The sequence below is a fragment of the Myxocyprinus asiaticus genome, chromosome 25, assembly GCF_019703515.2.
Source record: "Myxocyprinus asiaticus isolate MX2 ecotype Aquarium Trade chromosome 25, UBuf_Myxa_2, whole genome shotgun sequence".
In the NCBI taxonomy this organism is placed as follows: domain Eukaryota; kingdom Metazoa; phylum Chordata; class Actinopteri; order Cypriniformes; family Catostomidae; genus Myxocyprinus; species Myxocyprinus asiaticus.
In genome coordinates this window covers 32,728,188-32,800,276 of record NC_059368.1, presented here as the reverse complement: position 1 = coordinate 32,800,276, position 72,089 = coordinate 32,728,188, and the positions used below count along the sequence as shown (strand labels likewise).

General features: G+C 38.2%; 3 protein-coding genes and 2 non-coding genes across 6 annotated transcripts; 4 read left to right on the top strand and 1 right to left on the bottom strand.

Moving 5' to 3' along the window:
• The first annotated feature begins 16,855 nt into the window (after window positions 1-16,855).
• LOC127416112 (proteasome subunit alpha type-6) lies at window positions 16,856-25,521 on the top strand. 2 transcript variants are annotated; one of them, XM_051655262.1, is made up of 7 exons: window positions 16,856-17,380; window positions 18,193-18,287; window positions 18,378-18,459; window positions 18,581-18,736; window positions 19,210-19,388; window positions 25,037-25,131; window positions 25,365-25,521. In XM_051655262.1, exons 1-7 carry the CDS (start codon window positions 17,305-17,307, stop codon window positions 25,420-25,422), a joined length of 741 nt encoding a protein of 246 aa, XP_051511222.1. In that variant the 5' UTR covers window positions 16,856-17,304; the 3' UTR covers window positions 25,423-25,521. The 2 variants fall into 2 exon arrangements, with proteins under 2 accessions (XP_051511222.1, XP_051511223.1); XM_051655263.1 differs by having other exon boundaries at window positions 16,857-17,376.
• trnag-ucc (transfer RNA glycine (anticodon UCC)) lies at window positions 21,936-22,007 on the top strand. The gene has a single exon. It is a non-coding gene; the product is annotated as a tRNA-Gly (tRNA).
• trnas-aga (transfer RNA serine (anticodon AGA)) lies at window positions 22,014-22,095 on the top strand. Its single transcript has one exon. It is a non-coding gene; the product is annotated as a tRNA-Ser (tRNA).
• A 1,318-nt stretch (window positions 25,522-26,839) lies between the features above and the next one.
• LOC127416107 (NF-kappa-B inhibitor alpha-like) lies at window positions 26,840-29,162 on the bottom strand. The gene is made up of 6 exons (XM_051655256.1): window positions 28,865-29,162; window positions 28,250-28,355; window positions 27,946-28,153; window positions 27,747-27,835; window positions 27,378-27,635; window positions 26,840-27,268 (listed from the first exon to the last, which is right to left on the bottom strand). Exons 1-6 carry the CDS (start codon window positions 29,104-29,106, stop codon window positions 27,236-27,238), a joined length of 936 nt encoding a protein of 311 aa, XP_051511216.1. The 5' UTR covers window positions 29,107-29,162; the 3' UTR covers window positions 26,840-27,235.
• Window positions 29,163-42,256: 13,094 nt separating this feature from the next.
• Window positions 42,257-50,227, top strand: LOC127416103 (breast cancer metastasis-suppressor 1-like protein-A). The gene is made up of 10 exons (XM_051655251.1): window positions 42,257-42,462; window positions 42,821-42,911; window positions 42,996-43,123; window positions 44,973-45,052; window positions 45,168-45,264; window positions 45,363-45,452; window positions 46,646-46,710; window positions 46,842-46,881; window positions 47,052-47,178; window positions 48,614-50,227. Exons 1-10 carry the CDS (start codon window positions 42,324-42,326, stop codon window positions 48,729-48,731), a joined length of 975 nt encoding a protein of 324 aa, XP_051511211.1. The 5' UTR covers window positions 42,257-42,323; the 3' UTR covers window positions 48,732-50,227.
• The last annotated feature ends 21,862 nt before the right edge of the window (window positions 50,228-72,089 follow it).

Below are 72,089 nucleotides of genomic sequence, written 5' to 3'. Positions count from 1 at the left end.
AAAAAAAAGCATCCAAATTCAGCATGCACAGCTTCATAAAAGACTTCATGTTGAGTGTGTGAGGGGAATTTATGGATATCCATGATTCACTCACAGCGCCTTTGCTTAATAGTGCAATGTTAAAATATTAGAGAAGACACACGTCCACAAATGATTTCTCAAAAACATTCATAAGCTGTACTGTATGCAATGAAACTAACGCATGTTTCTTCATACTTAACTCCACCAAAGCATAACATAATTTGTCATATATCTTCATTGAAATTCAAGATCATGTAATAGAGCAAAGATAGTTGCAATGTTTCGCCGTCATGGTAGAAACAAATCTACTATGAAGATACTCTGTGAGAACTTTTATGATCACATTAGGATGATTTGCAGCACCTTTAGGCATAATCTCAACTCCATCTAAACAGAGCTCCATGAATTCATATTGGGAATTCCCCAATTATTTAGGACTATTAAAGAACAGGACAGTCTGCTGCCCTTGATCTAACTGTTAGTAAAACATTTGACTGTGCAACATAACACCTCAAGATGATTACATCTATATGGCAACTATAATAATTTAGCAGAACCATGCAAATACTCCTCACTGCAGACTGTAGTGCGATGACGTAGTGGATCTAATCCTATGCGTATTGGAGTTTAGTGATGTAGTGGATGTTTAATGTGCATATGTATTCACATTTTAATGTTTTGTTTTATTACTGTAGTATACTTAACGGTCATTAATACAGTATATATTCATATAACACACACACACATTTGTATATTAGGGCTGCACAATTAATTAAAATAAAATCACGGTATGACATTGTGCGATTATTTAACTGCAAAGACTTACAACGATTTAATTAAATTAATAGATAAATCAAGCTGTTCCCTTCAAAGTCTATGCACACTGCTCTGTCCTGTCTGTATTGTGTATAAGTATTATTACAGTGTATTCAGATTGTTCTGTGCTCCACAACATCTCGTGCTCAGAGTAACAGATGTGCTCCATTTGGTTCTGTGTGCTGAGAGCGTAATTGTTAAAGCACTCCAGATTCACTTTAATTTCACTTTTGCATTCTTCCAAGTATGTTTGACCACTACATGTTAATATACAAATACAAATAATTCACCCCATGATATTTATATACTGTGGAGGAGATCTTAAAATGAGGAGCACAGAATAGTGAGCAGTATATTGCTTAATTTATATATTTGCTTTCTGTGGGTGAAGAGGAAAAACAAGGAAAAGTAATTCACGAAATCCATGGTTATGACCTTTTTTAAAAGCTAAGCTATATTAAACAAATGTCTCAGTGTATTACTTTAATACTAAGTAATAATGTACTCCGTGTAATGCATAAAAACCAAAACATCCACTACATCACCAAAATCCACTACGCAGAGGATTAGATCCACTACGTCATCGCGCTACAGTCTGCAGCGAGGATACTCTCGTACCATGTGCAAAAGCACTACACACTGCAGGGCAAACACAGTATTTGGCAAGCTATTTATCTACCAGCAGGGGCTTACAAAACAATGCTAATCAGCCAAAAATGTACCCCTTTAATTGGCTGTGTTTAAGGTAACACTGCAGAAGCCAAAGTCTCTCGAGAGTCTCATTCAGTGTTACTAAGGTTAGATTCAGTGATAGGGTTAAGTTTAGAGTAAGGTTTAGGGGTAGGGGTTGGTGTAGGGTTTCTGTAGGATTCCAAATAAACAGTGTGTGGATGTCGCATGTGGCTCTCGCAAGACTTTTGCCAACCAGGGGGTTACCTTCTAGACACGATCCCTTTACTTTAAAGGTGCACTTTTTAGCTCATTGCTAAACTTTAAAACAGAACCTTTTCTTCAGTAAAGAATAATTTGAAAAAATATGTTTAAAATGATGTTTCACATGAAATGAAGACTCTAGTCATATCAGTCTTAGTGAAAAAGCTGCTTTATTCTAAATATGCTGCTGGGTGCACATTCATGAGCAGCATCATGTTGAGATCATATGACCAGCCGAATATTACTTGCTTTATTTCGTTAATGCCCTGTAATGGGACACTTTCATTTGTAAAATATATTCATCATTGCTGACTGTAATAATGCATTTTTACAAAGACAAAAGTACAGAGAACTTTGTTTTTGCATTTCTCACTGGCTGATTCGACAGTGGTCTTGGACTTTATACTGACACCTACTGGTGTGGATGCAACATCATACAAAAGTTTTCAGTTACCAATGCTATTGAAAAAAAATACCCCATTCACTGGAGTATTTGCTGCCCATGATTAATTTATTCCACAACCTTATGTACCCAATAATGGGGGTTACTGAGACAAAGCAAGTAGTATTCAGCTGGTCCTGTGATCTCAATGTGGTTGTCCACATGAGTGGGCAACCCACCTTATGTAAGATAAATAAGCTGATATGAATTGGGTTACATCGTATGACTGATGAATGAGTCTTCATGTCATGTGAGTGTACATCATTTCAAACCTAGATCTCAAAAGCATAATTTAAGTTCTGTAGACCTAAAACTTTTTAACACCATGTCTAAACTATTTTGCTTGTGCACAGACTCCTTGTAGCTATCTCTGAAAAATAACATGTTTGAACTGTAGTTAAGATTGCTGTGTAAAAATGTCTTGTTTAACAGAAAGAAACAAGCCTATTAACATTCACACCATCACAGAAATATAGATGATGGCAGTAAGCCTTTGTAAAGTGCTATTTGTAGAGAGGCTGTGAGAACGCAGGAAACAACACTGACATTCTCCCACAGTTCAACTCTCCGAAGCTGAACTAGGTCAAAAGGGGATTTCAGTGTGGAAGGTGTGATAGAAATGGCCCTGTTTCTCACCATTTTTGGCACTTCAAATAAATGTGGTACATTCTACATGATCTTTTTGCCTGTTCGTGAGTTTTAAAAGACCACAACTCAGAAATGTTTTTTTTTTTTTTTTTTTTTTTTTTTGTGATCCAGAGATATTTTTTTTTTATTTAAAAAAAGTTATACAATAAAAAATATAGTAATATACAGTGCTGTGCAGAAGTCTTAGTCACATAAGACGTTTCACAAAAGCATTTGTCTTAAGATGGTTATTTATATCTTCAGCTTTAGTGTGTCAGTAGGAAATATAAATGCTAGACTCCCAAATATTACTTTTGCAAATAGAAAATATTAGAATAGAAGAACAGGGGGCCCTGCAACAGATGTCATGGCCCCCACAAAACCCCCCTCTGAACATCGTGTCAGTCTTACAGAAAGAGACCAGGTGTACCTAGGAGAATTGGTGCTGTTTTAAAGACAGAGGTGGTCACACCGAATATTGATTTAGCTTTTTTATGTTTACTGGACTTTGTATGGCATTAAGTGATAAATGAAAACTATTTATGTCATTATTTTCTAAGACATCCTCATTATGCAACATTTTTCACAAGTGCCTAAAACTTTTGCACAGTACTGTACGTACATACTGTTCGGACCGCAAAGCCCTGCTGAGGATAGTGAGGACAGCTGAGAAGATCATCGGGGTCTCTCTTCCCTCCATCAAAGATATTTACACCATACGCTGCATCCGCATAGCAACCAGCATTGTGGATGACCCCCACACACCCCTCACACAAACTTTTCACCCTCCTGCCGTCTGGCAAGAGGAACTGAAGCATTCGGGCCCTCATGGCCAGACTGTGTAACAGCTTCTTCCCCCAAAGCCATCAGACTCCTCAATACTCAGAGACTGAACTGACACACACACAGCTGTACACCATCCAACTTTTGTACGTCCACAGTTGCACTTAATTCATTGTCACTTTATACCGGGCTGCTACCTCAATAACTGCTATGTCCATAGAACACTATTTCACAGTATGTTATGTTTACATTCGGCATTTTTAGAAAGTGTCATCTTTTTGCACTACTCAGATTAGAAATGTGTACTGGTCGGCGCTGTAATGTCTCTCGCTGTCTCTTACTGTGCCTATTGTCCTGTTTCCTTTTTAGTAATTATTGTACTGTCCTGTAATTTTTGCACACGTTTGCACGTGCGCTTTATGTAGGAATGTGTAGGTCTTATTCAGTCTGTGTAGTCTCATGTGGTTCTGTGTTTGTCCTATGTTGTTTTATGTAGCACCATGGTCCTGGAGGAACGTTGTCTCGTTTCGCTGTGTACTGTACTAACTGTATATGGTTGAACGACAATAAAAAACCACTTGAACTTGAACTTGAACAACTGTCTGTTATTGTTGGCTTTCAGCAAACTAACCAATAAGACACACATTGCAATATTTGAGTTTTAAAAAATGTATTTCACTTGCTGTAAAATTCTTGGTTTAACTGAAACGTTTCTGGAGAGTGATTTAATTATCGTAACAACATTTTGTGGCTTAACTCAATTAAGCATAAACTATTTTACATTGCCTTTCTCAATTGTAGCTCTTGGGAGGAGTTGGATGTTTTTTCTCAGTCAGTTATATACAGTGTAGCGTTACATAAGTAGCAGAATTTACAGCCTCTTTTTACTAATAATGAATGTCAAATGTATGTCATCATGATCAATTAAGATCACAAATTCAAATTCAAATCAAATCAAATCCCTTTGTTGTCACTCAACCATATACACAAGTGCAACAGTGGGTGAAAGTCTTGGGTGCAGTTCTAAGCAACATAGCAGTATGAAAATTAACATCTGATTTTATTATTAAAATTAAATTAAATAAATAAATAAATTACATTATTCTATTATGTAGCACACGCTAACAAGACTTATACTGTATTAAGATTTAAGGTGGGGTTGGAGGATATGGTTGCCAGGGTGGGCAAAGCTCAAGATTGGGTGGGCCAGGCCCACCTCAGCCCCCCCGTGGATCCAACAGACTACTTTTGGACTGAAATAAGTAAACAGCAGATACCCTCAAGCAAAAATAGACTGCATCTTTTTGCCCTAATGTCCATACCTAAAAGCAATGTGATTTCTTTGTATGAGCCATTCTACGAATAAAACACCAAAACCATAAAGGAAGTGAGGAGAGATAAGTTTGAGCCATTTTCTGTGAAACTGAGCATTCTAAGAGATTAGATAGAGAACATTCACAACACTGTGGTCAAAATATATATATATATATATATTATACAATGTATGACCCCTTGCATGCATGTAGCCTACTTAGAAACATCTATTTTAGAAATGGAAAGTTTGTTTTAATTTACTTTGAGGTACTGTAAGTGGATAAAGCAAGCTTATCAATGACCAAAAAGTCTTCTTTCTTTCTTTCTTTCTTTCTTTCCTTTTTTTTTTTTTTTTGACTATGGTTACTTATAAAAATTTATATGTTCTGATATTTTTAAGGTGTGGGTGAATTGTCCCATTTAATACATTTATATATAAAACAATGAAAACCAATACACCCTCGATAGCAAAGGAACATCACCTAAACTTCTATTTTAACGTGTGTGTTTACATCTGAGACATACAGTGGTGGCCATAAATATTGGCACCCTTGGTAAATATGAGCATAGAAGGCTGTGAAAAATATGTCTTTATTGTTTATCCTTTTAATCTTTCATTCAAAATATTCACAAAAATATATATCCTCTAATGGATATCAATCAACAGCAAACACAACACAAGTTTTATAAAAAAACAAATATTTTTATCAAATATATGTGTGGCACAATTATTGGCACCCCAAGAAATTCTTATGAGTAAAATATATCTGAATTATATTCCCATTCATATTTTACAGTTTTTAGTACACCTGGTTGACTAGGAACATGAAATTGTTCAGCCATAAATTCCTGTCCATAAATATGAAGTAACACACAAGCCAAATTCCCTTAATCATCTATCACAATCGGTAAGACCAAAGAATAAAGTTATTATGTGCAGCAAAATGTTGTTGAGCTTCACAAATTGAAAATGGCTATAAGAAAAAGCTAAAGCATTGAAAAACCCATTTCCACCATCAGGGCAATCATTTTTCTCCCAATTTGGAATGCCCAATTCCCACTACTTAGTAGGTCCTCATGGTGGCGTGGTTACTCACCTTAATCCGGGTGGTGGAGGACAAGTCTCAGTTGCCTCCGCTTCTGAGACTGCCAATCCACGCATCTTATCACATGGCTCGCTGTGTATGTCACCGCAGAGACTCCACATGTCGAGGCTCATGCTAAACTCCGCGATCCATGCACAACTTACCCCACTGAGATTGAGAACCACTAATCGCAACCACAAGGTGGTTACCTCATGTGACTCTACCCTCCCTAGCAACCGAGTCAATTTGGTTGCTTAGGAGACTTGGCTGGAGTCACTCAGCATGCCCTGGATTCGAACTCGCGACTCCAGGGGTGGTAGTCAGCGTCAATACTTGCTGAGCTACCCATTATTATTATTATTATTATTTTTTTCCCCTTTTTCACCCAATTTGGAATGCCCAATTCCCAGTGTGCTTTAAGTCCTCGTGGTCGTGTAGTGATTCGCCTCAATCTGGGTGGCGGAGGATGAATCCCAGTTGCCTCCGCGTCTGAGACCATCAACCCGCGCATCTTATCACGTGGCTTGTTGAGCGCGTTGCCACGGAGGCATAGCACGTGCAGAGGCTTCACGCCATCCACCGCGGCATCCGCGCTCAACTCACCACGTGCCCCACCGAGAATGAACCACATTATAACGACCACGAGGAGGTTACCCCATGTGACTCTACCCTCCCTAGCAACCGGGCCAATTTGTTTGCTTAGGAGACCTGAATGGAGTCACTCAGCACACCCTGGGATTCGAACTAGCGAACTCCAGGGGTGGTAGCCAGCGTCTTTTACCACTGAGCTACCCAGGCCCTCCATCAGGGCAATAATTAAGAAGTTCCAATCAACTGGAAATGTTAAGAATCTACCTGGAAGAGGACGCATGTTTATATTGTCTCCAAGCATGGCGAGGAGGATGGTTTGAGTGACCAAAAATTCTCCAAGGATCACAGCTGGTGAATTGCAAAAATTAGTTGGGTCTTGGGGTCAGAAAGTCTCCAAAACTACAATCAGATGTCACAAGTTGTTTGGGAGGGTTTCAATAAAAAAGCCTCTGCTCTCCTCCAACAATAAAATTAAGTGTCTTCAGTTTGCCAGACACTACTGAAACTTCAAATGCGACTGGGTTCTATGGTCAGATAAAACAAAAATAGAGCTTTTTGGCAGCAAACACCAGGGATGAGTTTGGCGCACACAGAGAGGTAGCCATATGGAAAATTACTTCATGGCCACGGTTAAATTGGTGGTGGATCTTTAATGTTGTGGGGCTGTTTTTATGCCAAAGGGCCTAGACATCTTGTTCGGATACATGGAATTATGGACTCCATGTATTATCAAATACCAACAGAGAAAAAAAATCAAAACCTGACTGCCTCAGCCAGAATGCTTAAAATGGGCCCTGGTTGGATCTTCCAGCAAGACAATGATCTAAAACACACATCAAAATCAACACAAAAATGGTTCACTGACCACAAAATCAAGGTTCTGCCATGGCCATCCCAGTCTCCTGACCTGAACCCCATAAAAAAACTTTTGGGTGAACTGAAGAGGAGAGTCCACCATGTGGACCTCCGAATTTGAAGGATCTGGAGAGATTCTGTATGGACGAATAATCTCAGATCACTTGCCATGTGTTCTCCAACCTCATTATGTATTACAGGAGAAGACTTAGAGTTGTTATCTTGGCAAAGGGAGGTTGAACAAATTATTAAATAAAAGGGTGCCAATAATTGTGCCACACATATATTTGACAAAAATATTTGTTTTTTGATAAAACGTGTGTTGTGTTTGCAATTGTTTGATACGCCTTTGAGGATATATTTTTGTAAATATTTTGAATGAAAGATCAAAAGGATAGACAATAAAGACATATTTTTCACAGCATTCTTTGCTCATATTTACCAAGGGTGCCAATATTTTTGGCCACCACTGTATTTTTAGGTTATTTGTTCATCTGGAACATGTTTCCCCTCATTCATCAGATGTCCTTGAGACGTTTATGATTTAGAATGTTTGTAAATCTGATCTTTTTAAGATGTTTAGCAGATGTTAATTAGAATGCGATGCTTTCCAGATGAAAAGATAAAAAACAGACATCTCAGAGATGTAAGTGTTTGCTATCTGGGACGTGATGGCAAAGTTTTGATTTGAGCATGTTTTACGGCCATGATCAAACATATCATCTATAAAAGAAATACACCATCACCACATGCAATATTTTCAATAGATTAAGTTTATAATTATTTTGAATTAATACTTGTAAGCATCCAAAAACTAAATTGCAGATATTTGTGTTTAATGCACTTCATGAAATGTTCTGGACACAAATGGTGCTCCTTTCCAAGAATGACTCTTATATCTCCATGTAAAATGGCTAATTTGACAATTTTCCATCTTTGTTAAGTCATTTCTCTCATTTCAAGTACTCCAAAGTGAAGTATGGACGATGGGGCGGGGCGACACGTGTAGCTCCGCCAACTTCCGATTTCATTGGTCTATACAGCAGAGCTTGTTGGTGTATGGTGTTGAGAAGTTTGACGCTTTAAGCTAAGCGTACACTGTTTATGAGGACATACATAAATCATTACGTTTGTGTATTACTGAATGATAATAAAGCTCAAAAAGTGATTGAAGAGAAAGCGCAAAAAAAGGCACATGGTTTCTCTTAATTATAAGCAAACGTGATGTTCAGAGCAGTTATTTTAGTGCAGTATCTGTAAAAGAGATTCTAATGTGCATGCATGCCTCTCATATCTGTCCCTCATATTGATATCAGACACATGAATCATTTTGTGAAGTTCTTGTGCATGTTCATGCATTCGCTTTTTAAAATTAAAAAATTGTGCAGTTATTTCCCTCTTAAATCCTCACGTAACCAGCAAATTGTAAACTCTTGTTTTATTATGCAGCGCTCCACTGCTGTGGCACAACAAGTCCAATGTCTGAATGTGTTTGAAGTTGACAGCACAGAATAGTCACAGCTCCAGCTGACTATTATTATGCAGCTAAAATACTTTAATTGGATTTTGAATGCCTAAAGTCACAAATATGCATAGCAAATAAGTGTCATAAGGTTATTTAACATCAAAAGCTTAAGAATGTCCAGACTAGTCAAGTCTATAAAATATTATCCATCTTTTTTGTATACAAAATTCCATAGTGAGAAAAAAGTGCACAGTGCAGTGAAGTTAATACTGAGCAAACGTGGGGGTCACCTCACGCCATGCAAGAAGCAGACGTGTGAACGACAAGCTCTGCGCACTTTGCTAAATTTTTAATTATTTTTATGTTATAATCTGGTGAAATTTGGTACACCCAGTTACACATTTGCTCTTTGAGGCAAAACATGGCAAAGAAGTCAAAATCCTCGGGCTCTGGATACATTAAAAGACACTTACGTGTTCAGGATGAAAGCCCCGACAGGCCTACAGACCGGGGATTTGATTCGGATGAATACGTCAATCGATTACAGCGATGGAAATAAAATTCTTCAAGAGTGACTGATGTTGAGAGACGAATCGATTGCTAATCCGCCTGCAACCAAAGTTGATTTGGAACATCTCCTTGAAAAGCTTGAGAATAGAAACCGCAGGAATAACATTCAAATTGTTGGAATTCCTGAGCATGAGGAGGGCAGAGATATGGTGAAATTCCTAAACGAGCTTTTCCCGAGTCTGCTCGACATAACAGGCCACAAGCTGGAAATCGAGCGAGCTCACAGAGTCCCAGCTCACAGATTTGCTGAGGGAGATAGGCCCCGATCGATTCTGGTCAGATTTCTGAGATCATCCGATAAAGAACTTGTGTTGCGCCAGGCGAGGAGCAAAGGGAAGCTTTCTTGGAAGAACCATAATATTTTCTTGTTCCAGGACTTTGTGATTTCGACAAGAGAGAAACGCGATCGGTTCAAGGAATGTAAGAAACTCTTACATCAGCGGAAGATCACTTTTGCTCTGATGTTTTCGGCCAAACTGAGAATAGAAACGAAGGACGGTCGCAAAATATTTACATGTCCCAATCAGGTAATGTCTTTTATTGAATCAATGGGTGAGTAAAGCATTGGGTGTTTCTCATGTGAGTGGGTCGACTCGCTGTACTTACTCTGGCTTTTGAGGAAGCTGGGCATCATTTTGGTTTCTTTTTGCGTTGGCTCCGCCGTACAGCTGGAGTTTGTTTTGTGAATAACACTTTTCCTTAAAGAAACTTCAAATCAAATCAAATCAAATCACTTTATTGTCACACAGCCATATACACAAGTGCAATGGTGTGTGAAATTCTTGGGTGCAATTCCGATCAACATAGCAGTCGTGACAGTGATGAGACATATACCAATTTACAATAACATCAAATTAACACAACACAGTTTAAACATCTGTTATACACATAATTACACTCAACAGTATACAAATAATAACATACACTGTACAGTATACAATACGCACTATATAGATACACATTATTCAATCAAAATAAAAAAATTAAAATATATAAAAAAGTATATATATATAGAATGTACAGTATTGTACTGTATTGACATTCAGGCTGTCGGTTGATAGTCAGTTGTTAAGAGAGGACATAATATAATAATAATATAATTTATGACAGTCCGGTGTGAGATATAAGAGTAAGGGTAATAAAGTGCAGTGCTTATGTATTTTGATCGTGGGAGATCAAGAAATCAAAAGTCTGATTGCTTGGGGGAAGAAGCTATCATGGAGTCGGTTGGTGCGGGTCCTGATGCTGCGATACCGCCTACCTGATGGTAGCAGTGAGAACAGCCCATGGCTCGGGTGGCTGGAGTCTCTGATGATCCTCCGAGCTTTTTTCACACACCGCCTTGTATATATTTCCTGGAGGGAGGGAAGCTCACCTCCGATGATGTGTCTGGCAGTTCGCACCACCCTTTGCAGTGCTTTGCGGTTGTGGGCTGTGCTATTGCCATACCAGGCGGAGATACAGCCAGTCAGGATGCTCTCCACAGTGCAGGTGTAGAACCGTGTGAGTATGTGGCTGTTCATTCCAAACTTCCTCAGCCGTCTCAGGAAGAAGAGGCGCTGATGAGCCTTCTTCACAACGACTTCAGTGTGGATGGACCATGTGAGTTCCTCAGTGATGTGGACACCCAGGAACTTGAAGCTGCTGTCTCTCTCCACTGGTGCTCCATTGATGGTGATGGGACTGTGTTCTCTGTCTTTTCTTCTGAAGTCCACCACAAGCTCCTTTGTCTTACTGACGTTGAGGGAGAGGTTGTGCTCCTGACACCAGTGTGTCAGAGTGTGTACCTCCTCTCTGTAGGCTGTTTCATCATTGTCAGTGATCAGACCTACCACCATCGTGTCATCAGCAAACTTAATGATGGCATTGGAGCTATGTGTTGCCACACAGTCATGTGTGTACAAGGAATACAGTAGTGGGCTGAGAACACAGCCCTGTGGGGCTCCAGTGTTGAGGGTCAGTGATGAGGAGATGTTGCTGCCTATTCTAACCACCTGGCGTCTGCTTGACAGGAAGTCCAGGATCCAGCTGCACAGCGAGCTGTTTAAGCCCAGAGCCCGGAGTTTCTCATCTAGCTTGGTGGGCACTATGGTGTTGAATGCTGAGCTGTAGTCTACAAACAGCATTCTCACATAAGTGTTCCTTTTTTCCAGGTGGGAGAGAGCAGTGTGTATTGTAGATGCAATGGCATCATCAGTGGAGCGGTTGTTGCGGTAAGCAAACTGCAGCAGGTCAAGAGAGAGTGGCAATACAGAGCAGATGTAATCTCTGATTACTCTCTCAAAACATTTGCTGATGATGGGGGTCAGAGCAACAGGACGCCAGTCATTTAAACTTTTGCATTGACGGAAGATTACTTTTGCATTGAAGTTCCCGGCCAGTTTGAGAGTGGACACTACGGATGACCGCAAAATATCTACATGCTCACACAAAGGATGTCTTTTATAAAGTTGACGGATTGTGTAAGTCATGGTATATACTTTTATGCGGCCTCCGAGTGAATTGACTCGATCATTCGGGGAACCGTGATGCCGGTTTTGTTTCTTTTTGTATTGGTTCCGCCTAGCGGCTGGAACTTGTTCTATTGAATAACACTCCTTTGGAACAGCTGTGGATTAATCTGTTCGTTCTTCATGCTTATTCCTTCTGCTGGCTGGAGTTTGTTTTGATGAGTATTTTTACGGGACATTGGAATGATTACATCATCCGCTGAACTCATAACAGCTTCGAGGAAACTGAACGGCTTTATATCGGCTAGAATTTGTTTTGTGGAAGATCACACCTTTGAGACAGTTCTGTGAATGAACCTACACGTTCTTTGTGATCATTCTTCCTATTGGCTGGGGTTTATTTTACAAAGTATTTTCTGTTATGTAATTTTGTCTCACAAATTTGTGAGGCAAAATTGAGTAATCCGATGGCAAAGTTGTCGTGGGGGCTTGTGGGCGTACATGGACCTTTTGAGTTTAGAGGGATTGTCGCCGGTTGGCGCTTTCGTGCGCGGGGTTAATGCGCACGTTTTTCTTTTTTCTGTTTGTTTTGTTCGGGGGGAAGTTCGGGGTTTGATTGTTTCATTAATGGGGAATGTGGTCTGTATAATTTTGTTTTTGACACACAATTTATTTTTTCTTCTATATCAACATGTCAAATGTTAATATGAGTGGACTGTCTCTCTCCACATGGAATGTAAATGGGTTGGGGCACCTCATAAAAAGAAGGAAGGTTATTACTTTTCTTAAACGTAAGAAATATGATATAGTGTTTCTTCAAGAAACACATCTCTCCCCACAGGAAACTGAAAAATTTGGTAAGATATGGGGTGGACATGTTTTTTTTTAGTGCTGGCTCAAGTAAGAGCAAGGGCGTCATTATACTGATTAATAAACATCTACAATTCAAATGTCTCAAACAGACTAAAGATAAATTATGGAGAGACATTATTGTTTTAGCTGAAATTCAAGGGCAAAGGTTGATTTTGGCTAATATTCACGCACCTAGAGCAACATTGACGCTTCACAGGATGTGTAAAAATCTTGGTCTTACGGATATTTGGAGACTTTTGAACCCATCTGGTTGAGACTATAATTTTTTTCATCAGTCCATAAGATTTATTCTAGAATAGATTTTTTTTTTTATATCCAAATCCCTCATTTCATCTGTTGTTGATTGCTTAATTGGAAATATCTTAGTCTCAGATCACGCTCTGGTGAGTTTAGAGGTGTTGCCACATATAGAGAAAAAGAAATCATATAGTTGGCGCCTTAATGTGTCCCTTTTGCAAAATCCTGATTTCCAACAAATGTTAAAGACTGAAATCAGTGTTTATATGGAGACCAACTGGTCCTCGGTATCCTTTGTGGGCGTGGCTTGGGAGGCACTTAAGGCGGTTCTTAGGGGTCAGATCATACTGTATGCCTCATTCATCAAAAAATCCAAAGCACGAGAACTTGTGGAGTTGCAAGGAAATATTAAAAGTGCAGAGGCAGAGCTGAAGTGCCATATGTCATCTGATGGCCTCAGAGAATTGACCCGATTGAAATACAGATATAATACTATTTTGTCGCAGAAAGTGGAGTTTTGGTTATTCAGGGCAAGACAGTCATACTTTGAGTCAGGGGACAAAGCAGGGAAGCTTTTGGCTAGATATATAAAGCAGAGAAAGTCTTTTTCTACCATTCCCTCAGTGAAATCTGCTGGTGGTGAAATATTTACCTCAGCCATTGATATTAATAATGCCTTTAAAGAATTATATCTTGATCTTTATAGTTCCTCGTCTTCGTCTACTGATGAGAATATTAGAAACTTTGTGGAACCATTAGATCTTCCTAAACTGAAGACTGAGCAAAACAACGCTCTTGATTCTGAGATAACCTTGGAGGAGCTTGACGAGGTAATTAAGTCCCTACCTACTGACAAGGCTCCGGGGCCAGATGGTTTTGCTGCAGAATTTTTTAGATCCTATGCTACAGAACTGGCTCCACTTTTGTTAGAAGTTTATACTGAATCATTAAAGAAGGGAAAGCTTCTTCCAACCATGATACAAGCCTGGATCAGTCTGATTCTTAAAAAGGACAAAGATCCAAGTGAGTGTAAAAGTTACCATCCAATCTCCCTGATCCAACTAGATGTAACACTTTTGTCAAAAATTTTGGCTAACCGATTAAGTAAGGTTATGAAATCTCTTATACATATAGATCAGGTGCCATTTCACTTGACGCCGAAAAGGCATTTGATATGGTAGAATGGGATTATCTTTTTAAGATTTTGGAAATGTATGGGTTCGGGAGTACATTTATTGGTTGGATTAAGTTACTTTATAAACACCCTGTAGCAGCAGTACAAACAAATGGATTAATTTCAGATTATTTTAGTCTGAATAGGGGCACTCGTCAGGGTTGCCCTCTTATTGTTCTGTCTTGCCCTGGAACCATTAGCAGCCGCGATAAGATAGGAGGATGATTTTCTAGGGGTGACGGCGGGAGGTGTGGCGCATAAGCTTCTACTTTACGCAAATTATATTTTATTATTCGTCTCCAACCCCACTAGATCTATGCCTTGCCTCCACAGAATTATTAATTCCTTTTCCAAGTTCTCAGGATACAAAGTCAGTTGGTCTAAATCCGAAGCTTTGGCTTTGACAGCATACTGTCCAGTAACGACCTTCCAGCCGGGCACCTTCCAGTAGCCCAAACAGGGCATTAAGTATTTGGGAATTTTATTCCCAGCAAATTTGTCTGATTTAGTCAGAGTTAATTTTGATCCCTTAATAAAAAGGTTTTCGAATGGTGTGGACAGGTGGGCTTCATTACACTTATCGATGATTGGGAAGGTTAATGTAATTAAAATGAATTGTATTCCAAAATTCAACTACCTGTTACAATTTCTCCCTGTAGATGTCCCCCTCTCTTATTTCAAGCAATTTGATAGCATAGCGAAGTCCTTCATTTGGAATGGTAAGCGTGCCAGTTTAAATTTCAATAAGTTACGTAGGCCGATTGACAAAGGTGGGTTAGGCCTACCCAAGATTTTGTTTTATTATTATGCATTTGGTCTCAGACATTTGGCTCATTGGTCGCTTCCACCTGAGAGAGCCCCTCCCTGGTTTTGTATTGAAAAGGAAGCTCTTGCCCCTATCTCGCCTCTGCATAGCCTTTCGATGAAATTAATCAGAGAAGTTAAGTCACACCCCTTTATTTTACATTTACACTCGATATGGACAAAAGTGTCCAGAGGGTTTAATTCGGATATTTATTTAAACGTAGCCTAGAGCATATGGTAGAACCCTAAACTATGCATTAATAAGTCTCCTTTCTGTTGGTCAGATTGGATTGTGAGGGGGGTTAATACACTCGGTGACCTATATGAGAGTGGAGTATTGAGACCTTTTGAAAATTTGGTTCAAAATTTTGGAATTCCCAGATCTCAATTTTATAAGTATTTACAGCTGTGCCATCTATTCTGCACTGTTTTTGGGAGTGGCACGCAACCCCCTAGTGTGGCAGATACTCTGGGAGTGGTGATTACCACTTCTGGAAAAGGTCATGAGGCATCAGTGTATTACTCCATGCTAGTTCAGAGTCTGGGGGACGGAGCTTTAACCTCTATCAAGAGATTATGGGAGAAAGATTTTAATTTGGTACTGGAGGATGGCGTGTGGGCTGGGATTCTAAAAAACGTCAAGACTGCATCTAGGGACGCAAGGGTGCAACTTATACAATTCAAGATTCTACATAGATTCTATTGGACCCCCTCTAGACTGTATAGGCTTGGTCTTAAAAACACACCCACCTGCTGGCTTTGCCAATCGGAGGATGGAGACATGGCCCATGTTTTTTGGTGGTGCGCTGAGATTCAGGAATTTTGGTTGAAGATACAGAGTTTTGTATGTGACGTGTTGGGCATTCAGATTTAATTTTGCCCCAGACTCTGTGTCTTGGGTGATGGGGTGGTCATCAACGTAGGCAGTAAATACATAAAAGATTGGGTCCTCACCAGTGTGATGATAGGCAGGCAGATTGTTTTAAGGGGTTGGAAGTCGAAACAAATCTACGCCCCTGCGGACAGCAATCTCTCAAATTTGGGCAAGATTCTCTGGCTCCCCACACCTGCAGGAATTTTCCGTTTTTGAGAGCACAACAACTCTCTACACAGCTTTAAAAAATTTAAAGAACCAACATACTGGCCACATACATATTTTATTAAAAGGTAAATGAGGGACACATGGGATGAGTTTTCCATATCTTTTTATTAGCACTTCAATATTCTGCAATACAAGTGAACTTTATCATTTTATTCGGCTTGCAATATAGTGGACATCTACTAATATGCCTATTGCTGCTGCTGGAGAAAGAAAGAAAGAAAGAAAGAAAGAAAGAAAGAAAGAGTTTTATCAATTTAATGTAGTTGCCAGGTATGAAAACCATATCCCTCCTGCTGCTTACGTTCTATCTCTGATAAGACAGTATGGTGCTTCATATTTGCTGTGAATGATACTGAGATATGCTATTAAGCCGCATTAAACCACATTTTTTAATATATTAATTAAAGCTAGGGTGTGCAATCTTTTCCGGAAATTTATTTTGTTATACTGGTTGAAAGTCTCTTCACATCCTGATAGCAATCAATAATTTAAGTGGTCTAAATGTAAAAATAAATAAATAAATAAATAAAAATAATAATAAAAAAAATATATATATATATATATATATAGCTTCTGTGGAAGGGACAGGACAAAAAAATGATCGACGAATCATTGTAATCGGTCCGAATGTAATGATAGGATGTCCTTCCTGTCTGTCAATCTATATTTGCATACCGCCGCGCAACTTGTTCGCGCAGACAATCATACGTCATCAGCGCGGGTTCCTTGTCGCTGTGCAGAGCGAGCGCGAGAATAGAAGGCGAACCGCAGCTGCCTTATGTTCTTCCTGAACCACCAGTAAAAGGAAACAAGAAAAGAAAGACCGTGTTAGAAACTTCTACAACTAAAAAACGTCTGGATCAAGAGCAGAATTAACATTGGCGTGTTCATGTGTGATAGAGGAGGCGTGGCTTTGGAGACACCTCTGAAGCGAGGGCGGGCTCTATGCTTTCAAATCTATTTTGCTAACTGCTAGCCACTCTACCCGCCCCGTCGTCCAGACAACAGTCTGGAGCTTCTCGTATGTTAACCCACACGCTCTCTAGCCGTCTGCTCACCCGGAAAGACAATTACTGCATCCGGGCCACTTCTTCTGCATGTTGCTATTCAGTCCAATCTGCAACAGTTTTCTCTTTTTACTCTTTTTAAATCTCTTATAAACATGTCCCGGGGCTCCAGCGCGGGATTTGACCGTCACATCACTATCTTCTCTCCGGAGGGAAGACTTTATCAAGTAGGTGAGTACGGAGGAGTTTAAATCACTTTAATAGCAGCTAGTAAGTGCACAGTCATTTAGCCTTTAGTTTAGCTCACATTCACTGTCACTAGCAGCAGCGCTTATTATGGGGTGTATGATCAGTATTCTGTCTTATAAAAACATATTTGAACTAGGTGTGTATTTATTTATTTAGATTATTGTTTTTTAAGGAAATACATGTTAATTTAGACTGCTAGCCCGTTAGCACTAGCAGTTAGTGAATCACAAACTGTTTGAGATTATAATGAATATTAACTTTAAATCAATGACTTATAAATATTATAATATAATTATCTTATAAATGTGTGTGAATGGTTAAAATATTGGCACAGTTTGTTAAAATCGCATTTACATATTTCATTTTTTATTTACCATGGTAACCGCCAAAACACTATAGTTACAACAGTAATTGTTAATAATAATAATAATAATGATACTTTTGTAAGGGATCTCATTGTGAAAGTGTAAGATTTCAGAATCTGCCATTTTAATTTTTTATGACAGTTATGGCCAATAGCAGGTTTTCACAGTTTTATTGTAATAACAATAAATGCACTGTGGCTACTATGGTACATTTAATAAGGGGATCTTGTGTGTCAAAAGGACTTATTTTTTAAAAAATATTTTTTTCTTCATCACTGGACTGAAGGATGTGGTGTTGATGATGATGATGTTTCAGCCTCCATTTATTGTGGAAGTTATTGAAAAGAGGGGAGAATGCTCTACCTGTGGACTCACTAAGGTAGTAAATCAACTAAATTCATTTATTTTAATTTTATTTCATATCTACAGAATATGCATTCAAGGCCATAAACCAGGGTGGTTTGACATCAGTTGCTGTTCGAGGGAAAGACTGTGCAGTAGTTGTCACACAGAAGAAAGTCCCAGTAAGTCTGGTCTCATTATCGTTTATTACTGTTAATAGCAAGTTCAGGTCTTTATGGTGCAAATTAATTTTTGATGTCTCTCTTTTCCAGGATAAGCTTCTGGATGCTTCTACTGTCACTCACTTATTCAGAATCACTGAGAACATCGGATGTGTTATGTCAGGAATGACAGGTATAGAAGAGACTTCGCCTTAAAGTGTAAAAGTTACATCCACTGTTTCCATAAAACTACTCTTCATGATGTCTGTTGGAATTGATGCACTCTCTGATGTCTTAAGTTTATTAACCTTCAGCTGACAGCAGGTCTCAAGTGCAGCGAGCTCGCTACGAGGCAGCGAACTGGAAATACAAGTATGGTTATGAGATCCCAGTAGACATGCTTTGTAAAAGGATTGCTGACATCTCTCAGGTTTATACACAGAATGCAGAGATGAGGCCGCTCGGCTGCTGTAAGTCAACTATTGACAATTCACACTCGCTGTAGCACAACACAGAAGTGTAAAGTACATCAAGTATGCTAATCATGTATTTCTTAGCAGATCCAAATAAAAGGAGTAGTTCACCTAAAAATGAAAATGATATTCTCATTTGTCATCATTTATTCACCCTCGTGTTGTTCCAAACCGGAATAGCTTTCTTTCTTCAGTGGATCACAAAATAAATATTTATTTTTTTCTAATTGCATGGAAGAGAGTGACCAGTACAAAATTCCAAAATTTGTGTTCCGTGGAAGAAAGTCTTAAGAATTTTGAACAATATGTGGGTGAGTAAATGATAACAGAATTTTTCAGAATGAGATTGTGTTGTTTTGTAAAGTTATTCCTTTGTAGGTTGACCTACAAATCTTTTACATTTAAAAGCATATTTTGTTTAATGAGTTGTATGAAGTTTATGAATGTGTTATTGCTTGTCTCTTTTCCAGGCATGATTGTAATTGGTCTGGATGAGGAGCTTGGGCCACAAGTATATAAATGTGACCCAGCAGGTTATTACTGTGGGTTTAAGGCCACAGCAGCAGGTGTGAAGCAGACAGAGGCTACAAGCTTCCTGGAGAAAAGAGTGAAGAAGAAACTTGATTGGACCTTTGAGCAAACAGTTGAGGTACAATCCCAGTCAATTCAGGACAGCGGATAAACTTTCAGGTTTTGTTTTGTTTCCATCTGCTAACAATGGTCCATTCAGACTATTTAATTTTGGCAAGATGCAGCAGGCAAAAATGTAATTTTCTTTAGGGATGTCCCGATGCTATTCCTTAAATAGTACAGAGCAGGTGGCGCAGCTGTAAATACCTAAAGAACTGAGTCCTGGGAATCCCAAAATGTTGAACCATATTTTCAAAGGATCTCAACACTCCACTCTCATATAGGTCACAGAGTGTATTAATCTCCCTACAATCCACTCTGTCCAGCAGAAAGGGGATTTATTAATACATAATTTTGGGTTCAGCCATATGCTCGAGTCTACATTTAAATAAATGTCCGAATTAAACACTCTGGACACTTTTGTCCATACCGATAATGGGGTGTAACTTAACTTCTCCGGTTAGTTTGATAGAAAGGCCTTGCAATGGCAAAATAGGGGCAAGAACTTCCTGTTCAATACAAAACCAAGGAGGGGCTCTCTCTCAGGTGGGAGCGACCAATGAGCCAAATGTCTGAGACTGAATGCATAATAATAAAACAAAATCTTGGGTAGGCCTAGCCCACCTTTGTCAATCTGCCTATGTAATTTACTGAAATGTAATCTGGGACGTTTACCATTTCAAATGAAGGAATTTGCTATGTTATCAAATTGCTTGAAATAAGAGAGGGGGATATCTATAGGGAGAGATTGTAGCAGGTAATTAAATTTGGAATACAATTCTTTTTAATAACATTAACCTTCCCAATCATAGATAAATGTAATGAAGCCCACCTGCCCACATTGCTCGAAAACCTTTTTATTTAAGGGTCAAAATTAACTCTTAACTAAATCACACTCATTTGCTGGGAATAAAATACCCAAATACTTTATGCCCTGTTTGGGCCACTGGAAGGTGCCCAGCTGAAAAGCCGTTACTGGGCAGTATGCTGTTAGAGCCAAAGCTTCGGATTAAGCCCAATTGACTTTGTATCCTGAGAACTTAGAAAAGTAATTAATAATTCTGTAAAGGCAAGGCATAGATCTAGTAGGGTCAGAGACATATAATAAAATATCATCTGCGTAAAGCAAAAGCTTATGTGCCACACCTCCCGCCACCACCCCTGGAAAATTATCCTCCTTTCTTATCATGGCTGCTAATGGTTCCAGGGCAAGACAGAACAATAAGTGGGAAAGAGGGCAACCGTGCTGGGTGCCCCTATCCAGAGTAAAATAATCTGAAATTAATCCATTCGTTTGAACCGCCACTACTGGGTGTCTATAAAGTAACTTAATCCACCCAATAAAAGTATTCCCGAACCCGTACATTTCCAAAATCTTAAAAAGATAATCCCATTCTACCATATCAAATGCCTTTGGGCATCAAGTGAGATGGCAGCGACCGGAAGTTTGATCGTTTGCCAATGCTCACATGACATTAATGAAACGCCTAATGTTATCAGAATAATTACGGCCCCGAATAAACCCCACCTGATCTATATGTATAAGCGATGTCATAACTTAATCGGTTAGCCAAAATTTTTGACAATATTTTAACATCTAGCTGGATCAGGGAAATTGGATGGTAACTCTTACACTCGCTTGGATCTTTGTCCTTTTTAAGAATCATACTGATCCGGGCTTGTGTCATGGTTGGCGGAAGCTTTCCCTTCTTTAATGATTCCGTATAAACTTCTAGCAAAAGTGGAGCCAGTTCTGTAGCATCAGATCTAAAAAACTGAGCGGCAAAGCCGTCTGGCCCCAGAGCCTTGCCTGTAGGCAAGGCCTTAATTACCTCGCCAAGCTCCTCCAAGTTTATCTCAGAATCAAGAGAATTTTTTTGCTCAGTCGTCAGTTTAGGAAGATATAATGGTTCCACAAAATTTCTTAGATCCTCATCAGTAGACGAAGAAAGAATTCTTTAAAAGCATTATTAATATCAATGGCTGAGGTAAATATTTCACCACCAGCAGATTTCATTGACGACATTCGGTGTTTCAGCTCTGCCTTAGCACTTTTAATATTCCCTTCTAATTCCAAGAGTTCTTGTTCTTTGGGTTTTTTGGTGAATGCGGCATACTGTATGATCCGGCCCCTAAGAACCGCCTTAAGTGCCTCCCAAGCCACGCCCACAGAGGGCACTGTGGACCAGTTGGTCTCCATATAGTCATTGATTTCAGCCTTTAACATTTGTTGGAATTCAGGATTTGCAAAAGGGATACATTAAAGCACCAACTATATGATTTCCTTTTCTCCATATATGGCAACACCTCAATACACCAGGGCGTGACCTGAGACTAAAATGTTTCCAATTGAGCAATCAGCAACTGATGAAATGAGGGACTTAGATAAAATAAAAAAATAAAAAACATTATCTATTCTAGTGTAAATCTTATGCACACTTGCATAAGATTGCACACTTTTGCTTCACTATGATGCACTAGACCTTGTGGTGCGACGGTAGCATGTCTGACTCCAGATCAGAAGGGTGCATGTTCAAATCACATTGGGGTCAAGCACTTTCTGCTTGCGTTGGTGGTATAGTGGTGAGCATAGCTGCCTTCCAAGCAGTTGACCCGGGTTCGATTCCCGGCCAACGCATTATTAGTAGGCGTGGCTGAGTGGTTAAGGCGATGGACTAGAAATCCATTGGTGTTTCCCCGCGCAAGTTTGAATCCTGCCGACTACGGCGCTGCTGTACAGCTACTTTCCTTAGGGGCAGTGGTGGCTTGGCGGTTAAGGCTCTGGGTTACTGATTAGATGGTCAGGGGTTCAAGCCCCAACACCGCCACGATGCCACCAAGGCCCTTGACCCCATCTGCTCCAGGGGCGCCGTATCTGACCCCAGCTGGGATATGCGAGAACTATAGGGGCAGTGGTGGCTCAGCATTCAAGGCTCTGGGTTACTGATCAGAAGGTTGGGGGTTCAAGCCCCGGCACTGCCAAGATGCCACTGTTGGGCCCTTGAGCAAGGCCCTTGACCCTATCTGCTCCAGGGGTGCTGTATCATGGCTGACCCTGCACTCTGACCCCAGCTTAGATGGGATATGTGAAAAAAACAAATTTCACTGTATATGTGCAAATGTATAACATTAATTAATCCATACAATTAAAAAATACAATTATTAATTATCAAGGATTATTATCAGTCCATCAAAAGATTAACGTGTCCTCCCAATATTATATCATGAGGGGTGTGGCTTGCAACATATAAAAAAAGCCCTGATCAACAACGTTAGGTGCATAAATATTAGCTAAAATAAGACTTTGCCCCTGAATTTCAGCTAAAACTATGACTCTTCCTAATTTATCTTTAATCTGTTTGAGATATTTGAACTGTAGATGTTTACTTATCAGTGTAATGACTCCCCTGCTCTTACTTGAGCTAGCACTAAATAAAATATGTCCACCCCATATCTTCCCAAATTTTTCAGCTTCCTGCAGGGAAAGATGCATTTCTTGAAGAAACACTTTATCATATTTCTTACGCTTAAGAAGAGAAATATCCTTCCTTCTTTTTATGGGGTGCCCCAACCCATTCACATTCCACGTGGAGAGAGACAATCCACTCATTAACATTTGACATTTTGACATATAAGAAAAAATAGATTGTGTGTCAAAAACAAGATTATAAAGACCACATTCCAACATTAGTGCAACCATCAAAACCCAAACTTCCCCCAGAACTAAACAAAAAGAAAAACGTGCGCATTAACCCCGCGCACGACAGCGCCAACTGGCGTCTGACCCTCTAAACTCAAACAGTCCATGCACGCCTACGAGAACCCCTGCGACAACTTTGCCATCGGATTACTCAAGTCCGGTGTTTCTGTACAAATTTTATGAGACAGAATTTCACGGCAAAAGATAATCTATAAAACAAACTCCAGCCAATAGGAGGAATAAGTACAAAGAGCGTGTAGATTCATCCATAAAACTATCCTGAAGATGTGTTACTCTACAAAATATACTCCAGCCGCTAGGCGGAACCAGCAACAACAACAAAAAAGTGCTCCGTTTCCTCAAACAGTCAAGTGAATGGTCAAGTGAATGTTCAGTGAGCCGGTCCACTTGGCTGCAATGTGAGTTCCACAAGATGACTTATTCACTCTATTGACTTTATGAAGGACATCGCTTGCTGTGGGCATGTAAATGTTTTACGGCCATTCTTATCTATTCTCAATTTGGCAGGGAATATCAGTGCAAAAGCAACCTTCTGTTGATATAAATGTTTCTTGCATTCCTTGAATCGATCACGTTTCTCTCTTGTCGAATTCGCAGAGTCTGGGAACAAGAAAATGCTGTGGTTTTTCCAAGAAAGCCTTCCTTTACTCCTCGCCTCACGTAACACAAGATCTTTATCGGATGATCTCAGAAATTTGGCCAGAAGTGATCGGGGCCTGTCTTTCCCACGGATCGCTGAGCAGGAACCCTGTGAGCTCGCTCGATTTCCAGCTTATGGCCTGCTGTTTCGAGCACATTTGGAAGGAGCCCATCCAGGAATTTCACCATATCCTGTCCCTCTTTGGCCTCAGGAATTCCGACGATACGGACGTTATTCAGCCGGCTACGGTTCTCCATGTCCTCCAACTTCTCCCAGACATGCTCCAAATCCACCTTGATCGCTAGCGGATTAGCAGATAATTCCCTCTCCGATGACTCATAATCGATCCGTTTTTCAACATCCCCCACTCTTGTAACCACTCTTGTAACCACATGTTCAGCATCTCTCGCTGCATTTCTCGCACATCTCTGACTAAATTGACTCGCAGGCTCGCGGCCAGCTTGAGGGCGTCAGCTTGAGTCTTTTAATGTCTCCAGAGCCCAAGGATTTTGAATTCTTTGACATATTGTCCTCCTAGAACTGTTATGGAACAGAGTGTATCGAATCTCGCCGGTTTATGTCATTAAAAGTGTTAAAGCTAGCAAAAAAAGCGCAGACACACATCCGATCCTCGCATGACATCACGTGACTCTATTGTGTTATTTAATCCAATGACATTCATACATTTTATGAGTGGTTTAAGCCATGGTGCAGGTTCGAATCCGGCTTTGGTCATGTCCCAATTCAAATCCCTGTCTTGCTTAACTGTCCTATAAAAATAAAGGTTAAAAAGACCAAACAATTTATTTGTAAGTTTCCAAGCATTTTCTGGGGCTTCCAAGCACTGTACCATTGGAAAAAAAAATTCTATAGAATGAAGCTGGCTGATTTGTTAAAAGTAATTTGTTTAGTCACTAGAGTAGTAAGGAAGTAAATGTGATACAGGGATGCAAACACAGTGGCAGTGCTTTTTCCCTCCATTCCTTTGCAATACAAATCTCAAATTCCTCTTGCTCTCATGTTATTTCAGATAATATAGAAGGATTTGTTTATATAATGTTGACACATTAACACAGAATGTACTAGGAATTGGCATTATTGAGTAATTTTGTAGTCGAGTACTGATGATCCACTAATGTGTAACTGCTAATTGATATCCTGAAACAAAACAAAAAATATTTAAAATAAAATTAAATCTCAGGAATATCTGGGGTTTTGTCACCCTGTCTACCTGTAGTGTCTAACCTTAATTGCCTCTTGACAATAAAATATAATTTTTTCACTAATGAAACATTTCCATCCTCAGACGGCCATCACTTGCTTATCAACTGTGCTATCAATTGATTTCAAGCCGTCTGAGTTGGAGGTAGGCGTTATCACTGCCGAGGATCCGAAATTCAGGTGGGTGGAAGCAAAGTGGTTTCCATTTACATGAAATCTGCAGTCTTTGTGCTGTACACAGATTGCAGGTGGTACCACTAGAAATGTTGTAGATTACTTTAGTATTGATATTTGTGAAATGCTGCATTTGTAAGTAAACATAATCTATGCTGCACTTGTTCATGCTTTACACAGATTGCTTTTTGTCATGGTTGATGCAGTTGAAATGTTGAATTGCTTATTTACTGTTTCAGGATTCTGTCAGAGTCAGAGGTCGACACTCACTTGGTCTCTCTGTCTGAGAGGGACTGAGGTCTCAGAAGAAAGTATTGAGATATGCAGGATCCCGTTCAGAGCCCTTGTTCTCATGTAAATTACCCCTGTTCCATTAAAGACATTTTGAGAAAAATATGAAGATTCCTGCTGTTTTCCTTTCTCCTTTTCTTCTATTTATCATAATGAGTGCAGAGTGAATGTTTTACAGGGGGAGTCCCTGGCATGTGCATCTTTCATTTTCATTGCATTCTGTGTTTTCCCAAACTGATTTGGCAACAGGGAAATAGTTTGGAAACCTGCTTTTTGTTTCATAGAATTCTCTCTGATCTTTGAACTTCTGAAGTATACTGAGTCAGATAGGGTTGAATAGAGATTAGCACACGAGGAAAGTCAAACGCATGCTTTTGTGATGAATGTATTCATGCACCTGATTATTTGACTCATCCTCATTGTTCAGTTTTATAAAATGTAGAATAATGTAATACTTTTTTCAAAAATACAGACATGCATAGAGCAAGCTTCTGTTTTAAGGTCGGATGAAATCTACGGCCACTTCCACATCAGTTCATTTTCATTTTTAATGAAAACGGATCAAATTGGCAAAACATCTCAAAATGTTTTTCTTGAATATATTTTAGCATTTTTGTGGAATAATTTCCACAGTAAATCTGATCCAGATGTTCATTTTAGGAAAGAGAATATAAATTATTGCTGTGCAAACTGGTCCTAATGAGGCCACCTTATGTAATGCTTATGCACATCACATGTAGTCAGTGTAAGACTGTTGATCTAAAGTTAATGCAGCTTATATATGCAGAGTTGTCCAGCATGTGACACTTGTGATGAAGTCTGCCATACTGGAATCTCTCCAATGGATTAAATGGTATACTCATTTTTAGGAGAACCCAATGGAATTTCCCTACATCTCTGAATTCCTGGCTTACACGTTTGAAAGGAACTTCTGATTAGTTCCTTACAAAAAATAAAAAAAACGAGAGATATTTAAGATTTTGAATAGGTGGTGATCTGGACAAGCTATTTAGTTTGGTCAGTTGAAATGCCTTTAATGGAAGATCTATTGATCCACACTCACACACACACAATGAATGGAGTTCTAACATTGACTATAGTGATTATTGAACCTCATCAGAACACTTGTTTTCTGGTTTCTCTTGTGGAGAACTTCCTGCTAAGCATGAGTCAGTTATTCATGACTCCACTTTAGCAGACGTAAGGAAAGTATACTGTAGTGACGCATCTCCGTGACTCATGTGTTCCAGTAAGGAAATGATACCATTTACAGTATACATTGAGGGCTTTTTTTCTGACTTGGCTGATATTCCACCAGTACAGGGGTTTACATGTTCTTTCACAAGTTTCACAACTCAGAAATTTTCCAGGCTTTGTAAAATCAGCCCAGTACATTCAATACAAGAAACACTCAGACTCGGAATTCATTTCTTTCAGGCACTTTCTTTTTATGTAAAAAAATATTTTCATAATGTAATATATAGACTATAAACATTATTTACAAGTGTTTCATTTGACATATTTACAAATATAAAAATATAGCTCTGTACATTTACAAAATATATTTTCCCATTTCTTTGGCTTCAGTAGATTTCAAAAGTATTTCATTGATAAGGTGTTCTGTCCAGCAATCCCTGGGTTTCTTTCCATGAACAGCACCACTACTATTTTGTCCCCAGGGACAGCACTTTGCCACTTTTGAATCCCTTTGGGAAATCGGCTTTCTGGGACACGGCACATCCGTGACACGGACTTCCGAGACCGCACCTTCAGCCTTTGTTGCTTTGCATTACCGGGAATGTTGTCCCGACTAGCCAGTCTATCGCCCACAGAATTGAATGTCATCATAAATCTACAAAGAACAGCAGAAAAATGATTAGAGGACCATTCCAATTAAATGACAATAAAAAGGTAAAAAATTCCTCCCGTTGTTTCTCAGAGAAACTTTGAAGCAAACTTACACAATCCTCATCAGAGAGAAGCTCCTCATCACTCTCCTCCGACTCACTCTCTGGCATTGGTCTGAGCTCTTGGGCCGTTCGATCATAAAGCTGCCTCTGGATCTCACTGTTCTGTCGGCCAAAGGTCAGGTGGTATGGCGTGTAGCCGCCATAGGTGAGACTATTGACGTCGGCTCCCAGAGCGATGAGTGTGTGCACCAGATTCAAGTTCTGTAGGTCCACTGCCAAATGGAGTGAAGTACGACCACTACACTGCTCCTAAACGCATCAACAAAGCCCACATTAGTTCTCTTTCCAAGCACATATGTTAAACCAATGCATATACCAGACATTTTTGAAGATGGAGGAAAATCGAAACATATACCGTACCTTAGCGTTAATGTCTGCTCCAAGCTCTACCAGCTTCTCCACCATTGAGAGATAATTCTGAATGGCTGCTATGTGGAGACAAGTGTACCCTGTGATAAAAAGGAGGACAACACTTTAAAAACTGAATTTTAAAACCATAATTTCAATAATATAGCTTTAGAGCTGGAACTATGTCATGTCAGATGGGCGGTTGACTTACCGCTGTAGTTTGGGAAGTTGAGGATGGACCGTAGATGCTGGGTTTGATTCTGAGTGAGCACTGAGAAGCAAGCTAGTGATCCTCTTTTGCAGGCGATGTGAAGAGCAGTGTTTCCATTTTGATCGACCAGGTGGGGGTCACAGCCAGCCTTTAGGAGTCTCTCCACCATGTGTGGCAGTTCTGTGATCACGGCAAGGTGGAGTGCAGTCTGTGTAATGCAATGGGACATTAATTAGCCATCAAATAATTGGAACCAAACTTATCTCAGAGCATTTTTCACACAGGTTCCAATTATATAAATTACCTGTCTTTGGTTGTTCTGTTTGTTCAAGAACGAGTCATTTTGGCACCGTTTGATGATCTGGATGGCATAATCCTCCGCCTCGTGAATGATGGAAAGGTGAAGATACCTGGAAAACAATGTGGGAGTTTTTTTTTTTAGAAATCAATATTTTAAGAACACTCTCAAAGGAAGTGGTTAACTAACTAGATACAGTATGGGCAGACGGGCGTTTCTCAAGAATGGATTTTTTTTAAGGTTATTTCCAACCAGTGTGGCTTGACACATCTGATGCGTTAAATGCGCTTGGCCGCGCGCCAGGGACTTTCCAGTCTGCGCACTTTGTTTCTAAGCGCCACCCACTTTGGGCGCTGTGCCACAATGCACTACAGAGACATTTGTTTACTTCAGAACTTTTGTGGTAACTTTGAGAAATGTTTTTTTTTTTTTTTTTTTTTTTTTAAATCGATAATTTAGCACCTACTGCATGTCTTTGAATTTATTCGAAAGCCTGTTTTTATGCATTTTTATGCATGCGCATTTCTTGCAGCAGAAAAGCTTGCATTAGTGCTTTTTTTTATATTTTATTAGCAAAAAATAAATAAATAAATAAATAAATAAAATTTAAAAAAAACTTACGTGTCTCCGTCCTCTGTGACTTCTTGTTTCCAATGTTCGTGGGTCCCGGCTATATTTACACTGTGAGACGGCATTGGCAACTTCTCCAACTCCTCCACAATTTTTCTGTACTCGTCCTCTTTTAACGAATCCACGCCGCTATCGACGCGATCCTCGCAATGTTGCATTTTCCTGTTTTTCGAATCCATTTCATCAAAATCACAATCCATATAGTTACTCATGGCTGCACTGTGTACATCCATCGCGTAGTGAACAATGCTCTCTGTGTCGCAGTTAAATGTGCTCGAGAGGGCGGTGCGAAACGCTTTTATAACGCATGGTGAGGATTGGGGGATTTCCGTGCTAGTTATCTTAACTTTACAAAGAAAAGGGGAACTCGTAGCGGGCTTTTATTTAGAGAATTTCCCTCAAGATGAATCCGCGAAGTAAGAATGAAAATCTGTATTTTCCTATTACACATTCAAATGTACCTTGTAGTCCCGCAGTAAACCAAACGCATGGTAAACATGAATGAAAAGGGCGCGTGAATGAACATATCAGGCAATATCTTTGTGGCATACTATCTAGGGCACCATTTCTAAAGAGACCCTTTATGCTAGAAATAGTCAGCTGGAAATAGCACTGTTTTGAATCTTCATATTATCCATGAGATAATCTTTTCAGCAATTCATCCACTATTATTTGCATATTGACATACAGTAGGCTATAAAATGTGAAGTTATTAAAATTGCAAAAAAATAAAGACCACTTGTTGGGCACTGAAGACACAAGTTTGTTAAGTTTATCAGGCAGAATTCCCCCATTCATCCATTATGCAGGTCTTCAGCTGCGCAATTTTTGCACTTGATAATGCACAACACATTTTCAGTTGGAGAGAGTTCAGGACTGCAGGCAGGCCAATCTAGCACCTGCATTCTCTGTTTACGCAGCATGCAGTTGAAATCCAGGCAGTATGTGGTTTGGTGTTATATTAGGGATGCCGATTTAATGTGTTAATTCAGTGCGATTAATTATATAAAAAAATAATGCTTTAAAAAAACGAATGCAATTAATCATGCCTCCAGACCTGTACGTAAATTCTGTAATAAAAGGACGTATTTTCCTACCATCAGAGCAGTTTAAGCTTAAGTACATGTAAGTTCATGTTTTTATAAGCCGAGGCAGCAGGGGGCAGTCAGCGCGCCTCAACAAACCTCACAAGCAGCGCAGCCACAGAATGAGTGCCACCTTGAAAGCTGGATGAAGCGCAACATAATGCAGGGGTTGCTATTTCCATAGTTTATGCTTCTTTTAAACATGCCGTTTATGACGCTGAAAATCAGTGAGCTGCCCCAAAAGCGTCCGTCTGATGCATATGTACATAGACCATTAACGTAATTGAAAATAGCGCAAACGGAATGCAAGAACGTGTCCTGTGAGTACAGGACAGATTGACAGACTCAATTGCAAAATGGATTGCTGTCGACTGTAGGCTTATGTAAACTATATTGACTTCTAAAACCACTTATTGTATTGTCTGCCACAATAATGCAATATACTGTATTTCTATGTGAATTATATATACTGTGCAAACAGACAGATAGATGGATAGATAGATAGATAGATAGATAGATAGATAGATAGATCTTAGCAAATGTTGATGTGCTATTCGTGCTATTATTTGGCATGTTGTACTAAATTCATTTAAAAATCTTTCGCGATTGATAGCCCTAATATATATATATATGTATATATATATATATATATATATATATACTGTACCGATCAAAAGTTTTGAAACGCTCGACTGAAATGTTTCTCATGATCTTAAAAATCTTTTGATCTGAAGGCATATGCTTAAATGTTTGAAATTAGTTTTGTAGACAAAAATATAATTTTGCCACCATATTAATTTATTTCATTATAAAACTAAAATAAAAAAAATAAAAAAAGTTTTTGAAATTGATAACTTGGACTAAATAATAAAGAAAAGCAGCCAATAAGTGCCCAACATAGATGGGAACTCCTTCAATACTGTTTAAAAAGCATCCCAGGGTGATACCTCAAGAAGCTGGTTGAGAAAATGTCAGGAGTACATGTCTGCAAATTCTAGGCAAAGGGTGACTACTTTGAAGATGCTAAAATATAACACAGTTTTGATTTATTTTGGATTTTGTTTAGTTACAACATAATTCCCACAGTTCCATTTATGTTATTCCATAGTTTTGATGACTTTACTATTATTCTAAAATGTAAAAAATAAATAAATAAATAAATAAAATAAAATAAAGAATGAGTGTTTCAAAACTTTTGACCAGTAGTGTGTATATATATATATATATATATATATATATAATATGATATACTTTTCACTGGTGAACAGTGGAGTGAATTATTAGTACAGGTGTATGTCTGGTTTCATATCCACCTTTTCAGTCAAAGCAAGACAGATGGACAAACGATGTAAAAAAAAAAAAAAAAAAAGCTTGATATGGAAACTCCAATTATGTAAGTAAAATAGGCTTTAACCAGTGTGATACCTTCTGCAATATCTGTCTTGAGCTTACATTTCAACTGGAAACTACTTAAGCTCTGTTTGCATAAAGGAGGAGGGTCATCACAATAGCAACCGTTTCTACCAACAGCATGCATTTACGTCACCATGGCGATACTGTGAGACACGCATCAAGATGGCCGTTAAGATCACATACTTGTTGGATGTTGTAACACACTTGCTTTGTCATAACGAAATCAAAATGCATCATTGCAGTGAGTGAAATCCCTACTTTACATGCACAAACATGAATTCCAAACATTCATCAGTAAGAGTTCACAGAAGGTACAAGAATATTCCATGATTATTTACAGGTGTGAACATGAGCGTACATACTGTACTGATCTAGCTGCAAATTTAGCTGCAGTCCTGACTGCAGCTTGCAGGAGTTGTACAGGTACAGTCTGGAAGTATTACTGTTCTGAACAGTATGTGTCTAAATTATATTCAGCCTTGACTAACCAACAGTATACGGTTGGACAGTCTGTTGGAGTCTTTTTGCAGACGATTTAGTTCCATTCTGAGTGGAGGGAGTTTTGGTCCAGGTTTGAATTTGTGTAGGTCGAAAGACTGACCCACAATTCTTAGTCTGACAACACTTTAAAGATCAGTGTGTGGGTTGTGTAAATCTGGGGTAGACCTGTTCTGAGCCTAAACCATGATTCATAATCCAGCTTCTGTTTATGGTGGCGTTCGTGTGTCTCAGAGACTCCGTAAATTGCACAAGTCTGCCAATAAACAACGAGCAGGGATCCTTAGAATATTTGAGAATACGCAAAACAGGAAATCCCTTAAACCACTGGTACTAAACCTGTCGGGTAAAATTCCACCCACGTTTCAGGTTTGTCTCTCCTAACAAACAACCACCAAACAAAAGAACCATGTGTCTTGGAAGATTTACAGTGTGATATCCACATTGTGTGACAGTATGTATGCCCTTAATGGTAAGATCAAATCTATGATGACTGTGAGATGACGTCATACCAGATACATGTACTGTACATCTCCAAGATGTCTGATAAACATCTTAAAAAGAGCAGATTTACATATATTCTGAATCATGAGCATTTCAAAGACATCTCTTGAATGTCCTTTGACATCTGTGAAGAAATGTCTTATAGACGAATTGCAGATGAGCAAACATCTAAAATACACTATATTGCCAAAAGTATTCGCTCACCCATCCAAATAATTGAATTCAGGTGTTCCAATCGCTTCCATGGCCACAGGTGTATAAAATGAAGCACCTAGGCATGCAGACTGCTTCTACAAACATTTGTGAAAGAATGGGCCACTCTCAGGAGCTCAGTGAATTCCAGCGTGGTACTGTGATAGGATGCCACCTGTGCAACAAGTCCAGTCATGAAATTTCCTCGCTACTAAATATTCCACAGTCAACTGTCAGTGGTATTATAACAAAGTGGAAGCGATTGGGAATGACAGCAACTCAGCCACGAAGTGGTAGGCCACGTAAAATGACAGAGCAGGGTCAGCGGATGCTGAGGCGCATAGTGCGCAGAGGTCGCCAACTTTCTGCAGAGTCAATCGCTCCAGACCTCCAAAGTTCATGTGGCCTTCAGATTAGCTCAAGAACAGTGCATAGAGAGCTTCATGGAATGGGTTTCCATGGCCGAGCAGCTGCATCCAAGCCATAAATCACCAAGTGCAATGCAAAGCGTCGGATGCAGTGGTGAAAAGCACACCACCACTGGACTCTAGAGCAGTGGAGACGTGTTCTCTGGAGTGAAGAATCACGCTTCTCCACCATCTGGCAATCTGATGGATGCCACCATCTGGCAATCTGATGGATGAGTCTGGGTTTGGCGGTTGCCAGAAGAACGGTACTTGTCTGACTGCATTGTGCCAACTGTGAAGTTTGGTGGAGGGGGGATTATGGTGTGGGGTTGTTTTTCAGGAGCTGGGCTTGGCCCCTTAGTTCCAGTGAAAGGAATTCTGAATTCTTCAGCATACCAAGAGATTTTGGACAATTCCATGCTCCCAACTTTGTGGGAACAGTTTGGGGATGGCCCCTTCCTGTTCCAACATGACCGCGCACCAGTGCACAAAGCAAGGTCCATAAAGACATGGATGAGCGAGTTTGGTGTGGAAGAACTTGATTGGCCTGCACAGAGTTCTGACCTCAACCCGATAGAGCACCTTTGGGATGAATTAGAGCGAAGACTGTGAGCCAGGCCTTCTCATCCAACATCAGTGTCTGACCTCACAAATGCGCTTCTGGAAGAATGGTCAAAAATTCCCATAAACATACTCATAAACCTTGTGGAAAGCCTTCCCAGAAGAGTTGAAGCTGTTATAGCTGCAAAGGGTGGGCCGACGTCATATTAAACCCTATGGATTAAGAATGGGATGTCACTTAAGTTCATATGTGTCTAAAGGCAGGTGAGCGAATACTTTTGGCAATATAGTGTATAAACACTCTAATTAGGCTTCCATCAAATAGACGTCTGAATATTATTAATATTTTCATTTAAAAGGCTAATATACTGTATTTGCGCTCTGCATAATGCAGTTATGAGAGCAGATATAGTCCTACTATGTGATTATATAATTCTTGGTGCTTACTGTTCACCCAACACACCTTAACAATTTAATGCAATTAGTAGACACATTCTCATGATGTCTCATGACCTCAACTGTACTCTCCACATTTGAGTCAGCAAGACTATAGATCTCATGATTCATGTCCCATAATGTGGGAAGGGCTTCATCATTGATGTCAGCTTCATCATCTGTAATGACAAAAATAAAAAGAGCTTTGTGGAGATTAAATTCAGAAAAGGATATATTGTGGAGCAACAATCAGGATGTGTTCAGTCTCAAATCAACATACTTAGACATCATTATCTCTGTGCAGGAATGTGAAGAGATTAAATCAGTGAAATCCATTCAAGATGCAGACAGCTTCTTCTACCACTGTTGTGAAACGGTACCCTCTGCTGGTTCGTTGTAAAGTTTGCATAGCAACAATTAGTGGCAAATGTTGCTAGTTAACAAGTTTGCCACCTCTAGGGGACACAGGGGGCCTCAGAAATCACATTGTATAATAACATATTACAGGCTAGTTTAAAGTGTCAATTTTACAGATATTAAAAGTTAGTTCATCCATAAAATTAAAATGCTGCCATCATACACACATCCTCATGTTCTGAACCATAGACATTTTTATTCTGCAAAACACAAAAGGAGATAAGGCAGAACATTAGGGACTGACATTCTCAGTCACCATTTTCTTTCATCTTTCTTTTCTATTTAAGTGAGTGGTTGACTGAAATTCAATATTGCAATATTTTTGTGTTTCACAAAATAATAACATACAGGTTTGGAACATATGGAATAGAATTTTGTGGTTCCTCTGGTTTTCCTACCATAAATAAACTGTTATTACTGCTGAAAAACAACAACATTTAACAGTTATGAAAATTAAACCTTGTTTTACTACAGAAATCACTGTTTAACCATGGTATTTAAAAAAACATTACTACAAGATTTACCATGGTTACTCAAGTCATGTTTGCTACAATTTTATTAAAGTAAAACCATGGTTAATTTATTGCGAGGGAGCAATAATAAAGGGTTAGTTCACCCAAAAATGAAAATTCTCTCATCATTTACTCACGCTCATGTCATCCCAGATGTGTATGATTTTCTTTCTTCTGCAGAACACATTTGAAGAAAAATAGTAAAATATTTTATTTCTGTTGGTCCTTAAAATGCAAGTTGATGGTGATCAGACTTTGAAGCTTCACAAAAATCACAGACAGTCAGCATAAACGTCATCCATACGACTCCAGTGGTTAAATGAATGACTTCTAAAGTGATACGATCGCTTTTGGTGGGAAAAAGATCAGTATTTAAATACTTTTTAACTCTAAATCATCGCTTCCTGTCAGCAGCAGTATGCGCATGTGACATAATTGCGTTGGCATGTTCACGCAAGAACTGACGCACGTGCATCACACACGGAAGGGTGGCGCTGTTTACAGTTGAGTAGGAGGAACGCTGTACAGAAGCTTAATTGATTTTGGGTTAGATCTGTATTTATCTGTTTGTTTACTCACAATGGTGCATTTGTGTGCTTATCCTGGATGTCTCAACCAAGAGAAAAACATGAGATTATGCCCATAACATGCCAACGCGAATTCATCACACGAGAGACGCGTATGCAGCGCTTTCATGAATGCGTATACGGCTGCTGACGAAAGCGATGGTTTAGAGTTAAAAAGTAAATAAATATTGATCTTTTTCGCAACAAAAGCAATTGTGTCACTTTAGAAGACATTAATTTAACTGCTGGAGTCATATGAATGAAGTTGATGCTGGCTGACTGTGATTTTTGGAGCTTCAAAAGTCTGATCACCATCCACTTGCATTTTAAGGACCTACTGAGCTAAGATATTTTTTCTATTTTTCTTCAAATGTGTTCTGGTGAAGAAAGAAAGTCATACACACCTGGGATATCATAAGGGTGAGTAAATAATGAGTGAATTTTCATTTTTGGGAGAACTTTCCCTTTAAGTTAAGCAAACCCTTAGTGACAATATGCTTACAATTATATCTAAATGTTTTCTTGAAGGGTTAGTTCACCCCAAAATGTTTAATTCTCCCATCATTTACTCACCCTCATGTCATCCCAGATGTGTATGACTTTCCTTTATCTGCAGAACACAAAGGAAGAAGGAGAATTTTTAGGAGAATATCTCAGCTCTGTAAGTCCACTCAATGCAAGTGAACGGTGATCAAAACTTTAAAGCTCCAAAAAGCAATCCAATCAGTTTTGGGTGAGAACAGACCAAAATATAACTCCTTTTTCATTATAAATCACATCAGCAGCCTCCTTGGCAATCATAATTTCAAGTTCGATTACACTTTTTTGCGGCATCTAACACTCTGTGCATGCACCAAGAACTAGGAAGTGTAACTGAGCTAGAAATCATTATTGTGCTAGAGACTGCAATGGCAAGATGTACAGTGAAAAAGGAGTTACATTTTGGTCTGTTCTCACCCAAAACCAACTGGATCACTTCAGGAGACATTGATTAAACTAATGGAGTCGAATGGATTACCTTTATGCTACCTTTATCTGCTTTTTGGAGCTTCAGATGTCTGGCCGCCATTCACTTGCATTATATGGACCTACAGAGCTGAGAGATTCTTCTGAAAAATTTTGTTTGTGTTCTGCAAAAGAAAGAAAGTCATACACATCTGGGATGGAATGAGGGTGAGAAAATGATGACAGAATTTTCATTTTGGGGTGAAATATCCCTTTAACTTAAAGGATTCTCTGCAATTGGATCAAGTTATTTGCTCTTGCAGTTCAAGTTATATTTGCATACATCTAATTTTGAAGAGAACTTCCAAGAACTGCCATCCATATAAAAGCAGAAAAAAGTATTGTGTGGTGCAGGTAGGACTGGAATAGACATCTGTCCAGGTTGACACTGGTTAAAGCTAACATCTGTAAGTTCTCTGCCTTCAGCTGGGGCTCACAGAAAAACAGAAGACCTGCAATAAAATAAATATGCAATTCAAATATCGCCATATTACCCACTTCAGTATGAAATAAGGTATGAGGTATTTTTATGTTGTTGCCCTTTTAAGGGTTAATGATCAGCAGGCTTACAAAATATTTTATAAATACTTTTTTTTTCTGGAGTGCATCAGTAAGTGTACAGGCAACATCTATTTTCATTGACATCTGTTTTTTGCTCTGCACCATGTAAGCTTGCAAAGGTGGAAAATTGTAATCCACGATGAAAAAGCCTTTACCATTCATTGATGTGCTGTGATGTAGCTCTGTTGTGGAGGTAAAAGAAAAGCCATCAATCACAGTGAAACTGCATTTCAACAGTGGGTCATTCCATAATAAACTCAAGTCTTATGAATGTAAATTCTAGAATTATAAAGAAATAACAGGTTATTCTAGTTTAACTCCACCCGATAGTATATCAAACATTATCTTGAGATATTTGGCATTACAATACAATTCTCAAAAAGTATACCACCGTCTTTTGTATTTAAGCCTCTTTGGGTTGGATTTACTACAAAGGCAATCCCTCAAAAAGAAAAAAAGAAATGCAGCTGAAAAGTTTCTACAATGCAACAAATATTATTGTCTAAAAACTATTACCTTCTGAAGCATGAAGCAAATGAAACAGGGGTAAGGCACTGGACATCTCTCTAAAATAGAAAAATACGTACAAGTTACATTATTAAACAGTATTATTAACAGTCCTACTACTAATCATAATCATAAAATCATCATATTTAATCCTTTGGTTAAAACACACTGTTTCCCAGCACAATTTAAGGTACAGCAGATGACAATGTATTTAAATGTATGTTATATTGTAGTGAGACATACAATTGTAATATAATAAAGATAGGCATAACTTTAGGCTTCTACCTTTGCCATGCTCATTTGGACCTCTGTGAACATTAGTGCAGAAAATGCCACAATGTTTGTCACTGAAATTAAAACACAGTCTTTGAGAAAGTAATGACAGTTTTAAAATGTATTCACCTTGTGTATTATTGACTGTGTATGGTGCACGCTGCACCACTGAAGGACATTCGTGAGCGGAAGACAAAAAAATGAAAATATGAGTGAAATTGATCATGTTGAAGTTGACAATCTACAACAACTGAAATGAGTCCAATGTGGTGAATTATCTAAATTTACCTCAGTTACCGGATGCCTCACGGAAAACTGGGCAGTGCGCAAATAGGGCATTTAATTACAAAATTACCAAGCGGGAATGTTTTTAAAACATTGAGGGATAAAACAATTCAAATCTAAAGTGATATTCAATGATAGACTGACAAAACATTGTGTAAAATTACGAATAATAGTACATTTATGCTTACCTTTCTCTAGCGATGCATCCACTGATGGTTGGCCCGGTGTAGATTCAAAAACGCTCATGCATAGAACTCCGACTTCTCTAACCAAGTTTCAGTATAGAACAAACGTTATGGTTTCGACCAAATGGGTAGGAGGTACATACTGATGAATCAGCCTCATTCCGACCTAACAACATTCTGAAAAAATTAATCGATGACTGATCCCGACCCTTACAACTAAAAATAGACATTGAATCGACGTCTCCTTGCTATCTGGGTACGCTGTGTCCCAAATTACACACTTTACACTGTGCACTTACACAATACACGTGGCCATCTAGGGTATGAATTTTCAAAGAGTAGTATCATCCCAAATGGAACACTGACGTTTTGTTTGTTTTTTTGTTCATTAGGTTTGTTGTTTTTCAGCTGACAGAAGTGATGTTTCAAATGCACAAGATGTGTTGCCATTATATTTAGCACATTAGCCCAAACTGGGTCCCAAACCGCACCCTTCTGCACTATTTTATGTCTTTTTGTAGTGTAAGTAGTGCGAGTAGTGTGTTTACATTGAAAAAGCAACAAAAAGATGTGTACTATGAGTAACCGGATGATGCACTTCTTTAACCGTCAAAACGGAGTGTGGAATGTTGAACACTTCATGCACTCAGTGCTTGCGGCTTGCCGTACGGGGCTAGTCTAGCAACTAGCTGCATAACGTCAGTGAAGACATCACCTTACAAATGTACTGTAAGTTGAATGCTTTACCATCACCCCACGCTGTGTAAATCTGTACATTTTTTGAGATAAGTGTTGAAATGAGGCTGGCTAATGCACTAATGCTAGTGGCAACACAACACATGCGTTTGGAACATCATTTCTATCAGCTGTTAAACAGCGAATGCTTTCGTGTAATTAAAAAAAAAAAAAACATTTAGTGTTCCATTTGGGATAGTACTACACTTAAAATGTATACTCTAGAACTACATGGCTGAGTGAGTGCATAGTGTATAGTGTAAGTGCATAAAGTATTGTGCGTCATTTTGGACAAAGCTTTTCTCAAATAATGTACATATTCACACAGTGTTAAAGAAACTCACAATTGTAAGGTGCTGTCTTCAAAGAAGTTTTACTAGTTGCCACATTCACCTTAAATTAAATATTTTGTCAGGCCAGCATTGTAGCCCCGTAACTTTGCCCCTTCCACTACAAAGGGCAAGCCGTGGGTGCTGAGTGCATGAAGTCAGGGGCGGCATTTGCGTATGGCAGAATATGGCAGTTGCCATTCCCTAGCATGCAGACAAAGCTGGGAAAATGTATGCCTCATTAAGATGCAGTTTGCTCATCACTTCAGTCTGTGTCGGCCTCGTTTCCACCAAAGCATTATAAGCCCAAATATAGCTGCAAGCAGCGATGATGGGCCCAAGTGCCATGGGTCCATTTCCACCCATTGGCTTTTGTAAAACAATGCATCATGGACACATGCATTTTGTTGAGAAAAGCAAGACAAGTGCCTCAAAAACACATGAATATACAGTACAAAGAACGAACAACATGATTTAAGATATCAAGTAACCCTTCAAAATTTCACAACAGCTGTATCTTGACATTATTCTAAACAATTTTTAAGCGATTTGGGTAAATGTAAGAGGACTATTTCAAAGCATGTTTTAAGTGCCACACTTCCTGCTGCCAGGTGGTGGCACTATGACCGTGACCCACAATATCCACATCAATGTGATTAGCCCTCATTACCAAACGTACAGCTGAATTTTCATCAAAATCACATGCAGGAGATATAAGGCACTTCCTGTTTTCCATTTTTCTCCATAAATTTATGCTCCGCCATGGCGACACCGTTCAAAATATAAAAAATCTCTTCGCAATTTAGCATCTACAATGCTACAGAGCCCCCCTTGCATGCCCATTTTCAAGGGGGCGCTACAGAGCCCCCCCTGCGTGCACCCCCCCCCCCACACACTTCACAATTTAGCATCTTCAATGTCTTGGCATTACGTGTTGACAGTCGCCTGAATCCCCTAGTAGGATTATTTAAATGTTCAGAGCATGCCATTTTCAAACAATCCAAAATGGCCGACTTCCTGTTGGACAGAGCTAATGACTGTAATCAATGTGATTAGCCCTCATTACCAAACCTACGGCTCAACTTGAATGTAAATCACACAATGCACGTAGAAGATATAAGACACTTCCTGTTTCCCATTTTTTTAACGTTAATTTATCGCGTCACCATGGCAACACTGTTCAATATATCAAAAATCAAATTCCCCCATTGACCCTTCTTAACCATGGCCTCCTAATAATCCCCATCCACAAATTGGTTCTTAAATTCTACTCTCTCCTCACCACCAGTAGCTGGTGTGTGGTGAGCGTACTGGCACACTATGGCTGCCGTCACATCATCCAGGTGGATGCTGCACACTGGTTGTGGTTGAGGAGAGTCCCCTGTTCACTGTGTAAAGCGCTTTGAGTGTAGTGTCCAAAAAAGCACTATATAAATGCAACATTCATTCATTCATTCATTCATTCATTCTATTGATTTTAATTGTTAATAATTATCTTTGATAATTATTAATTATTGCTAATAACCAAACCCACTCCTGAACAAAGTCCCAACACTTAGAAGAACAATAGGGTCTCCGTACTTTCAGTGCTTGGGCCCCTAATAATAAACCTTATAAGAACAATAGTGCCTCTGTACTTTCAGTGCTTGGGCCCTAATAATCCTTAGAAGAACAATAGGGCCTCCTCACTTTCAGTGCTTGGGCCCTAATAATAATAATAATAATAATAATAATAATAATCCTTAGAAGAACAATAGGGTCTCCACAATTTCAGTGCTTGGGCCCTAATAATAATAATAATAATGATAATAATAATAATCTTTAGAAGAACAATAGGTCCTCATCATTTTCAGTGCTTGTACCCTAATAATAATCCTTAGAAGAACAATAGGGTCTCCGCACTTTCAGTGCTTGTACCCTAATAATAATCCTTAGAAGAACAATAGGATCTCCGCACTATCACTGCTTGGGCCATATTAATAATAATAATAATAATAATAATAATCCTTAGAAGAACAATAGGGTTTCTGCACTTTCAGTGCTTGGACCCTAATAATAATCCTTAGAAGAACAATAGTGCCTCTGTACTTTCAGTGCTTGGGCCTTAATAATTTTTAGAAGAACAATAGGGCCACTGCACTTTCAGTGCTTGGACCTTAATAATCTTTAGAAGAACAATAGGGCCACTGCACTTTCAGTGCTTGGGCCCTAATAATAATAATAATAATAATAATAATAATCCTTAGAAGAACAATATGGGCTTCACACTTTCAGAGCTTCAACCCTAATCATATGATAGAAACGAACATATGAATCATCTTAGAATTATGGGGTGTTTCCCAAAAACATCGTTATTTAAGTACTTGAAAATAAACATAGATCTAGTGTTCTGGAGTAAGGACAAATCTGACTTAGTGGTGTAGGGTTTTTTGCCATACTAAAGGTTTTTGTGAAATGCTGAAGTGTACAACTTTCCACACTCCGTTTTTCGGTTGTAGAAGTACATCATCCGGGTACTTTTAGTACACTTCTTTTAGCTGCATTTTCAGTGTAAATACTAGTTGCACTACTTACACTACAAAATGGCATAAAATAGTGCAATTTGGGATGCCTGTACCTTGCAGTCTCTATATAATGCTTAATGCCTAAATTTCGTAATTATAAACAAAAGTATTAAGTGACACTGTGAAAATTTAATTGAAAAGTTTAATTTAAAACACAGACATGACGAATTAGAGACTTATTCAATTTATTTTATTGAAACTAATTGAGAAATAGATTGGACTACAAATCCCATTATACAAGTGCGTATACGAAAACAAAATTTGACCAATGAAATCGCAGGGTTTCTAAAATCACCGGTCTAGACGCCTGATGATTGGTCGCCCACGAAGCCATGTTTGAAACGTGGATTTCCCTCGCCGGTGCTTCATCGTTTTGATCGCAGTGGATTTGTTTACGATTATTAACGAGTCAATAAATGATGCCAGTGCATCCACGCGATAGAAAAGATAATAATCACGGAGAAATGGATGTGGACTATCCAGAGCAGGTGGCGAGCAGTTCAGATGAAGAGGACTCTTTGATCTCGTCCGCCTCTGTGGATGGAGACACTTCAGGTACAGACAGATATTAAACACATGACACATCACATCACTCACCAGCATAGTTATGTGTGTGGGGGTCCTTAACTTATAATGTGTCCACGAATATATATATAATATAAAAGATGTGTTATAGTTTTACTAAAGATTTTATGTAAAATTCTAGACTTTATGAGGGAAAGTGTGTATATAAGGTTCTGTAACTGGTCACGATTTAAAATTTTCACAATTTTTGCCTTCACATGTAAAGCAGGATATATGTCAACTTCCTAAAAGTATTTCATTTCAACTAGTGTGTGCATGCGGGTGCGTGTTCGTGATGATGATGATGATGATGATGATGATGATGTTGATGATGATGATGATGTTGCAGACATGGATGATGAAGACTGTGAAAGAAGGCGAATGGAGTGTTTAGATGAGATGACAAATCTTGAGAAGCAGTTCACAGACCTCAAGGATCAGTAAGTGTTTGCCCTTCTGAGTAGCTCATCATTTAAACCTAAAAGACTTCAGTTGGATTCCAATCTGTTGTGAATTCTCGTTAGTTTGTATAAAGAGAGGCTCAGCCAGATGGATCTTAAATTGCAAGAAGTCATAGCTGGCAGTGCTCCAGAATACCTCGAACCCTTGGCCACCCTACAGGAGAACATGCAGATCCGAACCAAAGTCGCAGGTCAGTTCCAGCCAAAATGTAAACTTTACAATTGATTTATTTTACATGAATTCATATCATCACACACCTATGTTTGCTACTTTATGTTACACTGTAAAGATGACACATCCTGATGTTATTAGCCCTATAATACAAAGTTTGTTTTTGCCCCAAAACACACAAAAAAAGAACTTCCAGTATCGTCAGTTTTACTTAATCCTCCTATGTTCATATTACTCAAAAAAATTAATGTAACCAAGGGAACTTAAATTAACTGAGTTGCCTCAATGAAAAAAAGTATCTTGTCAATTTTACTTAAAGGGATAGTTCACCCAAAAATGAAAATTCTCTCATGATTTACTCATCCTTATGCCATCCCAGATGTGTATGACTTTCTTTCTTCTGCTGAACACAAATGAAGATTTTTAGAAGAATATTTTAGCTCTGTAGGTCCATACAATGCAAGTGAATGGGTACCAAAATTTTGAATGACCAAAAGGACTTAAAGGCAGCATAAAAGTAATCCATAAGACTCCAGTGATTAAATCCATGTCTTCAGAAGCAATATGATAGGTGTTGGTGAGAAACAGATCAATATATAAGTCCTTTATTACAGTTAATCTCCAATTTCACTTACACAAGAAGAAGAATGTGTTTTTGGTGATTCGTATGCTTCATGCATATCGCCACCTACTGGTTGGGACTGGTGAAATTTGGAGATTAATAGTAAAAAAGACTTAAATATTGATCTGTTTCTCACCCACACTTATCATATTACTTCTGAAGACATGGATTTAACCACTGGAGTTGTATGGATTACTTTTATGCTCCCTTTATGTGCTTTTTGGAGATATATTTGCATTGGGACAATGTGAATATTTATTGTTTAGTTAACTGAAACTGGGAAGAGGATTTCTAGTTCCCAGCATGCTTTGCATGTGTTATTTTAAGTGTCTTTGTGCAAGTTGAATATAAAAGGGGACTTTTGTTATTGTGTAATGCTTGATGTTTAGATTTAGAAAAAATGTCTTATGTTGTAGTTTTGAGGACCAAAACATTCTACATATTGCTTCTATTGAGCAATTGCTGTGCTAACTCTAGCATAGTGACCAAGTTGCACTCAGAAGAGCTTCCCACCAGCATGTGTTTAGCATGCTAACATTTCCTGACACTAGCAAGCATATCACTAAAAGAGTTTTGTTTGAGTTATTTTGGCATGTTACATTTTGTTGGTTTTACTTGATTCAGTTAGGCTCCCTTTACTTGAAGTATTTAAAGGGTTAGTTCATCCAAAAATGAAAATCCTCACATGATTTACTTACCTTTAAGCCATCTCAGATGTGTTTGACTTTCCTTCTTCAGCAGAACTGAAATGAAGATTTGTATAAGCAGATTTCAGCTCAGTTTGTCCATACAATGCAAGTAAATGGGTGCCATCAGGTTTCTGGCAGTTTGACGGTCCAAAAGGCATATTTAGGCAGCATAAAAGTAATCCACAAGACTCCAGCTGATCAGTTAATGTCTTCTGAAAATCTTCACTTCAGTTCTACTGAAGAAGGAAAGTCATACACATCTGGGATGGCTTAAAGGTAAGTAAACCATGAGAGTATTTTCATTTTTGGGTGAATTAACCCTTTAAGTTGAAATGACTTGGTAAAATGTGGAACCCCTGTCCATGATTGAATCAAGTTCAACCAAAGAGTATTTTTAAAGGTGTTTTTTTTTTTTTTTTTTTGAGTGAAATAATTAAGTTACAATAGTCAGTTTTAGCAAGTATGAATTTGAGTACTTCTCCATCCTGTTTTCTGCTGGTCTTATGATGGCTTTTGTTACTTCTGCACACAAAATTTGTTTCAATGTATTACTGTAGGTGTCTATCGTGAGCTCTGTTTGGAATCTGTCAGAAACAAATATGACTGTGAGATGCAAGCAGCAAGCCAGCATTGGGAGGTAATGTGTGAGTGTGGCATGCAGTGAAGTGTGTAGACATGGGTACTTCTAATATACAGCCTTATGTTATGTTCAGTTTGTTAATGTACCATATTTATGATATTGGTTTCCACAGAGTGAGAAGCTCCTACTTTTTGACACTGTACAAAGTGAACTGGAGGAGAAAATCAGGCGATTGGAGGAGGACAGACACAGTATAGACATAACTTCAGGTAGAGTACAGATTTGAGCTTGTACTGTATAATGTGTACGGTAAGTTCAAATGTATTTCACCTTTTCGCTTTCTCTAATAAGTTTGTTCATGCTCCAGAACTGTGGAATGATGGTCTGCAGTCTAGGAAAAATAAAAAGAAGGATCCCCTCAGTCCTGGAAAGAAGAAAAAACCTGCTGTTGTGTCTGATATCCTTTAGAATGTGGCAAGTATTGCAAATCTGATTTTTTTATTTTATTTATTTATTTATGGCAGCTCCCTTATAACACAATACATAGAGTTTCAGTACATCACCTTAATTTGTTAAAATTACTCAAACCACAGTTTGTTAATAAGAAATCTGCACCAATACATTTGCAGTACTGTGTAAAAGTCAAGCATGAAAGCAAATTTATTAGGACAGTTAAAATTAAGGATTTGCAAAACTACCAATTTTTATAAGTGACTAGTTAGTGTTAAGGATAATCATGTATAATTAGGTTACTTTATGTTCACGTGACCCCTATCAGACATGTTTCAAAGGGATATACGGACGCTAAACGCAGCGCTTCAGCATGGTAACTAACGGATATTTAACAAAAATATAGGCTGAATAACTATAACATCTTATTGCACTAAACTATCTAGGTAAATAATTAAGAAATAAGAGTATCCAATACAGAGCGGCACAAAACCGCTGAATGCAGAATGAAGCGCTTCAATGTAATCAGAGCACTTGGGAGTCTCAGGGTGATCTTCGCTGTGCATTCAAAAGTGCAGAACTGCAAGATAATGATGCGGTACACATCTAGTTCACGACATAAAGCAGTTTAAACCTTTTTACTGCAACTTTTTATTTAAGCAGTGTCAGACAGAATCAGCACAAGACTTTAATCTTACCACAGTACCTCACAAATGCGGGAAAATCACTCACAGCAGAGGATTTAATGTCCCACAATGATCGTCTTGTAATGTATTGCTGATGCTGCGTTTTGATGGCTGATACAGCAGCGGTAAATAAATGGATTAAACTTAAAGCATTAAAAACACAACTTCTTGCAGATGGTTTGACAGTGCTGTCTGTTATTCACTGTTAAGCACAGCAAGCTATCATCATGCAATAAAGGCTCTCATAGAAGTTGTGTCTCCCAATAAAACCACTACCACTAAAAATATTGATGTTTGTACCCCCCCAATCGATTAGTCAGTTGTTAGACAACTAGTCGATTAGTTGACTACTGTGGCACATCCCTAGTTAAAATACTATAAGAATTCAATTATATATATATATATATATATAGTAATTATTATGATTATTTCCACTGTTTATAAGGTTGTCGGTGTAATTATGAGTGTTCTATTCTGCATTACAAATGAATAACAGTTTCCTGAGCTGACCCACGACCATACATTGTTTACATGTTGCAAGACCTGGATATACTTGAAGACTGGACTGCCATAAGAAAGGTTTTTCTTTTTTTAATCATTTCATTTTTTGAGTTTTATTTTATTTATGCAAGTTCTCTTTTATTAATAAACTAGCTTTTTTTCTATATGTCTCTATAACTAATTAATTAATTACTCATGGCTTTCCATAGGCTATGGCTTCAATGGCTCCCCACAGAGTAAAAGTTGATGGTAAAATGAATTTTGACCATTATTATTTTTTTATCTTATGTCTAAAGCATGACACAATGTGTCTCTCTGCATCTTCTATGAATTTGAAGACTCTTTCTCAGTGTTTTTTTTTTTACAAAGGCATTTCAGTTTTCTGGTGTGCATGACCAAGCTCTCTCTGTATTTTTCAGTTCCTCTGAAATCTGAGAAACACCATCATGTTGCCCGGTCAGAGGATGGACGTCTGTTCTATGACAACAAATGGTACAGCCGAGGTCAGGCCATATCCATAAACAGGAAGGACGATTACCCCACCAGGTGTGTGTGTGTGCGTGTGTGTTTGTGTGCGTGTGTGTGATGCGTGTGTTGTGTATATACAGTGGCTCCAAAAAGGATTCACACACTTGAATTTTAGAATGTCATTGCAGTAGAAAACAAAATTTCAAACCAAAATTGCATCTATTTTAAAGGAATAGTTCACCCAAAAATGAAAATTCTTTCATCATTTACTCACCTCATGCCATCCCAGATGTGTGTGACTTTCTTTCTTCTGCTGAACACAAATAAAGATTTTTTTGAAGAATATTTCAGCTCTGTTGGTCCATTCAATGCAAATGAATAGTGACTAAATTTTAAGCTCCAAAAAGCGCATAAAAGCAGCATAAAAGTAATCCATATGACTCCAGTGGTTTAATCCATGTCTTCAGAATTGATATGATAAGTGTGGGTGAGAAACAGATCAATATTTAAGTCCTTTTTTACTATAAACTCTTTAAGGCTCTGGGTTACTGACTAGATGGTCAAGGGTTCAAGCCCCAGCACTGCCAAGATGCCACTGTTGGGCCCTTGAGCAAGGCCTTTGACCCTATCTGCTCCAGGGGCGCCATATCATGGCTGACCCTGCACTCTGACCCCAGCTTAGCTGGGATACGTGAAAAAAAAATTTCACTGTATATGTGCAAATGTATAATGTGTGATAAATAAAAAAATTTTTTTTAAAAAGATATGCGCGAATAATGCGAATCACCAAAAACAAAAGAAGAGGAATGTTAAAGTGAAAGTGGAGATTTATAGAAAAAAATGACTTGAATATGAATCTGTTTCTCACACACACCTATTATATCACTTCTGAAGACATGGATTTAAACACTGTAGTCATATGGATTACTTTTATGCTGCCTTTATGTGCTTTTGGAGGTTGGACCCTGTTGACTTGCATTGTATGGACATACATAGTTGAAATATTCTTCTAAAAATCTTTATGTTCCACAGAAGCAAGAAAGTCATGCACATCTGGGATGGCATGAGGGTGAGTAAATGATGAGAATTTTCAATTTTGGGTGAACTGTCCCTTTAAGCTAAGATAGCACAATCACACTTTTAAGGCAAAACATGTAACAAAAAAAGATAAGCTCTAGATGATAATACATTTGATTTACTAAACACAATGAAGACAAAAATAATTCAAAAACATTCTGATTGTCATGTTGATAGTTAAAGTATTGAGCTACATCTGTTAGGATATCTGTGTGTTGAGGGTAATTGACTTCACACATCCATTAAAAGTAACATAGGAAGAAGTTTTTGCAAAAATGTCACAAAAAGTGAAGTTAACTCTGAAAAGTTCCAGCGTTGTTTGATTGCAGGTGCAAATTGGTTTGATATTTTGTTTCTAATGCAATAACATTCAGTGCTTGCGTGTATGGAAACAGAAGTGTCTCATGATTAACATTTTGCTTTTCTGATTCCCCAGTGCCATAATAACAACTATTAACCACGATGAAGTTTGGTACAAACGTCTGGACGGCAGCAAATCAAAGCTTTACATTTCTCAGCTCCAGAAAGGCAAATACACTATACAGCATTCATAAACTTTCTCTTCCTCTGCCCACTACCCCTCTGTTTCCAGTGTCAAAACTGAACCTTGACTGGTTCGACTTTGTTCGACCATGACTACATTTTCATGGAGGGACTCAGAATGTCTTACAGTACATGCATGTACCATATATGTGCACTCCCTATGTCAGAGCTGCTAAACAAACACCTGGTTGCCAAGGAAACGGTTAAAGTTTGTATATACTGTATATGTGTGTGTGCCTTGATTAAAAGGATGAGGCGGTAAAGCCTTGTTGAAAATACAGCAGAAGAGCAGCCCCACTTAACACGATGCCCTGTTGATATTGACTTTATTGATCACTTCACTGTTTCCATGCCTTGTATGAAATACAGATTGAGTTTTTTATTTGTTGATTTATGGTGCAGCATGCTTTTCTGTTCTGACACTAGTTGGCACCATATGTCCTGTTCTGGGTCTGTATGATGCATACTTGAAATGTTCATGTTTTAAAAAACGAGATGTTTGTAAAGCTCTGTTGGACTAACTTGTTATTTTTCTACTCTTCATCGAAATTATAGACAGCAACTTGTTAATTCACTCTTAAAGACTATATAATTCAGTCTGTATAACTGTATTTCTCAGAATGCCGTAGCTCAGTATTAATGTAATGGGGCTTGTTCAAGTCAAAAGTCTTTTTGTTAAAAAAAAAAAAGTCATATTAAGTGATCTTTGACTTTGTAAGTATTTTTTCCTGCCAAGTCAACACCAGGAGCCAATTGCAACAATCCCCTTAAATAAATAATAATAAAAAAAATGTAGTGATGGTACCCCTTCAATTAAAACAGAAGGGGGTTTGTTTCAACCACTTTGGTTGCAACTTGGAACAGAAATGTAGCGTCTTAGTTTCTGAGCCTTTGATCAAATACATGTGATGTTTTGATGTCACGTGTGTTGTGTACCAGGGGACTTGCGACTCATTGTCTTGCTATGAAAACTTAGTTTCTGTTAAATATTGGATTTTCAGAGTGCCCAGACAAACTTCAGCTAGAGACTTGCAAATGTGAAAACCTTGAACGTTGCACTGAAATGTTTTTCAGTATGTTTCACGTTCATTTTACAGTATTTTAGCACTTATGAGTTGTAAGATTTAAAATTGGAAGAATGCAAAAAGAAAGTGAAGACCACATAACTTACTGTAGCTACATTATCTTTATTCTTGTTTTTTTAAATGTGCTTAAAATGATGCAATACTCTACACAAAGCCTGCCAAAAGAACAGTCTTCCAGAATTCACAGAGCCCAAAGGTAGTTGCACAACCATTCCTTTAATATTAATCTCATATTAACAAAGCCAGTCATATCTGGGCATTGTGTGGAGTTAGAAAGATATTAAGTGACCTGTAGAAGATAAAGGTTTAGAAGAGGCTCTGATAGGACTGAATAAACTGAAATAAATCACTGTTGTACTGTTCTCTGGAGTTTGAGTTGAAATATTCACAGTGGAAATGTCATGTTCTGAAATAAAGCAGATTTTGCATGGTATTGTGTTAATCCTGTTTTTATTGTGTGCTGGTTTCAGTGAATTTGAAACTGCTCGAAGTCGAACCCGAACGCTGAAAGTGTGAATAGGTTGTTCTGATATTGTAAGACATTTTACAGGAAAAGTTCACTGAAAAATGTACTCGCTGTCAACTATTACCATTTTCGTACCCTCGTGCCATCGCAGATGTGTATGGCTTTCTCCTGCAGAACACAATTGGAGATTTTTAGAAGAATATTTCAGCTCTGTAGGTCCATATAATGCAAGTGAATGGTGACCAAAACTTTGAAGCTCCAAAAAGCACATAAAGACACCATAAAAGTAATCCATACAACTCCAGTGATTTAATCTGTGACGTCTGAAGCGATCTAACTGGTTGTGGGTGAGAACAGACCAAAATATAACTCCTTTTTCACTATAAATCTTGACAACAACAGTCTACTTGATCATGATTTCAAGCTCGATTACACATCCTTGCACATGCATCAAGCACTAGGAAGTGTAATCGAGCTTGAAATTATGATCGTGCATAGAGACTCCAATGGCAAGATGTGCAGTGAAAATGGAGGAATATTTGGCCTATTCTCACCCAAAACCAATTTAATCACTTCAGAAGACATGGATTAAACCCCTGGAGTCGTATAGATTCCTTTTATGCTTCCTTTATTGCTGTTTGAAGCTTCAAAGTTTTGGTCACAATTCACTTACATTGTATGGAGCAACAGAGCTGAGAAGAAATAGTTAAACGCATCTGGGAATGTGGGTGAGTAACTTTGTTGGCATGTGGGAGAATTTTCACTTTTGGGTGTCATCCCAATGCATACAGTCATGTTGTATGATCAACAGACCGTAATTTAAGTAGTTATTCACTAGCAAAACAGCTCTGTAAATAGTGCTGAAATCCAATATGGCGACATGTCAATAACAATAAACCTCATTTGTTCTTGTGTCATAACATTTGGTCATGAGAAGCACAAGACCTATGAGGTTCTTACAAAGTGATCATATGTCTTCAGAAGACTTGGAATTAAACTGATATTGTATTGAATTCAGCCAACAGATATTCATTAGATTATTTCCTTTTGTGTTTCGCAAAAGAAAGAAAGTCATACCGGTTTGGAATGACATGAGGGTGAGTAAATGAGGACAGAATTTAAATTTTTAGGTGAACTGTTACTTTATATTCTTCAGCGGAAAACAAAAGGTGTTTATTTACAGCAGAATGTCCAAGCTGCTCTTTTTCAATTCATTTGAAAGTGAAGGCGACCACAAATTTCATTGGTTGATTTTCAGTGAACAACGACTTAGATTTCAGTCTCTCCTCACACAAACCTATCATATGTCTTGGGTTTATTATATGAGTTAGAATGTAGTGCACAAGTCTTTTAGACCATTTTGATGCTTTATTGGTGTTTCTTGCCCTTTTGGTGCTTGGCAGCCCCTGTCACACATCCACTTTCATTGTATGGAAGTAAGAAACTTTAAACTTCTCCTTTGGTGTTCCACAGGAGAAAGAAAGTCATAGCTTAGAACAACATGAAGTGGGCGAGTAATGTCTGGGTGAGATGTCCATTTAAAATGCAGTACCTCTGTTTGACCATGTAGAGGCAGTAGAAACTTACAGTTCCATCTTTTCTTTATTGCTGTTCACTGAAAAAAAGTGTTCAGAAGGTCCCTGTATGTGGAACACCCTGCTGCTGCATCACAGCTGCTGTTTTCCAGTGTCTTTAATCAGTTTTGTGGCATCCACACTTAAAGGAAAATCATATAATTTGTCAAATCTAGATCTTTTTCATCTGTAATATGCAGTATATACCTGTATACTGTATATATACTGTATATATACATACATACATATACACACATACACACATACTGTATATACATACACTAAATATACTGTATATATTTCACATTGTTTTCATTTGCTACCTGTGGATTGTGGAGATATTTTTTTTAATCATTTGTTGGTTGTGCTTTAAGGGTCTTTATAGCAGGTGACTGATTGTGGTACTCATGATGAATTGTTTATAAGTCTGAAGAACCTGACACTTCTTCACAGGGGCCAGAGCTAATGCGCTTGAGCTAAAAACAAAGAACACCTTTATGAGACTGTGGCTGAAACCTGCCTTTGAGTTGCTCTGAACTCATGTAACAGCCTACTGATGTGGTGAAAAAATAAATGTATTAATGAACTTTATAATAATCCAATAATATCTTATTAGGCAACGTTCCAAACCAATATGGTTTAAATTATGGCATTCACCATATGGCATTAGTGGTTTGTGTTCTGAGTCAAGCTTCCAACACAAATGATGCAGGCGTTTTCTTATTGAGTTGACTGAGGTATGTAAAGTAACACCTGCCTCAGTACTTGATATCCACCGGACTCAGAACAGGCATGGATGTATGTGTCGATGTTATGCTGTCTAAAAAAATGATATGAAAATGATATTAAAATCGTCAACGGACTCAGCCAACAGTTTGTGGAGCTTCTGAAATGCCCATTTGCACTTGGAAATCTGATTTACATGTATGCATTTGGCAGACACTTTTATATAAAGCGTTTACAAGTGCACTCAAGGTATACAGCCAAAATCCATATATCTTGGCATTACTAGTGTTGTGCTCTACCAGTTGATCTACAGTAATTACTTTTGATCTGCTGATCTTAACTCTTCCTCTAAATGTACTTAATTCTACAAACAAATCTTTTTCATATTATTTTTCTTATTTTCCAAACATATCTAGACATCCATAAAACAACATACATTTACTTGAGATGCTAAATTAAATTTGAAAATAATAATAATAATAATAATAATAATAAAAAAATTGCCAATTTAATATGATAAATAAACTTAATTCAAAGGGGAAAACTTTTATTTGCAGACATATGTTTTTTTCCCCTCTTGTTTTCAGTATAAACCTCATTAACATTTTTTTTTTTTTATTTCTCTGAAAACAAGACTTTCTAACATAATTTAGTGTGAATATGTGTTGTTTCAAGGATGTTTATATGTTAGCTGGACAATTATGACATTATTTCTCGCAATTCTGAGATATAAAATGATCATTCCGAGGTGACGATTTGCGAATGAGAGATACTGACTTTATATCTCGGAATTACGACTTCATATTTGCAATTAAGTTTTTATTTTTCACAATTGCGACTACATCTCACACTTATTACTATCTCGAAACTGCAACTTTTTATCTTGCACTTCCGAATTTATATGTCGCAATTATGACCTTATGTCTTGCTATTGTGACTTTATTTGTCGCAGTTGTGACTAATTACAACTTTATATCTCAGAATTGCGACTATATTTTTCGCATATATAGGAGAGAGCGGGGCACAAACTAACACTTTTTAGTTTACTTAAGTTTGTGTAAATGTACTTGGGGTTCGATTAATTTTTCTATTTTCACATCAGTTTCACACGTGTCTATTACACATATATGGTCTTGTTTCATGAATACAGCATATACTTTGTTTCGCTATCTACCTCGAAAAAAGAAAGTGAAATGTTACAGCGTGTGCCCCCATAGGCGGGGTACATTGTAACAAGACCATATAACAGCTTAAATTCCCCCTCTGACAACTGTATCTGATCTAATTAAAAAGCCTATAGATAAACTAAATTTTCATGTCAATAAAAGCCATTTATTAACTTTGTCGTATATAATATAGCAATAATTTTGACACTTGACAATAAATACACAAGCCACAACACTGACCGAAATAATGCATGGATTGATGACAAAACACACACACGCGCACGCACACGTACAAACACGCGCACACGCGCACACGTACAGACACGCGCACACGCGCACACGCACACACACATTAAGGGGAATTATGTAAAATATCTGACTGCATGGAATTGCATATAGTTTTTTGTAATTGGGGCACATTGTTATGCAGTGTTACAACGTGCCCTGTCGGCGCAACTGGGATTTAAACATGGCTGCACTTCTGCTGGCTGTCTGAGAATTAAAAGACTATGTAAGATGCTAGCTAAAAGATTGGAGATTAAAATTATACCGAGTGTGCCTCATTTGAAATAAACAGTAAAAACAGAGATGAAAATGTACTTTCATGTTAATTTTATTTTTGCTACTTTAAAATGAACTTTTGGCGATATCTTTTTTTTTTTTTTTTTTTTTTTTTTAATTTTTCCGCAATTTTTTTTAATCTACACAGTGTTGATATGGCAACAAGTAAACAAATGAAGTTTCGTTTTACCAGCGTGTGTGGAAACTTTTCTTGCCCAGCGTTAGTTTGTGCCACGCGCTCCCCTAACTGTATACGGTATCTCACAATCGTGACTTCATATCTCGCAATTGCGACTTTATATCTTGCATTTATTACCTTGTCTCGCAATTGCAAGTGCGAGGAATAAAGTCACAATTGTGAAATATTAAGTCAGAATTACCTCATTTATTTTTTCTTCCGTGGCAGGATAAAAGTATCACGTTTAGATATTTTTTTATTTTTTTTTTTTTTTTTTTTGAAAATAAGAAAATGCCAAAAATAAATAAATAAATAAATAAATAAAAAATGCGAGTTGGCTAAATCAGGAAATTGTCCTTAACAGGAAATATTATCTAACACAGCATCCTTACATTCCTTACATACTTAATCTATTTTCATCTAACAATATATTCGTTATTCTTTAATTTCTGCCATGTGTTCAAATGCTCCAGGAAAAGGGGCATTTATCAGACAGTGTCTTGTGCACTCTACTTGACCCAGACTGGTAGTGTTTAATTTGTGTTAAGACACATGAGAACTTTTATGTGACCTTATGTGGTTTGACTTTGAGCAACTATTACTGACTGACTATAACTTTGCTCTTACCTTACTTGTTTTTCATGAGATCAAACCCTTACTAAGCACATTAAGTGACAATTTTGTCAAATTCAGGATGTTTTGCAAATTTGTTGCTGCCCTGAAAATGTCACCCGTTATTTATTTCTATCTCATTTATAATGCGTTATTGTCCTTGGTGTCCAATGAATTTTTTCATCAGTTGGTCACACATTTGTTTACTTTTCAATATTCATTCTGCTAATACTGTCATGTCAGTAAGACCATTTGAGTCTGTTCCAGTTTTAGTCAAACGTCACAAGTTTACAAGGGCAAATGCAAAGCGTGTTCCAAACCAGAAGGGAAATGTAAACTGAATGTTCCGCCTTTTCTAAGAAGTTCCTGATGGGTGTAAACAACCTTTAAGGAACATTTTACCCCCAAATTAAATTTCTGTAATCATTTATTCACCCTCATGTGGTTCCAAACCAATATGACTTTCTTCCTTCTGTAAAACACAAAAGGTGAATTTCTTAAGAATATCCTGGTCACTCTTTTCCATATAATGAAAGTGAACAAGGGCTGTGAAGCTCCAGAATGACAAAAAAAATAAGGATTTTGTGTATGCCCACTTAAATTGAGTAACAATACATATCAAAGGCCGCCAGAACAACAAGCTGGCTTTTGACCCATAACTTTTCAAACTACTGAGGTGATGCCACAGCATTTTTTGTGAATTGTGGATTATTTTATTTGACAGAGATTCTCTTTAAAATGCAAGCTGACCTGAAGCAAGTCCAAAGCATGGACAAGATAAACAGTCAGAATTTTGTTTTGTGTATGCATTTATTTATTTGTTTGTTTGTTTGTTTGTTTATTGCCAGGATGGGATATTTTTAAACTAATTATAATTTCTGTTTCAGGAAGGGGGAAGACCATTTCTAGTGTTTACAGTGAAATGCTGATGTGCTAACAGCATGAGAGTCATCATAATTATATCATCATGTAAATAAATATACTTAGCTATTGAACACGAAAATGTGTATAAAATATTTTAAACACAACTAATTCTATCAAACTCTGACGCATTATATTGCACTATATACTGAAATTATACAATACCTTTTTATGGGACAGTGAGCGATATATATTATTATTCACTGAAAATCTTGGCATCCGCCCTGGCTCTTTTGAGTCTGACATTCTCAATGAATCGGTTGATCTAGTTCACAAAATGATCTGAATGATTCATTCATAAATCGAGCTGATCTGGTTCTCGAGATCCTCACAGAGGGTGTTTACATGCACACCAATATACTGGTAACAACCCACAATCAGTTTATTCAAAAAATCCCACAATGCAAGAAACCGAGTTTACAAGAGATCTGAAATCATCAGGTTATTTTCTGCACTTGCATACACTGGATAAGCCAGTAAGAATGGCAGTAATGGTTTACATACAATGTGTAATGGGGGTAATGTGTTGAGCACGTTTATTCTTAAGTAGTTTATGACCTAATAACGATAAAGGAAATCTGTTTCAAGCATTTACATGACCGCACATGTTTTTGGCTTAGTTAGCATAATCGGTGTAAGATCATGCATGAAAACACGCTCATTGTCTAAAGGATTTGGTTGCAGCTGTTAACAGATATTTCTATTTGATTTCACATTCTGTTGCCTTTGTGTGACATTCACCAGTGGTTTAATAATATGCAGGACCACATGATCTATTTTTCTTATTATCCTTGCATCTTCAGAGACTTGTGAATAAATGTTTAAATAAAAGATCACATTTAAATTTTTAAATATAATTTAATACTTCTGTCAGATTCCAATGGAGTGTAGTACTCTCACCTCTCACATTTCAATAAATTTCACTGAGTTCAATCAGCAGAGAACATTTAAAAATGATTTCGTATTCGAAACATTGCATGTCAATTTGAACCTTTTGTTATTCAAGTATTATTTATCTACTGAGCAATTAATTTACTTATGTTTTACTTTTGTATTTATTTGTCTGTAACATAGTAAGTTTTGCTTACATTGTGGGGACAAAATGGGAACATAAATGTGTAGCCAAGTGGAGAAATTTCATGTAATTTAACTAGTCATAAATTGGACGTAGCCCCTGTAAGAACCAGAGATTTGCGTCACCGGAGTTTTGCAACACTTGCTTTCCGGCACTCTCTCGTGTTAGAGACGTTTTAGAGACGTTTGTTCATCAGTTGAGAATTCTTTGTGTAAATATAAAATTCTACACAAATTGTTGTTCAGTTGCATTAAATATGTGTTCACAAGAGTCATATGTTGAAATTGAGTGTTTGTTTTGGATCATTTTGAAGAATGCATATGGATTGCATGTGTGGAGTTTGACCATGTTTGCTGCACATGTAGGGACTGGGTATGCAAATTTTGAATTAATCATATCTTATTTGATGATTTATAGCCCAGAGTGTTTTCCAGTTTAGTGAATAAGTGTAATACGTATTATATTTGAAAACATGTGTAATGAGAATTTTATTGTTTAAACTGTTATACATGTCCTTAAAGCCTGGTTGAAAAATGTTTTGAGTGATTTAAGCATGTGTTAAATGTATAAAATGCTTTGAGTGATTTAAGCATGTGTTAAATGCATAAAATGATTTGAGCGATTTAAGCATGTGTTAAATGCATAAAATGCTTTGAGTGGTTTGAGCAAGTATTTAAGTGCATAGGGTGCTGTGAATGAAAAAGTATGTATTAACGTGATGTATGCTGAAGCATATGGGTAGGCTAATGCCCTGTTTGTATTTTCTTTTGACATTAGCCTCTACCGTATTTCGTTGTACCATATTTTATAACCGTATTTATTTTTCACACATCATTTTTGTATTTCATTGCACCGTATTTCATTTTTTTTGTATTTTCTTTATTATTATTTTTTTTATATATATATACAGCCCCATCGACTGCTGTTTTTTTTTTCTTTTTTATAAACAGCCATCAGAATAAAACCCCAAAAGATATTTTTGTATCCTGTGTTGTTTCTTTACAACCCACCGGTTAAAATGTAACAAATAGCACATATAAGCAGCATAAAAGTAATCCATACAACAGTTTTTTAAATTAATGTCTTATGAAGCGATATGATAGGTGTGGGGGAGAAACAGATCAATATTTAAGTCCTTTTTTACTATAAATTCTCCTCCCTGCCCAGTAGATGGAGATATGCACAAAGAATATGAATCGCCAAAAACAAAAATAGGAGATTGTGGAAGTGAAAGTGGATCTAACCACTGGAGTTGTATGAATTACTTTTATGCTGCCTTTATGAGCTTTTTTGAACTTCAAAGTTCTGGTCACTATTCACTTGCATTGTATGGACCATCAGAGCTGAAATACAAAAAATCTTAATTTCTGTTCTGCATAAAAAGAAATTCATGCACATCTGGGATGGCATGATGAGAGAATGATGAGAGAATTTACATTTTTGGGGTGAACTATACCTTTAAGGGTTAAGAAAAGGATACTCAACCTTCCTATGGAGTTTAGTTTCAACTCTAATAAAAACAACTGAACCAGCCAATCAAGTTCACTTGCAACAGGCAAGTGTGATAGGAATGTAGAAATGTCGGTCTGAAGAAGCACAATTCAGAAGTCCATGGTTAAAGGAATAGTTCACCCAAAAAGGAAAATTCTCTCATCAATTACTCACCCTTATGCCATCCTGGATGTGTATGACTTCCTTTCATCTGCTGAACAAAAATAAAGATTTTTAGAGGAATATCTCAGCTCTTTTGGTCCATACAGTGCAAGTGAGTGGTGACCAAAACTTTTAAGCTCCAAAAATCACTTGAGACAGCATGAAAAATAATCCAAGACTCCAGTGGTTAAATCAATATCTTCAGAAGCGATATGATATGGTCTAGTTGCTAAGAATGTTGCTCGGTCTGGGTCACGTGACGCCATGCAAGGAGCGGACGTGTGAGCGACGAGCTCTGCGCACTTTGCTGACTTTTCGATTATTCTCATGTTATAATCTGGTCAAATTTGATACACCCAGTTGCACATTTGCCCTTTGTTGCAAAACATGGCAAAGAAGTCAAAATCCTCGGGCTCTGGAGACATTAAAAGACACTTATGTGTTCAGGATGAAAGCCCCGACAGGCCTACAGACCGGGGACTCGATTTGGATGGCACAGCGGGAGAGGAGATCCAGCGTCAGTTGTCCTACATGTCGGTGATGTTGACGAAGATTCTTGCTGACTTGGAGGTTCTCGCTGTAATACGTTGATCGATTACGGCGATGGAAAAAAATTCTCTGAGTTAGCTACAAGAGTGACTGATGTTGAAAAACGAATCGATTTTCTGGAATCTTCGGAGAGGGAATTAACTGCTAATCCGCCCGCGACCAGAGTTGATCTGGAACATCTCCTTGAAAAGCTTATCTTGAGAATAGAAACCGCAGGAATAACGTTCGAATTGTTGGAATTCCTGAGCATGAGGAGGGCAGAGATATGGTGAAATTCCTAGACAAGTTTTTCCCCAAGTCTGCTCGACATAACAGGCCACAAGCTGGAAATCGAGTGAGCTCACAGAGTGCCAGCTCACAGATCTGCTGAGGGAGATAGGCCCAGATCGATTCTGGCCAGATTTCTGAGATCATCCGATAAAGATCTTGTGTTGCACCAGGCGAGGAGCAAAGGGAAGCTTTCTTGGAAGAACCATAATATTTTCTTGTTCCCAGACTTTGCGAGTTCGACAAGAGAGAAACGCGATCGGTTCAAGGAATGTAAGAAACTCTTACATCAGAAAAAGATCTCGTTTGCTCTGATGTTTCCTGCCAAACTGAGAATAGATTGAAGGTCGGTCGCAAAGTATTCACATGTCCAAAACAGGCAATGTCTTTTATAGAATCAATGTCTGAGTAAACCATTGGATGTTTCTCATGTGAGTGGGCTTGACTCGCTGTACTAACTCTTGAGGAAGCTGGGTGACATTTTAGGTTCTTTGCATTGGCACCACCGTGCAGCTGGAGCTTGTTTTGTGAATAACACTTTCCTTAAAGAAACTTCTGCATTTAAGTTCCTGGACAGATTGAGAGTGGACACTATGGATGACCGCAAAATATCTACATGCTCACACAAATGATGTTTTTTTATAAAGCTGACGGATTGTGTAAGTCATGGTATATACTTTTATGCAGCCTCTGAGTGAACTGACTCAATCATCCGGGGAACCGGGATGCCGGTTTTGTTTCTTTTTGTATTGGTTCCGCCTAGCGGCTGGAGCGTGTTCTATTGAATAACACTCCTTTGGAACAGCTGTTGATTCATCTGTTCATTCTTCGTGCTTACTCCTCCTGCTGGCTGTAGTTTGTTTTGTTGAGTTTGTTTTACGAGACATTTGAATGATTACGTCATCCGCTGAACTCATAACAGCCGGCTCACAGAACATTCGTTTGTCTGTCCGAGGAAAATGAACGGTTTTATATCAGCTGGAATTTGTTTGTGGATGATCACACCTTTGAGACAGTTCTGTGAATGAATCTACACATTCTTTGTGTTCATTCTTCCTACTGACTGGGTTTATTTCACAAAGTATTTTCTGTTATGTAATTTTGCCTCACAATTTGTGAGGCAAAATTGAGCAATCCGATGGCAAAGTTGTCGTGGGGGCTTGTGGGCATTCATGGACCTTTTGAGTTTAAGGGATTGTCGCCGGTTGGCGCCATCGTGCGTGGGGTTAATGCGCACGTTTTTCTTTTTTCTGTTTGTTTTGTTCGGGGGGATGTTCGGGGTTTGATTGTTTCACTAATGGGGAATGTGGTCTGTATAATTTTGTTTTTGACACACAATTTATTTTTTCTACTATATCAAAATGTCAAATGTTAATATGAGTGAACTATCTCTCTCCACATGGAATGTGAATGGTTGGGGCACCCCATAAAAAGAAGGAAGGTTATTTCTTTTCTTAAACGTAAGAAATATGATATAGTGTTTCTCCAAGAAACACATCTCTCCCCGCAGGAAGCTGAAAAATTTGGGAAGATATGGGGTGGACATATTTTCTTTAGTGCTGGCACAAGTAAGAGCAAGGGAGTCATTATATTGGTAAATAAACATCTACAATTCAAATGTCTCAAGCAGATTAAAGATAAATTAGGAAGATTAATTATTGTTTTAGCTGAAATTCAAGGGCAGAGGTTGATTTTGGCTAATATTTACACACCTAACGCTGATGATCAGGGCTTTTTTATAGATCTTGAAGGGTTGTTGCAAACCGCTGGCACCCCTCATGATATAATATTGGGAGGAGACTTTAATCTTTTGATGGACTCAATCCTTGATCATAGTGAAGCAAAAGTGTGTAAGCCCCCTAGAGCAACACTGACGCTTCACAGGATGTGTAAAAATCTTGGTCTTTCGGATATTTGGAGACTTTTGAACCCATCCAGTAGGGACTATACATTTTTTTCATCAGTCCATAAGATTTATTCTAGAATAGATTTTTTTTTTTAATATCCAAATCCCTCATTTCATCTGTTTTTGATTGCTCAATTGGAAACATTTTAGTCTCAGATCATGCCCTGGTGAGTTTAGAGGTGTTGCCACATATAGAGAAAAATAAATCATATAGTTGGTGCCTTAATGTATCCCTTCTGCAAAATCCTGATTTCCAACAAATGTTAAAGACTGAAATCAATGTTTATATGGAGACCAACTGGTCCTCAGTATCCTCTGTGGACGTGGCTTGGGAGGCACTTAAAGCGGTTCTTAGGGCCAGATCATACAGTATGCCTCATTCATCAAAAAATCCAAAGCACGAGAACTTGTGGAGTTGGAAGGAAATATTAAAAGTGCAGAGGCAGAGCTGAAGCGCCGTATGTCAGCTGATGGCCTCAGAGAATTGATCCGATTGAAATATAGATATAATACTATTTTGTCGCGGAAAGTGGAGTTATGGTTATTCAGGGCAAGACAGTCATACTTTGAGCAGGGAAGCTTTTGGCTAGATATATAAAGCAGAGAGAGTCTTTCTCTACCATTCCCTCAGTGAAATCTGCTGGTGGTGAAATATTTACCTCAGCCATTGATATTAATCCTTTAAAGAGTTCTATATTGATCTTTATAGTTCCACGTCTTCGTCTACTGATGAAGATATTAGAAATTTTGTGGAACAATTAGATCTTCCTAAACTGACGATTGAGCAAAAAAACTCTCTTGATTCTGAGATAACCTTGGAGGAGCTTGACGAGGTAATTAAGTCCCTACCTACTAGCAAGACTCTGGGGCCAGATGGTTTTGCCGCAGAATTTTTTAGATCCTATGCTACAGAACTGGCTCCACTTTTGTTAGAAGTTTATACTGAATCATTAAAGAACGGAAAACTTCCTCCAACCATGACACAAGCGCGGATCAATCTGATTCTTAAAAAGGACAAAGATCCAAATGAGTGTAAAAGTTACCGTCCAATTTCCCTGATCCAACTAGATGTAAAAATATTGTCAAAAATTTTGGCTAATCAATTAAGTAAAGTTATGACATCACTTATACATATAGATCAGGTGGGGTTTATTCGGGGTCGCAGCTCTTCTGATAACATCAGGCGTCTCATCAATATCATGTTGTCAGTAGTGAAAGATCGATCTCCAATCGCTGCCATCTCACTTGATGCCGAAATGGCGTTTGATATGGTAGAATGGGATTATCTTTTTAAGATTTTGGAAATATACGGGTTCGGGAGTACATTTATTGTTTGGATTAAGTTACTTTATAGACACCCTGTAGTAGCGGTACAAACAAATGGATTAATCTCAGATTATTTTACTTTGAATAGGGACACTCGGCAGGGTTGCCCTCTTTCCCCATTATTGTTCTGTCTTGCCCTGGAACCATTAGCAGCTGCGATAAGAAAGGAGGATGATTTTCCAGGGGTGGTGGCGGGAGGTGTGCCGCATAAGCTTCTGCTTTACGCAGATGATATTTTATTATTTGTCTCTGAACCTACTAGATTTTTGCCTTGCCTCCACAGAATTATTAATTCCTTTTCCAAGTTCTCAGGATACAAAGTCAATTGGGCTAAATCCGAAGCTTTGGCTCTGACAGCGTACTGTCCAGTAACGGCTTTCCAGCCAGGCGCCTTCCAGTGGCCCAAACAGGGCATTAAGTATTTGGGGATTTTATTCTCAGCAAATTTGTCTGATTTAGTTAGTGTTAATTTTGACCCTTTAATAAAAAGGTTTTCGAATGATGTCAGCAGGTGGGCTTCATTACATTTATCGATGATTGGGAAGGTTAATTGAATTGTATTCCAAAATTTAACTACCTGCTACAATCTCTCCCTGTAGATGTCCCCCTCTCTTATTTCAAGGAATTTGATAGCATAGCGAAGTCCTTCATTTGGAATGGTAAACGTCCCAGACTGTATTTTAATAAGTTACATAGGCCGATAGACAAAGGAGGGCTAGGCCTTCCCAAGATTTTGTTTTATTACTATGCGTTCAGTCTCAGACATTTGGCTCATTGGTCACTTCCACCTGAGAGATCCCCTCCCTGGTTTGTTATTGAACAGGCAGTTCTTGCCCCTATTTCGCCATTACAAAGTATCTCTATCAAACTAATCGGAAAAGTTAAGTTACACCCCGTTATTTTGCATTTACACTCGGTATGGGCTAAAGTGTCCAGATTGTTTAAACTGGACACTTATTTAAATGCTGCCTCAAGCATATGGCAGAACCCAAGACTGTGTATTGGCAAGTCTCCTTTCTGTTGGCCGGAATGGATTGTGAGGGGGGTTGCTACACTCGGTGACCTATATGAAAGTGGTGTGTTGAGATCGTTTGAAAACTTGGTCCAACATTTTGGGATCCCCAGACCTCAGTTTTATAAGTATTTACAACTGCGTCACCTGCTTTGCACTATTTTTGGGAGTAGCACACATCCCCCTAAGGAGGCAGATGCTTTGGGAGAGGTGATTGCGGCTTTTGGAAAAGGTCATGAGGCATCAGTGTACTACTCCCTGTTAATTCAGAGTATGGGGGATGGAGCCTTAACTTCTCTCAAGAGAGTATGGGAGAAATATTTCAACTTGGCATTGGAGGAAGGAGTGTGGGCTAAGATTCTTAAAAACATTAAGTCTATTGGACCCCCTCTAGACTGTATAGGCTTGGTCTTAAAGACACACCCACCTGCTGGAGATGCCAATCGGAGGATGGAGACATGGCCCATGTTTTTTGGTGGTGTGTCGAGATCCAGAAATTCTGGTCGAAGGTTCAGAATTTTGTGTGCGATGTGGTGGGCACTCAGGTTTCATTTTGCCCCAGACTTTGTGTTCTGGGCGATGGGGCGGTCATCGATGTGGGGGATGGCCAAGTAAGGAACTGGGTTCTGACGTGTGTGATGATCGCCAGGCAGGTTATTTTGAGGGGTTGGAGGTCAGCTGGTGTGCCCCCATATCCGGAGTGGTGCACGGAGGTGGGGAGGGTGGCAGCTTATGAGGAGGTGTCATCTAGAAGACGGGGTGGCTTGGATAAGTTTGTTCGGAAATGGGGCAGGTATTTGGAGTTTTTGGAGGGCTCTCGGGTGGGGTATGGAGAGAGTAATGTATTACAGTATTACATGATTATTATGTGTGTGTATGTATGTATGTGTATATATATGTATATGTATTTATGTTTGTATATGTATGTATATGACTACAGGTTTTTTTTTAAAAAAATTCAGGGTCGGGGAGGGGGGTTGTGGGGTTTAAATGTTGATTTTATATATATATATATATATATATATATATATATATATATATATATATATATATATATATATATATACATGTTTACATTTCATTATAAAAAAAAAGAAAAGAAAAAAGAATGTTGCTCGGTAGGTAACTCTGAAAAAAGGACTGAATTACAGTGACATTTTTAAGTAGATTTCAGATTATCTTGCCTTTCCCTTTACCGTCACTGCACATTGAACTGTTTTTTCTGTTCCACAAGGCTTGAATTGTTCAGCAACACTGCATGGGATACCAAAATAGAGAGTTAACTAACATTTAATCTCTAGTTCAACTGTGGGTCAAACAGACAAGCCAGATGAGCTAAAGGATGGCCTGTGAACAATAAAACACATGTTAACAGTGTTGAAATTGTATCTTGCAGTCGTAAGGACAGAGGGAACACACAATACACCCCATACTGTTTGGACAGTCTCTTAGTCTGCTGACACATAGACCTCTGACCAACCTTTTAAAACTATAAACTGCAATAGGGCCTGGGGAAGAGAAGGGTTTAGTATTTAGTGAAAAACAAGTGTTAAAATCACTTGGTTCACAGCTGTACAACTGTCTAGAATGCATTATTGCTATCGAGCATAGGCTTGATTCACGTTTGTTGCCTTAAAGGTTCATAAAAAATGACAGTTTCATCATCGTTTAATCACCCTATGTCACCCAAACCCCTTAATGATTCTTTCTGCTGTGGAACACAAAAGGAGATAATTAGCAGAATGTCCAGGCTGCTCTCTTCCATACAGTGTAGTTCCAAAAAGGACAAAGCACGATAGAAGTATTATAAAAGTATATTCCAAGTCCTCTAAAGCCATGATAGCTTTGTTTGAGGAAGAGATTGACATTGAAGTCATTATATTTCTTCAGAAGAAAACACATCATGTGAGTTTGGAGCAACAGAATTTCCATTTTTAGGGATAATTCAGCCAAAAATGGAAATTCACTTCCATTGTTAGTGCATTATTGTAAACATGTAAACATTCCAAAATAATTATGCATCAGTCACATGATAAAACACTTAGACTAAGCATTATCATCATGGGGAAGCTGTTATACGGTCTATATCTCAGTAACAATAAGACTTGGATACCCAAGTCCAATTGCGCAAATGTGTTTTTTTCTAGCTGAGGTTTTGTATGTTGGTTTCCAACATCTTGCCGTCTTACCCAACTTATACTTACCCAACCACATACTGTGACAACATGCCCTGCTATTGGGGCAAGTTGTCACCAAAGGTCAGTGTGTTCTGAACTAGTTGAAAGGAACTGTATCTTTTTTTCCAGGTCAATAACTGTAAAAATATTCAATAGCTTTTATTTTTGTAGCCAAGACTTCAAGATATTTGCCTATGCAGAAATTGACTTTCAAAAATAAACCTACCCTGAGAAATATTCACTGGGGTAAGAAGGGTGATTACTAGATTACATTTTTTGAATGGGTAATACTTAGAGAGAGTGAAACTGGTGTGAATGGAGCAATGCTTATGAATTCCATTTTTAGGGTATGTTATCCTCACAGGAAGACACTTATTGTTTTTAAAATCCATAATGCTGAATTTAATGGTGAAGGCTCACCATTTTCCAGGAACTGAATGTAAGCCTTTTAGTGCCTATAGTTTGGTGGCAGAGAGGCTGTGTAAGGAGGGCTCTGGTTGAGTAATGTTTGACAGAGTTGCTAATGGGACACTAGTTTAAAGGAATAGTTCACCCAAAATGAAAATTCTGTCATTATTTACTCACCCCAGTGTCGCTCATTCTTTCTGTTGTTGAGCACAAAACGTGAATTTTTAAAACTATATATTCCATGTCTTCTGAAGCCATACGATCACTTTGTGTGATGAATAAAATGAAACCTAAGTCATTATTCACTCTCAAATCAAATGAAATCACTCCATAAATCAAATACACTATATATATATATATATATATATATATATATATATATATATATATATATATATATAATCCATAAAAAGTAAATGTAATCTGATTATACAATTTAAAATGTAATCTTATTACAAATAGTGGATTGTTGTAATTTTATTATGTCATCCATATTATATGCAGTCCATTACTACCCAAGACTGGTTATACTGATTAGGCATATTGATTATTTTTACTGTGGTTTTACGCTGTTTTTTTAAAAATTTATTTCTATTATTTTTTTCAAAGCTTGACAGACCAGAGTCATTATTCACTTTCATTATATGTCAAATAAACCCTCCCTGTCAAGATTTTTAAAAAATTCACTGTTTGTGTTCCATGGAAGAAAGAAAGTCATTCAGGCTTGGAGCAACATTAGGGTGAGTAAATAATTACATAATTTAAATTTTGGTGTGAACTATTCCTTTAAATAAATATATTATACAGAGGAGGTCAGTAGACATTTTATTTAATAAGTTTCCCTTTAATAAAATCCAAACACTCCAGATTTTAAGTTTAGTTTTAGGCTGTTTATCAAATTTCATGCTGTAAATTAATGAATTTTTGTCCACTGTGTATCCATGTCAGAAATGCAATTTTTCAAACATTATTTATAGTTCAAACTGGAAAACAAAAGTGTAATTTTAAATAATGCCAAATTACAGCCTGTAGATCAAATGAATATTACATGAGAGTCAGAGAGCAGTCATTCATTTCCATCTCAGTGGTCTCAGGTGGGATTATTGTAACTCTTAAAATAAACACTTATCTAGCTTAAAGGAATGTTCAGGGTTCAAAACAAGTTAAGCTCTATTTATAGTATATTTTCGATCACACTTTAGATTTGTCGGGATTCGGGGCTGATCTGGCTGTTCTGTGTGTGTGTGTGTGTGTGTGTGTGTGTGTCTGAACTCTGTCTCGCTGGGCGTGTGTTTGTTTTGGTGTTTGACAGTTATCACGTGTCGGCGCACGTGGCGCGTCTCTATTTATCAAGTCTCGCATCAGCGCGTCTTGTTATTACACTCACATGTCTCTCATCTTCTCATTACCTGCTGCGTATTTATTCCTCCTCGTTTCTCCGCTGGATTTTCTCTTGAGAAACCTTCTCTCTAGTTACCCAGTCTATGTATCAGCTGTTTTCTAAGCTGATACGTTTCTCTTTTGTTTATGCCGATCGCTCTCTTCCTACGTGGCACATATTTCTGAAATGGCTCTAGGAAGTCCAGTCTTTCTGATCTCTTTCTCTTTGTGTTGCCAGTCCAGTTTGTGCCCAGCTTGACAAGCAACAGTTTCATAGTAGCTTTCCCACCACTGCTTCTTTTGAACCTGAAACATTCTTTTAATGGCCCCTAATCCTGCATTAATGAGGAGACTGCATCAACTAGCAACCTCTAAACTCTTATCCTTTCGGATCCAGTGACTCATTAGTTGATTAGGCCATTGGGTTATTACACCCAATAATAGGCTAGCATAGAACAGTGTCACTTATCTATTTGTAGCTCGTAAATTCTGGAAGACAAATGGCTGAAGGAAATCTGACTTGCACACTATAGCAGAAATTGTAGACTGTGGTGTATTTTACAGTCTGACAGCTCAGGTTTTCCCTCGGTTCCTTGTCCCACTGAGTTACGCTGTGTTCCTGCTACAGTGGCTTCTTTTATTTATAACCCAGAGAGCATGTTTGGTGCTTTCGAGAACAGAAGGGTTTCAGTACTGCAGAAATGAGTAGCTGAGCACAAAACAAAGGGGCAGATTTACATTTCCATGCCACTTTTCAGGACGTGTCTGAAGGTCAAATATGTTTGTTTCTGCTTTGCAAGTTGGCACACAACAGACTCCGAAGCAATTCTCTAGCACTGAATCTTAGTGTATTTTTCATACATGATAATAAACTCAGCAAATAAGAAACCTCCTCTCACTTTCAACTGCTTTTATTTTCAGCAAACTTAACATGTGTAAATATTTGTATGAACATAAAAAGATTCAACAACTAAGACATAAACTGAACAAGTTTCACAGACATGTGACTAACTGCAATGGAATGATGTGTCCCTGAACAAAGGGTGGGGTTGTGTCAAAATCAAAATAACAGTCAGTATCTGGTGTGGCCACCAGCTGCATTAAGTACTGCAGTGCATCTCCTCCTTATGGACTGCACCAGATTTGCCAGTTCTTGCTGTGAGATGTTACCCCACTCTTCCACCAAGGCACTTGCAAGTTCCCGGACATTTCTGGGGGGAATGGCCCTAGCCCTCACCCTCTGATCCAACAGTCCCAGATGTGCTCAAAGGGATTGAGATCTGGGCTCTTCGCTGGCCATGGCAGAACACTGACATACCTGTTTTGTAGGAAATCACGCACAGAACAAGCAGTATGGCTGGTGGCATTGTCATGCTGGAGGGTCATGTCAGGATGAGCCTGCAGGAAGGGTACCACATGAGGGAGGAGGATGTCTTCCCTGTAACGCACAGCGTTGAGATTACCTGCAATGACAACAAGCTCAGTCCGATGATGCTGTGACACACTGCCCCAGACCATGATGGACCCTCCACCTCCAAATCGATCCTGCTCCAGATTACAGGTCTCGGTGTAACGCTCATTCATTCGACGATAAACGCGATAATCCGACCATCACCCCTGGTGAGACAAAACCGCGACTCGTCAGTGAAGAGCACTTTCTGCCAGTCCTGTCTGGTCCACCGAAGGTGTGTTTGTGCCCATAGGCGACGTTGTTGCCAGTGATGTCTGGTAAGGACCTGCCTTACAACAAGCCTACAAGCCCTCAGTCCAGCCTCTCTCAGCCTATTGCGGACAGTCAGAGCACTGATGGAGGGATTGTGCGTTCCTGGTTTAACTCGGGCAGTTGTTGTTGCCATCCTGTACCTGTCCCGCAGGTGTGATATTCGGATGTACCGATCTTGTGCAAGTGTTGTCACACGTGGTCTGCCACTGCGAGGATGATCAGTTGTCCTTCCTGCCTCCCCTGTAGTGCTGTCTTAGGCCTCTCACAGTACGGACATTGCAATTTATTGCCCTGGCCACATCTGCAGTCCTCATGCCTCCATGCAGCATGCCTAAGGCACGTTCACGCAGATGAGCAGGGACCCTGGGCATCTTTATTTTGGTGTTTTTCAGAGTCAGTAGAAAGGTCTCTTTAGTGTCCTAAGTTTTTATAACTGTGACCTTAATTGCCTACTGTCTGTAAGCTGTTAGTGTCTTAACGACTGTTCCACAGGTGCATGTTAATTAATTGTTTATGGTTCATTGAACAAGCATAGAAAACATTGTTTAAACCCTTTTAAATAAAGATCTGTAAAGTTATTTGGATTTTTACAAATGTATCTTTAAAATACAATGTCCTGAAAAAGGGACATTTCTTTTTTGCTGAGTTTATAAAGCAGAAGTGTGTTGTTTTTTAGATGTGAAAATACTTTTTGTTTAAATCTCAGTGTTAAATCTCCACTTAATATGGAGAGGTAATTATAAGTAAGCTATTCGTAGGTAAATTTTCTCAGACTGTAAACACTGTGTTTCTGTAGCGCTATAAAAATTCCTGTTTTCTTTTTAGTCAACATGATCACATGGGAAGTTGGCATGTTGTTTCAGAGAGTTTCAGTACCATAGGATTGGCCACATTATGCCGACTCACCATCAAGTGCCATCTCCTATCAGACATTTTTGCAATGGCTCCTGCAAGTTTACCTTCCCCTGTGGTGTGACCGGAAGTGTGTTGCATCACCTGGGTAGGGTCCCGTGGTGAAGCCATTAAGTAATTGTGTTTGCATAATCAATGACGAGTGCGATTCAGATGTTGCATTTTTCCCTTTAACATTACATTTTTATTCTACTGATGGGGGGGGGGGGGTCATTTTTATAAAATATGCATTCACCTTCACTGTATTACCGCCTGTACAGCTGAAAACAACTTGCTTTACAGCTCACTTTTGGCGCCCCTCCGTGGACATTTCACTCGGAAAATGGAGCACACACTTGCCCATACATCCAACAACACTTACCACTTTGGCCAATGGGGGCAGTGTTTCACATTTCGGTAAGAAAAGATCAGACTGTTTGAGCAACACATCCAGCCTAACACAACAATGTTGACTTATATAATGGCTTGAGTTGGGGGTGGGACTATCTGTTTGTTCAACCAACAGCAGATGGGGAGTGTATTCAGAAAACTGTTTGAAAACAATGTTTAATTTTGCAATTCTGTTCAGTGACGCTAGTGGTACAGAAAATTACACACTTCAGCTTTAAATGCTGTAGTATGGCTTGATTTAAATGATGGAAATGACCAATTATAGAATTTGCATAGATATATGGATTATTATTACTACCACCAGTTAAACTTTTTTTCTCTGAAATAATCCTAAAACTTAATTTCAGTTTTTGCTGTTTCACATGGAGATCAAGTGATGAAGTCATTACATTTGCTTTAGCCTCACAGACGAATTTGCCTTTCAAAGTTTGTGTGCCCTAATTTTTTCCACAGTTGTCACAACGTCAGTCTGACAGCCCTCTCGTTCTTGTTAATGTGTTGATTTCTGTTTTGTGTTTGAGCGCATGGCTCTGTTGTGTTTTGTCTGCCATTCACTCTTCTGACCCAGCCCACTTGTTTCCTCTTGCCACGCCTCCTCGTTTTGTCCTTGTCTTTTTTTTTATTTTATTTTTTTTTATCGCTGTATAATCAATATGACAGAAATAAAACATATTTACAGACAAAAACAAATAAATTAATGAAAACAAAATGGAAAACAGCCAGGGGATACATTAAGTAAAGACATTAAAGACGCTACAAACTTTGACACATTTCACAGCTTTTTATTTTTAAGTTCAGAATTGTTTTCAAGTATTGTCTGACTTTTGTTTTAAAGATTATAAACAGTGGTTTGTTCTTCCCATACTTAGCATTATGTATACTAAATTTACTTAACAGATTAATCAAATAATATCCTTTACAATGAGACAAAACATAGTTAAAGAAACCAAACAAAATGTTTTCAAAACAAAGTTGGAAATTAGACATACAGCAAGAACTTTCTATAGCCTACTATTTATTTGCAACATGCTCTAAATCCGTGGCTCTCAACTGGTTTTGCTTCAGGTCCCAGATTTCACATTGGACATTGTGACCCAGCAAAGCACCCACCAGCACACATTTATCTTTGTTGCAAGTGAACCACGCAAGGACTTTTTACACATACGTAGTGTAGTCTGGGACCAGTGTTCATTTTCACACAGTTTTTTAATTTATTTATTTAAATAATTATTATTATTTTAGAAAACTATCTTTAAAACTAGTATTTCAATATGTCGTATTCATAAATATTTATCTCTTTTA

Coding starts and splice junctions, on each gene's coding strand:
- LOC127416103 (XM_051655251.1), top strand. CDS start 42,324: ATGATGCCAGTGCATCCACGCGATAGAAAAGATAATAATCACGGAGAA. Junction 46,882..47,051: donor CCACAGAGTAAAAGTTGATG/GTAAAATGAATT, acceptor TGTATTTTTCAG/TTCCTCTGAAATCTGAGAAA. Junction 47,179..48,613: donor AAGGACGATTACCCCACCAG/GTGTGTGTGTGT, acceptor CTGATTCCCCAG/TGCCATAATAACAACTATTA.
- LOC127416107 (XM_051655256.1), bottom strand. CDS start 29,106: ATGGATGTACACAGTGCAGCCATGAGTAACTATATGGATTGTGATTTT. Junction 27,836..27,945: donor CAACTTCCCAAACTACAGCG/GTAAGTCAACCG, acceptor TTTTTATCACAG/GGTACACTTGTCTCCACATA. Junction 27,636..27,746: donor GAGCAGACATTAACGCTAAG/GTACGGTATATG, acceptor TGATGCGTTTAG/GAGCAGTGTAGTGGTCGTAC.
- LOC127416112 (XM_051655262.1), top strand. CDS start 17,305: ATGTCCCGGGGCTCCAGCGCGGGATTTGACCGTCACATCACTATCTTC. Junction 18,460..18,580: donor TGTTATGTCAGGAATGACAG/GTATAGAAGAGA, acceptor ATTAACCTTCAG/CTGACAGCAGGTCTCAAGTG. Junction 25,132..25,364: donor GCCGAGGATCCGAAATTCAG/GTGGGTGGAAGC, acceptor TTACTGTTTCAG/GATTCTGTCAGAGTCAGAGG.